The following is a 72089-nucleotide window of genomic DNA, read 5'->3' as shown; positions in this document are numbered from 1 at the left end:
TAAATGGTATTATTAATTTTGGTTTAAGCAATTTTTGTTACCACTAACTTTTGGTTTTACTTATTATTTATATATATCTTATAATTCTATTTTTGTATATCTTTTAATTCTACTAAACTTTTGATTGCACCATTTATTTTTGTTATGCGTCTACATGTGTTATACTTCTACATGTATTATGATTCTATTAAGTTTGGTTAACTGTAATTATTATATTGATTTCAACTCAGTAATTATATTTTCCATAGGACTCAATAATATATTTTAATGAAATAATAAACTTTTGGAAATTGTATAATAATTATAATCTTTTTATTATAATCATAACACCAATACGTACTAAATAGTTTGGGTTGAATTTTCTGAGTAAAAATTAGAAATTTTGACATGACACTTATATTATTATGATTTTTAAAAATTATTTAAATAAATTAACTAGGCCCGTATTTCACACGGGTTATCAACTAGTATATATATAATATAATAATCGGAATGAGTTATACTTTGATTGAACGGTTATTCCCCTATTTTAATTATTAAAAAATAGTATTGTATACATGTTAAACTATTAAATTACTAAATTACTAGATATGGTCTTCTTATCCTGCTAAACTACGACCAAAACTTATCCCGCTAAACTACAATTAAAGCTTCTTCCTAATATTTTTTTTATTTTTATTATATTCTATAGTTATTATATATTTAAATAAATATATTAAAGTTATTAAAGTTATTATATGATTAAATAAACAAAATTTAAAAATTATTTAAAAATTAACGAATCCATAAATCGCATGGGATTTTAGGGAATTAAAGATAAGTTTATATGTTAATCAAGATAATCTCTGCAGTAGATCACTATGGATTGGTATTAGTGTTAAAAAAAAATCCTTCGATTCGGTATTCGTACAAATCATGTAATCGGCCAGAGAGTTGTGGGGTCTAATTAATTATCCCTAATTGATATTCAAAATGGATTTCAAATTTCACGTGTGTGAATAGTACATAAAATATTTTACCGCCTTGATTACAAAGTAGTCTTTTTTAATTTGAAATTAATAGCAATTTACTACAAAATGATACTTTAATTAAGAATTGATTTTAAGCAGAGGTTGAACAAATGTACTCGAATGTATTGATGCCAATAGTAACACAAGAAATGCCTTTAAAATCGTTTGTCAAAAACACAAAATATGGATCACAAAAGATGATCCCACTTGCTACACAAAATTGTTGATCTTTGTTGCTCAGATAGCTAACTACATACCAGCTAATTAAGCAAAATTAGAAGTTATAGAACAAAGACTAGAAGCAGTTCAAGACTTGAAGGATTAAGCACTAGTCCGATGAATAGCATCCGGCTAACTCTCTCCCTAATGAAAAACATAAAAAAGTTGGTCTGCAACAAAGTTAATCGCGTCCTCATGGAGACTATATTCCACGGCATCACCAGTCACAGCAGCTTCAGTGCCTTTTTCGTTAACTTCAATGACAGCTTTAGGGACTAAATGCGTGACAAAGAGAGGCATAGGAGAGGATCATCCACTATCTCGGTGAGACCTACGTGTGGATGGCAGTCCAGCCCTAGTCAGCTCTAAGGCTTTTGGCATTTCAATGATGGTTTCTACAAATCCAGATTCTAACCCAGCTTTCTATAATAATGTGGCAGCCCATCTTTTGCATCTGGGAGGAATATGAACATGAAAAAGGACCGTTAATTTGAATATTGTGTCCTTGTTTATAAAGAAGCCCAACACTTTGAAACCATCAAAAACACTAACAAATCGATTTTTCATATAACTGGTCACGAAAGGAACTGGAATTGATTCACCGTTGAGGAAGTGAAAGTCATAGTCGTCCGTGTAGTGTGGATTGAACACCCTTCTCCTCCATTCTGCATTAAAACAAAGGGCATTGGTAAAAATACAAGGCTAGTTCTGCTATTAACTAATTCAGGAGAAAGAATGTGTTGAATAAGACCACTTGTCTCCTTGTCATCCCATGAGTTCACTATTCCTACTACTTCCCCAGCCTGCAGAATTACCGATAGATTTCTAATTAGTATAAGAATCTATAAAATCATTCTCATTAAGTTATACAGTAACAATAAGATAAAGGTACATTCATGCAATACACTATTTTAATTAGACTGTGAGTGTATAAAGTCGCAGACCCTTACCTTGTTCTGAACATCAACCTGATGACAAACAGTCTTAAAAAACCACTTGTTTAAAAGAAGATTTGATAGAAAGCGGCTTGTCAATTGAAACACCATTGGCAAAGGACAAACGAGGACCGCCAGATGGGAACCAAGGGCAAAAACAAGATCAACGAGATGTGAATAGAGATAGTTAAAGTCGTATGTAGTGTTAGCTCTAAGGAAACAGAGAACCTGGTCAAGGGTTTGGCCACTGGAACCAGCTGCAATCAAGCTGAAAATACTTTTTACCAAAGCACCTTTTAACCACTGGAATCGAGTATATCACCGTGAAATTCCCCAATATACATCCTTTTAACGACAATACCTCGACATGGATGTTGCAAGTGAAGTAGGCAGAGGAAGAAGAACAGAGCACTTGTGACTTTTACATTTTTTATTCAATTGAAGCTATAAAAAAGAGAAGGCAAATAACCTTGTCCGAAAATCAATAACATCAGAGGCAGCCTTGTACAAAACATCCACCGTCTTGCTAAAAAAGGCTTAAACGACATAGACCTAACCAGGATTTAGAAGGAATTTACTGATGAAGAGCAAAAAAATCTATATAGAAATCAGGCCAGCTAGCTTCAGGATTAAGGATTTGTCCAATGAACAGCAGAACTACAGTCTTGTTTTCTCGGATGAGAAACAAAAATACCAATAAGCATAAAGTAAGGACTTAATCATATAAAATTCAATAAATACTACATAATTTAATAATTCTCCCTACAGGGGAAGTTGTCACTGTTTATCTTGTGGCAGAATAACATAGTTCAGAAAAGAGTATAGCGAGTCATTAGCTCAGTTAATTGAGATAACATCTCGTTTTCTAACCCACCAGCATAAAAGGGGAACTCGTCAACCTCAAATGAAGGAGTAATAACTTTTCTTACAAGTCTTCCATCTCGATTGAAGGCCAAGACGGGAAGAAATAAGTAAAAATCGTCAATGGACCTCCCATACCAATAATTAGATGAGCATATATTTTCTTTCAACTCGCTTGCACGGCACGATATCCAATTATTATCACCGAGTTCCCTTTCAGGTGATGCCAAACAACGCTTATTTTGACTGTCAAAGGGTACACTAGTGGAAAATTCCAGATTGTCTGCTAAAATGCGGATTACTTCGAATTCATCATCTGTACCCTTCGTCAGGAGATACCTTCCTTTTAACATGATTAAGAAATGGGCATTTGGTGAACGTTCGCTAAAATCGCTCTCCCAACCACCACCGATCCTCTCAAGAATCAGAATGACTCTTTTCCCAAGAAGTTCAGAAAAAGAAACCTTTTAAAATCAGATTGACTAGTTAGTAGGTGAGAAAAGCTCAAAAGCAATACTGCAATCTGAAAACCATCGAAGCTAGAAGTAAGAGTTGTGTATCAGTAGCTGTAAAGTGCAACATACGTACAGCTTTAACTGTGGACTTTTTAGAGAACTTAGTTTGAGCTAAATAAAGATACGCTTAACAAGTTGAAAACATGCACCAGAAGATCAAAATAACTCACCTGGGATCCATTGTTCCTTCTAAAGACAGTGTTCTTATCCCACAGCATCTCTAGCTTCAGATGCTTGATCTTTTCAGTCTCCAACTCCACAGCTTTTTTAAATGTGAATGGGTATGCTGAAATACCATACTCCAACAAGATACTGGCACCATGTGGTTCAACTAATTCTGCATGGGGGCCAATGATCACAAGCTCATTAGGATCCTCTTCATAATTATACAAGAGCTTGAAAACACGCCTCAACTTCCGACAACACTCGTCTCTAAATGGCAGCGCCAACCAAGGCATAGTCTTCAACACTTTCCAAAATGATTCTTCACTGTTACTTTTACAATCATACAGAGCTGGCTCTGCTACGTAGATGAGCACAACCTCAAATTTGTCTTTATTTTCTGTTTTCGCAAATCTAAGAGTTTCAGTGAGATAATGGTTGGCATATTTAGCATGATAAAAATAAAGGGCCACAACCTTATCTTCGAGAGCGTCAATTGGTACCTGTCAGTACAAGCACGTAGCAAATATTGAATTAGTAGATAATGATGAAAAAACGCTATTCCTCCTTTCATATAACGGAAAGAGGGGAAAATAAGGAAAGAAAATAGGTTGAATTTACTATTAACCTTTGATGTCGTCAGCAAAATAAAAGACTGTAAATTGAGATCTGGCCTTTTAAACAATAACAAGATTACAATTCCAACAGATTTACCCTACATATTTTAACAGACTATATTAGTAAAACAAAATTGTCGGAAAATTGGCTATGGAGATTCCGCGCGGTTCACTTGGAGAAAACAAAGCTGAAAAACATACAAGCTACGAAAGAGCAAGCTCCGGTCAACAATAACGACGGGTCGAAAATCTAGAGAAGGAACCTAGAACTATAGATGAAAAAACCAAAGAGAAAAATAAGGTTGCAAAGAGAACTTAGTGAGGTCTCTGAAGGTTGATTTCTTCCGAGTACCAAAATGGTAGTGAATCTTCGTTCCCTGAGGAATTCTCCGCATCGTTCTCGTCAAGGCGTAGAAGAAGATGTCCAACAGCGGAAAACGAGCATCGCGGGTCTAATAAAACTACAAGACGATGTGGCACTTTGCAAGGACTTCATCAGAGATCCTTTCCGAGAGTCCAATATCTGAAGATATAGAAAACACAACGCCGGAATAAATAGAGAATCAAAGGTTCCTCCCATCTAGCAATTTGAAGGCTCCGCCGATCATTCTAACTTCATTCATCTCTTCGATGTCTGTATGAGTTTCTTTGGACATTCAGAAATAGCAAGATGCTAGTTCTTCTCCACCTGTCTAAAAGCAAAAGGAACAACATTTCGCTGGTTTAATAATCTACCTCCTCGATCTATCGACTCATGGGCTTGTCCAAAGGGAAAATTCCGAACCAGATTTTAAACAACCAGAAAGGAAGTAAAATGAAGGCTTCGTTGACGACTATTAGGCCAAGAGGCGATGAACCTCTCAAAGATTATAGACTCGTTTCAGAGCCGAAATATCTGTAATCCCAAATCTCATAGAAGAACTCACAATAAATTATTTTGCTGCAGGGTGGACATATCTCGCCATGGCCAACTACTCGAAGAGTTCTTTGATAAAAATCAAAGAACCTTACAGGCAGCCATGCAAGTATTCGAGCACAGGCTAATTCTACAAGAGGTTGTAGGAAGTATTCAATCATCATAATCTCTAAAGTCAAGACTGGACACAGTAAGCTAAATTTAAGATGAAAAACATAGAAAATTCATGATATTTCAATCATACCCTAATCTTCGAATGAATACATTTCAGTTTAATATGACCTGATGAACTATCAGCTAAGGGACGCTATATTCAGAAAAAATACCTTTAAATGTTAATTTTTTTGTACATTTGACATTGTCATTGCCTAATCTTCCATTGGCCCTTGTTAATCATTTATAGGTATCAAATTATGACACATATTGTTCACATACGAGTTGCACACTATATCTGACATTAAATAAAAATATAAATATAAATTCTAATATATATATATATATCAAGTCTTCAAAGATAACCAAACCTTATCATCTTTGTTTGAGATGACATAATCACGCACTCGGGTTGCCAAAAGTGTTTTCAAGGAGGGTTGCTTAGCTGCTGCATCATCTTCTGCTCGAATAACTTCTAATCTTTCGTCACTAAAAGGATAACCCGATGCTCCGAAATCGTCAAAAATAACCCAATCATTACATTGCAGAACCATGCCGGTTGAGTCAACGACAAAATTCGTTAATGGAAAGTTTTCTTTATGCACACCACTGCCAAACAATCTTTGCATATTTTTCCTGGTCACCACATCTGAATATGGTATTGCTGTCCATGGCATGCTGGAAAACAAATCTTCAAAAAGCTCCTGAGGATCTCTCACACGAGAAGGTTGACCAATAATAATTCTGTTATACCCTGCATGACGATATTGATTGGCAACCAAAACAACCTCAAAATTATTGTTTGGCAGTAGATCATAGTATACGTCTTTGAGGAATGATGTGAAGTCCTCAGAATGTTGTGGATAATCAACATATAATGGCATAAAATATAAAACAATGACTTTGCCTTCCAGCTGCTCAGCTTTGATCTAAAAAAAGTCATACATGATCAGCAAATATGATAATGCGGATTATAATTCTAATTTTCTATTCCTATAATGTAGTTCAACAAGTCACTTTTAGTCATATTGTTTGTACTTCAAATTGTGATGCAAAGTGACACGAAAACAAACTCTAATATATCATATATGTGTGCGTGTGTGTAACACTAAACATTGGAACCACAAACCATAATAAACAGTACATACATGTTCGTTGTTATTTCTGACCAGGTAATCCCTGTTTTTGGTGAAGAGAAGGTCCTTTAAATTAATAATGTCTCCTTTTTTTATAATCTGTTTCTTCACTTCAGCTTCAGCTTCAGCTTCCGTAGGGTAGTGTATACTTTTGGTGAAGAGATGCATCTTTTTTTGTTCAGATGGTTTAAACTTGTTTGGCTCAACAGGATCAACAGTGTGGTGGCCCAAACGATTGTCATCCAGTGCATCCTGAGCCTTCTCGGCTTCTTCTTTAGTACCATATCTAACTAACGCTGATCCCTTTAAATGTGTGTAGGGTGGAATGGCTCTCAAGATTCTTGCTGTAAATTCAACAGTATGCCATTAATTTGACAGCACAACATAATTTTTTTTCCAAACAGATAATGCCTAGAAAAGTAAGTTATTTTAAAACGTGTTACCCTCCAAAACATTCCCAAAAGGGGCAAATGCTTCTCGAAGCTTATCCTCGGTAGATAAATCTAACACCCCTACATAAAAAGCAAAATAACTAGTCATTCTTGGAAAAGGAAAACTTATGCATTGCTATGATATCTAATATTTAAATAGAATGATATAATGCCTTGAGATTCATCCAAGTCATCGAAGTCCACACGCACAGTGTAGAGGGGTTTAGGAATGGAAACGGGTTCGGGTTCGGGTTCTTGCTTCAAAAATTCCCTCTCCGATTGGACAAAAACAACAGAGTCCCCCAAAGGTCTGAGATTCATTCGCGTACGAGCTTTCTCGGCTTCTTGAATATTATCATAGGTAACAATAGCAAAGCCCTTTGATAATCCAGAGAATCTATCTTTAACAATTTTTGCTGCAAAATCGAAACGTTGACAGCAACTGAGACAAAAATGCCTAAAAACAGGATAAATTATATTTTTGAAAAAGAATTACCCTCAACAAGATTTCCAAAGCGGGCAAACGCTTCTCTAATCATTTCATCGGTAGTCCAAAGAGAGACCCCTGCAATTGTTGAACTAATGTAATTGCGAGAAATGCCGTATTAATTTAAACAAACCATACCAATACTTATGTACAACATTTACCATGGTCACTTGCAATATTGCATTTCAGAATCTACAAGATAGAAATACAGAAATGCTGTACTTGACATTTTAATCCTGCTTGTTTTAAACGTCATTCAGAATCAACAAACGTCATTCAAAATTTACCAGACCTAGAATACCTAGGGCTTACAAATTCATATTTACTTATTTAGAGAAGTTAACGTTTTCGAAACATGACACAAGTCTTGTTCGCATATAACCAGGTCACTCTGAACTCAATTATTCTAATTCAATTCTTAACGAAATCAACTTATTCAAAATCTTGGACTCCTCTACAGAACGATATAAAAACGATTACCCATCAAGTGATATAACTTCTTAAACAGAACTAGGGATGCATCAAATCAAAACAAAGCAACCCGACCCGACCCGACCCGACTCAGGACTTGCTTGGGGAGAAATCTACATATGTACCGCTGACGAATAGCTTGGGGGCAGTTAAACTTGATTTGTGACGCAAAAAGGACTTGTTACATTCGATTGATCTCGATAGTTTGCGAATTCCACGGGAAAACCCCCCGCTCAATGCCATTGTTATTGTGAACCTACGAACTGAGCAACTCTCCCTAACACAAATGATATATCATATATGGCAGGGCTAAATAATTGGGTTAAACGGCAGTTGGGTCACTCAACTCACTACTAACTTTCAGTTGGGTCATCCAACTCAAAAAGCTGTCAGTCAACTCACAAATCTCTTTAAAATTTTCACATAGGTCACTTGTCGTTACAGACGTTAAATCTTGGATGGAAAAATGACTCAGCAGTCTGACATGGCTGATTTGTGACATATGGATCTCATCTAACCCGACCCAAATATTAGAGAACCCAGTATATCATCCCTCTTTTATAAACTCTCCCCCTTTTATACAAAATTAGGGTTCATATCAAGCTCAAAGCATCTGTTATGTCCAGTACGAAAAGCAGTAGTTCGTCAGTTAGAAATCCGTTCGGAAGTAGCAGTAACTCATGGGCGGGTGGTAAACATTACGACCCTGAAGAAGCTTGGAAAGAAGGGACATTGGACCCGGGAAGAAGGTTTTTCGGTTGCAGTCAATGGAAGGCAAGTGTATTTTGCATTGTTATCTTGTTTAATGCTTAAATGTATTTAGCTAACTTGGCTTATAATTTGATTAGGATTCAAGGAAAAAATGTAATTTTTTTCTATGGGCTGATCCTCCATACACCGATAGAGCAAGAGAAGTTGTTCAGGAATTGAAGGCAAAAGTGAGAGTCAAAGATGATCAACTGGAAAGATGATCCAGTACCGATGTGGTTCCCTAGACTTGGAGTTGGCATCTATGAAAAAACATAAAATATAAGTACATTATTACAATATGCAGCAAAAGTTTAAAAACTAAGAATACTTACAAATTTTATCCTTTGGTTAGGCCCAGGTTGTGGTTCTTCCATGTTTTCCATTGTATCATTCATCAGTTCATCCTCGCCAGTTAGGATTTCTTCTTGTTGCAACTGCATCTCTTGAGTTACTTCTTCCATAGCAGACTGCTCCTTTTGTGGTCTCCCCCTCTGCTTTTTTGGTCCCTCTGGATACAAGTGTTTATCTGGGCATTTATCTCTCTTATGGCCTTCCTTCCTACAGTCTCCATTGAATTTGACCTTACTGCTTCTTTAAAGTCCTTTTTACAACCAAATATCTGACCAACTTTAAATTTTATGTCTTTGGCAGGTGTATGCACATTAAAAACCTCATCTACATATTTCATTTTATCATATCCAGGGGGGGATTAGCATAACAAAATTCTTCATCACTCTCCTCACTACTAGGATAAAAACCCCTGTCTGATTCACTGTCTTCATTACTCTCATACATTTCATTCAAATTCGCTTCCCTCTCATGTTCATCCATCTTCTTTTTTTCTTCTCTACTGGATTTCCTAATCTCTACAAATTCATCATCACTATACTCCATTTCCATATCAGACTCATCAGTAGGTACAATAACATGGTAGACATACAAAACAATGTTATTACCACATTCCTTACCCAACTCAATTAGTACTGGCTTCGATTCAGCATTAAGCAAATAAATCTTAAGTTCAGGAGTTCTAAAGTACATGAAATCACAAACTCACCAACAGGACCATTAAATAATTTCTTCAAATCATCAATACTAAGCTTCTCAAAATCAATACGCTTATAAAGTTTTCTCACATTACTTGTGTACGATTGATAAGGAACATGCACAAAATGACCTCCATAGTATAATATAACATTATACAAATTATCCCTGTTAAATGTAAGTAAATAATTAAAGAACCCTAATTTACATAGGTACAGAACATTCTAATAAAATAGAAAAAAACAGGACAGGTTCAACCCTAATTGAAGCATCCTAATAATTAAAAAACACAAGACGGGTAATTACTTACGTTGTTTATTCTCCGGTGGTTGCATTCTCATCCACTTCATCCTCTATGCCAGCGTCATCATCTTCAATCACAATTTCGTCTTCATCATTTGGTTCTTCAATTATACGAACTTCAACTCCTGATCGAGTTCGAAGCATCTCCGAAATTAGGTTTACAATAGAATGGATTTGGGTGTGTGTTACAGTTAGGGATTTTGTTATCAAGTAAGTAATTTTGGGGAATTTTGTTATAAGAGGGTGGGTTATAATAGAAACGGGTTTGTAGATGGGCTGGGTTTGCTAACTGGGCTGGGTCATTTCACTGACGTGGCATGTGATCTGGCACTCACCTGGCACTTATCTGGCAGCAATAGACGGACTTCCGTCTATTGTCAACGCGAGTTAACGGACGTGAAATTTTAAACGAGTACAATGACTTAAATGAATATTTTTAATTCATATATGACCTCAATGAGAACTTTTTGAGTTGGATGACCCAACTGAAAGTTAGTAGTGAGTTGAGTGACCTAACTGCCATTTAACCCCTAAATAATTGTTATTGTTATTGTTTATGTTGGGACAGGAAATCGGAAAGTATTTTAAAAACCCGTAAATCATGGTTCGGATTATACACCGACACAGTTAGATACTGAAAAATATATATTCGGCTCAATTAAATAGGTCATGTATTTCAATTATGATATTTTAATTTACAATTACTTAGATTGTTGATAAGATTCAAATATTTTACTAATTTATATGATTAATATTATATCTAATTATAAATTTGATTTAAAATTTTCAATGATTATAATTTACGCGCTAAAACTACAACTAATTATAATCGGGGATTGAATTGGTTTTTAATTAATAAATTAGCGTGATATAAGCATGTTAGTGCTTATGTTGATATGGTATATATTCTCAGAAACTTCCGCTTTGGTATCAGTTTCAAAACGAATAATGAAAGACAAGACATATGCAATCTATTAACTAGGCGGATATGGAAGTATAAGTCCATGTCTAATTATTTTCTCTGATCTTGTAGTTTATAAGAACGTGTGTGATACATAGACTATTTTTAATATATTTTTAATATTTATTTATATTTGAAATTTTAAAATATGAAATTTGTCATTTAAAATATATTTATTTAATATTTATTTATGATATCACTTTTCTAAATATCTTACTCTAGAATAATCCATCAAAATCTAATAATCTAGAATTTTCTTGAATAAAAATCTCATCAAAATATCTTTCTATTTTTTATAGGATTTTGGAAGGGAATTTAAAGTAAAAATATATTTATATAAGATTAGCATTTTGATAAGAACTAACTTAAAACCCGTGCGATACATGGACTGCACTGTTTTTTTTAATATTATATAATTTAAAAAAAGAACTTGAATTCAGTTCTTAATTTTGTTCATTTAAAATTTTAAATGATATGATTTCATGATAATTATATAAATAGCATATATGTTCATAACTTTTTAGAACATTTAAATTTATTTAAAGTGATAACATTGGTAAGAAGAGAAATATTATTATAATGAAATTATTATTTTGTTGAGGGTAAAAATATAATGTTTTCATTATGTTGGTACATTAAAAAACTATTATTTCAGCATTACTCAATCTATTAACTTTAACTCTATAAAAGATATTTGAAAAAGTCAATATTATTGATTAAACGATATAATTTTATTTACAAAAATATGTTTTAAATAAAATTTGATTTTTTATTTCACATGAATAGGATACGAATTATACTTTGTCTAATATTAATTTGATTTATCTCGGATCAGTGATTTACATTATTTTATTTTAGCCTGGTGCTCAATCCACAAACCAAATTAAACTAATTATTTTTAGTTTAATTTTATTTTTTTTAAATTTCGGATCAATAAGATAATTTTGTTTTAGACTGAATAATTAGTATATATGTTTTTTTTGGTCGGATTGTATTTTTATTTTAGTTTTGTGTTAGTCTGAATCAATTGTATAATGTATTTTTATATCGTGGATAAATAAAAATTATTATTTTATTTATCCAAGTTCATTAGTATAATTTTTTTGGAGGATTGATAGTATTATTATTTTATCTTAACCTGAGTCACATGATATATTAACTAAATCGTAATATTTAGATTTAGTTTGCTTAAATTTAATTTAACCCGAAATAACAAATTAGAATGATATAGAACTCGATATGAATTAAAATTTAAATTGGCAGAAGAAGTTGAATTTAATATAAATCATAGTGATATAGAGTTCGATATAAAATAGAATTGAAATTGGTAAAGCAACAGAGGAAGTTGACCTCAGTATCAATTAGAATTAGAATTGATCGACCCAATAATTAAAAATTTGAACAATTAAGTAAGGGTAATTAGGTAATTTCAGCAAGTACCGACCGACCTACTACCAAATTTTTAATATAGTATAGATATATAAAATTTAAAATTTATTTATATATTTATTTTTAAGTTAAGATTATAAAAGAATAAATACGAATTTATAAAGTTATTAATAGGATTAATTCAGTTTTACCGAATATAAAATAAACACTAAATATAGCCATTAATACACTTTTCAAAAATAACAATATAATCTAATTTCTAAAATTTTAAAGTAGTCAAAAATAACATAATCGGCACTAATAAAATATTTTTATGGATTTTTAAAACAAGATGATTAAGTGATCACCCTTCTAACAAGAATTTTATTTTATTTTTAAATAAAGGCGATAACTACTTAAATCGTGGTCAATACAAGTACTCAATATATTATGCCCCTCTTAACACAATAAATCTCTTAAAAATAGTTTTGATAAAATTTATGCTTATGAGAATTATAATTCAGGTTTTCTTTTGCTTAATTATATATATATATAGGGAGTTGCTCAAATGAGAACCCCACTATTATGAGATAAGAGATCCAATATTATCCACATATTTTATATATATTGATTAAATCTTATCCACACATTTGCAATCTAAGTTCCGTTTTTTTTAAACTCTATCATCTAACCACCTCATTCCCTACCACCTCACCTCCTTCCCTACCAGCCTCCGCCACCGACCACCGGCCGCCATCGTTGCCGGAAAAAAATGCCATCATTGCCGGAAAAATACCAGACCTCTCTCTCTTGCCCCTCTTCTCCCGCACCCTCCCTCCTCCTGCCTCCACCATCTCCTTCAACTCCAACGCCATCCTTCACCACTATGCCACCTGAAACTTCGGCGATACATCTCCTCCATCACCAACATCTCTAATCATCCTTAAAATCAGCATCGAATTGCTTACGCAAGCCAAAATTCAGATTTGGTGCTTCAGTTAAATTGTCGACTACGTTGCGGACGAAGATAATGACGTGCAGGGATCCTGTAGGTGATGGAAACGCCATTAAGCTTTGTTCGAGTTTCAAAACATAGGCGATTTGGTGATTTTCAATTCAGATCTAAGAATTCTTGGTGAACCAGTTTAATATCCGGTGATTTTCTAGTCGAAAGCAATGATTAGTCGAAGACGGAGATATGTGATTGTAATTTGATGGTCATGATAGTTTAATTTACTGGATTATGTGTTTGATTTTAGTAATTTTTCTTCGACGGTGGTGATTTTTTTGATTCTGGTGGTCGGTGCTTGGCCAGACAGAGTTGTAGTATGGTGGTTGTGGTGGTGATTTTGGTCGGAGTTGGTGATCGTGGCCGGATCTGATGGGAAGAAAGTGAATTAATGTGGTAATTTCTAGTTTCCGACAGTGATTTATCATTTTCTGATTCTGGCGGTGATTTTTCATTATCCGGTGGTGATTTTTGATTTGACGGTGGTGATTTTATGTTTGACGGTGGTGATTTTCTGGTGGTCGCCGGAGGTGATGGTGACCGGAAATGGTTGTCACCAGAGGTTGTGATGGTTGATGGGTGGTTAAATTAGATAGAAGAAGGAGAAATATTAAAATTTATAAATAATAAATATTAAATCAACGGTGAGAGATGAACATGTTGTATTTGAATGAGTGGATAGGATTAAATCTCATATCTCACAATAGTAGGGTTCTCACTGGATTAAGACCCTATATATATATAATCAAGTTCTATGGAGACCCAAAATTTTTGGGGACTCGGAGACCATGATCTACACCGTTCATGTTAATCTAATCTAATGGTGTAATTTTTATTCATTGTATCTGTTACACTCACATATAAATTCGGTATTTCTGATTAGAAAAATGAGTAGTTATCAACGGTTACATGCATAACTTTTTAGGGCTTCAGTCACGTGTTTTATCATACGGTATTTCATCAACAATTCAACATCCTGCATTTCAAATTAACAAAAAAAACATCCTGCATTGCTTTCATTTACTTATTTTTTTTTGTGGACAAGGCTGTAAATTAACAACTATAATTATTTTATAAGTTTTTTTGTAAATTGTCTACTTATGCAACAATATTTTTGCATTAAATTATTTGTAGAATACAAAATCTGAACCGCAGTATTTATTCAAACAACATGTGTTGCTTATTGTAATCTGCAACTTTCTATATTTTAATTTTGTACAGGATTTTGCATCAATTTCATGCAGATTTCTGGTTAAATGTAACCAAATTTATGCATATTTTATTATTTTCTTGACTCAGTATTAGTGATTTTCAGGATCTGTGGATTTTTCGGACTTGTATATATTAAATATTGCCTGGACTACAAGGAGTACATCTTGTTATATATGAACACCATGCATGAGTAACCTTGACTCATTATAGTATTATACATGTCTTGTAAAAAGATGACCAGACCTTCCCTGTAAATGAGATTGCAGAACTTGAAGGTTTTTCTCTGTCGGGGTCCTTCACCACAAACGTGTATTTTAATGAATAATATTTGGGTATTGCTCTCTTTTGGGATGGGTGCAGAATATTTAATTTGAAAAATGCAGGCCTCTCAGGTTTATTGGGTTTTTCCTATACGTGAAATTAGGGCAGTTAAAATTCTCAACCGTAGGATATGTTATAAAATAAATGGTGATAGATAGGGTCTCCATAGTCTCCAATAAAATTGGGTCTCCATAGAACCCAACTCACTATATATATATATATGGGAATGATCAAATACAAACTAAAATTAAAATAGAAATTATGAACTAATCTAAGACATTAAATCTACATAACCTAATAGTCCCCTAGATCACCCCACCTAACTACTCAGCACCCTCCTCCACTCAATTTCAGTTTTTCCCTCTGTTTTTAATTTGATTTTTCCCGTCAAACCGTAAGTTTTTTTAAAATCTGATTTCACTGTATTTTTCTACATCTCTCAACGATCGATTTGCATACCATATGTGTTATATTTCGAATTAGTTTTTTTTAAAAAATTATTTAGTTTCTAATTTTTATTTTAAATTAGTTTCTATTGGAGTTGTCATATATATATATATAGGGTTAGATTCAGTGGGTAACTAATTTATTAAGGTAACTAAGTAACTGGTTACTATAGGACCACATGTATAACATTATACGTTCTTCACCGGTTAACGACGTTTACACCTAACTTTTTTGATGATTTACCATTTTTGTTGTTGTTTTTATCTTTTATTTTGTACTTTTCTTATACGTGTTTCTATATATATTTTTTTATGTTCAGTGTTTTAGTTCTTTAATATTCTTTGTATACAATATTTGTATGTGTATGTGTTTTGTAACTGAGTTTATTTATGTTCTTACTAATGTTATTTTAGGTGCTCTCTGATTATTTTAACACATTAAATTATAGTTGAACATATATTTTCTGTATTATGGTCTACTATTTTTTATATTATCAATTTTTTCTACTCCAAAATTTTATATATCTAGCGTCTATTATTGCATGTCCAGTAAAATTTGTACATGTTCTCTAACTATTTTGCATATGTACTGTAATTTTTTTCTTAAGTGTTCGTTATTTTTTTATTGTTGCGCAATTATTTTGCATGTTATCATTGATTTTTTAAGTGTTCTGAATCTCTTTGTATGTTTTGTATTTATTTGTGTACTATAATTTTTCTTTAGTATTCTGTATTTTTATTAATTTTTTGTTCTGTATTATTTTTATGTTCTTTAATTAAATTTATTTACATGTCCAGTATTTTTTTTTTGAATTATTTATTTAATGTTCTTTCTAGTTTTTCTTATTTGGTAATCCTTTATGGCATGGAATAAAAATATGTGAAAAACTCAACATAAAAATTTAAGAAACACATTAGACACATTTTTTTTTATTTTCATTGTAAAAGGTAATTTATTGTGTTGTAATTAAAAACTTATTTTTTGGATCAAATACAAAACAAAACATTAATAAAAATACAGAACACTAAAGAAAAATTATAGTACACAAAGAGATACATGACATGAAAACATGTCCAGTAAAATTTGTACATGTTCTCTAACTATTTTGCATATGTACTATAATTTTTTATTAAGTGTTAGTTAATTTTTTATTGTTGTGTAATTATTTTGCATGTGATCATTAATTTTTTAGCGTTCTATATCTCTTTGTATGTTCTGTATTTATTTGTATACAATAATTTTTATATAGTGTTCTGTATTTTTATTAATGTTGTGTTATGTATTATTATTTTGTTCTTTAATTAAATTTATTCACATTATATTTTTTTGAACTATTTATTTAATGTTCTTTCTAAGTTTTTCTTATCTGGTAATCCTTTATAGTATGGAATAAAAATATGTGAAAAACAAATTGATGACACCATAAAAATTTAAGAAACACATTAGTGTTAAACACATTTTTTTTTCATTGTAAAAGGTAATTTATGGTGTTATAATTAAAAACTTATTTTTTGGATCAAATAAACATATTATGATCAAAAATAAAAAATAAAATGTCTTGTACAATTAAAACTTGTAAAAGTGTTTAAAATGTTGTATTTTATTTTAATATATTAAAATTTCTATGATATACGTATAATATATATCTTTCTTTTTTGAATTAAATATATTAAAATTTAAACTTAAAAAATACATATTGAATTTAAAGAAATTTTTTTACTAAAATTTATATTTGAAAAGAAAGATAATCTAAAAAAGTTTTAAGCATGTCACATTGTATTTTAAAATTTTTAGTTAATGTCATATTTGTAATTTCAGAAATCAGAAATTTAATAATAAAAATATTGATCATGATATGTTTAAAAAAGATAAATTAGATTACAATATATAGCAAGAAGACGAAAAAAAATTAAAATTTAACATGTACATATGAAAAGTAAACAAACAAAATATGTAATGTACATGTTTTGTTTTGTGTTTTCACTATTTTGTGTGTGTGCAACTTTTTTTTTTTTTGGACGAAGAATGAGAAACTTTATTAACTCAAATCGGCTTCAATACATTATTTCACCTCAATAGGGACAGACCCCTCATTAAAACTACGATCAGAATAGATATGAGAAGCCCTAGCAAGCGTATGGGCAGCCATATTAGCAGACCGTTTAATAAAATACAACTCCAAGTTGTTTGACTGAATAAAATACTTACGACATTCCATAATAATCCCTCCAAAACTCGATCTCATGAGAGCTTTACTTCGAATTGCCTGTATAACAACCAAGCAGTCCGATTCTATAACCACCTTCAACTCTCCCCATCTCATGGTCCAACTGAGCGCCTCCTTGATCGCCATCGCCTCTGCAAACTCTGGTCTAACATTGCCTTGAAATAGTTTCGATTTTGCTTCAAGCAAAGCTCCTGTACAGTCCCTTGCAATTAAACCAATCCCATACGCATTCTGCTCGTCAAAATTAGCTGCATCAACTGTAATCTTAACTGTGTTCAGTTGAGGTTTCACCCAAATATCAGCTCCATCTCCATCCGCCATAGGCTGAAGACGAGCCTTTGTAGACCTTCCTTGGGCAGCTGTCCATTGTGTAAGAAATTCCTTTGCTGTTGCAACTACATTATTGACTAGCGATGCTTTATTATTCCACACCTTTTCGTTACGAGCTCGCCAAATCGCCCAGCAAACTGTAACTACCAGAGCTCGATCTTTACCAACCCTCCTCCGTAATTCTCCTTCCAGCCATTCTGAGAAACTCTGTTCATGAGCAACCTGAATTTGAATATTTATAACCCTCCAACATTGTCTAGCAAACTGACACCCAACTAATGCATGAAAGCTGGACTCAACCTCATTTCTACATACTGGACATAAGGTTGATACTGAAACATGTCTTTGCTGCAAGAGTGTTAATACAGGTAAACAATTAGCTAGAGCACGCCACACTAGATTTAATACCTTTGGGGGCGCTTGAATTCGCCACAACAGTTTCCAAATGCTATCTGAAAATTGATCCCCCCAAGCCCCTTTTTGTACTTGCAACATCTTATAGGCGCTCCTAATCGAATACTCTCCTGAGTCTTCAAACTGCCAATACAAACAATCTGATTCACTGTCTTCTTCAATGTGGGTATCTAGTATACATTGTTGATCTCGTTCATTAAAGATGTCTCGAACCACCTCCAAGTCCCATTCCTTTCTGTCAATACACATGAGAGCAGACACACTGTTGTTATCAATGGCTGGTGACACCGTAGTTATAAATGGGTTCTCATCGCACTGAAGCCAAGGCTGGCCTACTATGCTGATTCCCTTCCCTGCCCCTACTCGCCACCTAACCCCTTTCAAAACCACATCCCTTGCCGCCATAATACTTCTCCATATAAAACTTGGGCTTCCCCCTAATTTTGAGTTCAGAAAATCAGCATGCCCATAATACCGTGCTTTGTACAACCTCGACACCAAGTTGTCTGGATTTGTCAACAGTCTCCAACATTGTTTTCCAAGCATGGCCAGATTAAAATCCCTAAAGTTTCTGAACCCCAAGCCACCTGCATCCTTATGAACTGTTAAACGATCCCAACACATCCAAGTAATTTTCGAATCTTGGCTTGTACTCCACCAGAACTTTGACAAACTTCTTTCTATGTCTTTTGAGATCTCCAAAGGCAGCAAAAACACATTCATTGCAAACGTTGGTAAAGCCTGAACCACTGACTTTATCAAAGTTACTTTCCCTGACTTCGACACCCCTTTACCATCCCAACTACTAATCTTCGATCTTACTCTCTCTTTAAGATAGCCAAGAAGTACAGACTTATTTCTCCCCAATAAATTAGGCAACCCAAGATACTTGCTATAGGCATCAGCTTCCCCCATTTGCAATACTCGACAAACCTCCTCTTTATTGTACTGGATCACGTTCGAACTAAAGAAAGCTGAAGATTTCTGAGTGTTGATTTTCTGACCTAAAGCACGTTCATACACAGCTAATAATTCCATCACTTTCCTTGCTTCATTCGTATCCGCCTTGCAATAAAAATAGTTGTCATCCGCGAACAGCATATGATATACTACAGGGGCTTTACGACAAATTTTTATGCCATGAATCCACTTATTACTTTCATATTTACGAATCAGAGCAGACAAGCCTTCTGCACAGATAATGAATAAGTATGGAGATAAAGGATCTCCTTGGCGAATTCCCCTGCTAGGCACAATCGGACCTATGTCAAATTCCCCATGCACTATATTATAAGAGACTGAAGTCACACATTTAAGAACTCTCTGCACCCATGTTTCACTGAAACCCATCTTCTTCAGAATAGCCTCCAAAAACACCCATTCAATACGGTCGTATGCTTTACTCATGTCAATCTTGAGCGCCATAAACCCTTCCTTTCCATAATTTTTGCGCTTCAAATAATGCATAACTTCAAAAGAAATCATGATATTATCAGAGATAAGACGACCTGGAATAAACGCGCTTTGAGTATGTTAGATATATTTGATAATGTCATGGCTAATATGTCTTATGTTTAGCTTTCAGATCTTGTGTGAACAGGATAGATCAGTACTTAACTGTTGATCAGTGCTTATACTGGAAGTCAGGACTTAAGGATATCAGTACTTATATTATCAGGAGATAATCATCAGAAGATAGATATCAGAACTTAAGTGCTGAAGGACGATCAGATAAGGACAATAGCTGATTAAAGGAAAGAAGATAGAGATAAAACATAAGAAGAGATATGCATGAAGAAGGAATTCCGTGAAGAATGGAATACTTGGAATAGAAGATATCTGATTGATATATTTTAGGAAGCAGAATTATATTCCATATCAATTAGCGATTATCTTGTAACTGTGTAATATATAAACACAGGCATAGGGTTTACACTATAAGTGTTATCATTATCGAAGTTATTAATATATATAACCCTAGCAGCTCTCGTGATATTTGTTCATCACTGAGAGGTAACAGTTCCATATTGTAACAGAGTTTATTATTTCAATAAAGTTTGTTTTCTGTTACTCAAGTTCTTTAAGTTCGATTTGAGTGTACTATACACTGTATTCACCCCCTCTATAGTGTGTGTGTGACCTAACAATTGGTATCAGAGCCTATCTGTTAACTTACATACAGTTAAAGATCCAAACACAATCATGTCGGACACAGAAACTCCAACTAAGCCTACCACAACTGAGGAACCACCAAAGACACAAATTCAGAGTCGGTATGAGACCATCAGAGTTCCCATACTGAGACCATCTGAATATCCCATATGGAAGGTAAGGATGACCATGTTCCTGGAAGCAACAGATCCAGAATACCTGGATAGAATCAAGGAAGGTCCTCACAAACCAACCAAACTCGCTGTTGTAGTTGCAGGTGAAGCAGCAATGACCGTACCAAAGGAGAAGAGTGATTATACAGCTGAGGACATAGCATCAATTGCTAAGGATGCTAAGGTACGACACTTACTGCATAGTGCCATTGATAATGTAATGTCAAACAGGGTAATCAACTGCAAGACTGCTAAGGAGATATGGGATGCTCTGGAAACAAGTTGTCAGGGAACTGACACAATTAAGAAGAACAGGAAGACAATACTCACTCAAGAGTATGAACACTTTGACTCAAAGACTAATGAGTCATTGAATGATTTATATGATAGATTTGTCAAACTTTTGAATAATTTGTCATTGGTTGATAAAGAGTATGATCTTGAAGATTCAAACCTTAAGTTCCTGTTAGCTCTTCCTGAATGCTGGGATTTGAAGGCAACGACAATTAGAGACAACTACAATCTTGATGAAACAACTCTTGACGAAATCTATGGAATGCTCAAGACACACGAGCTGGAGATGGAACAAAGAAGCAAGAGGAAAGGAGGAAAGTCAAGGACAGTTGCTCTTAAGGCTGAAGAAGAATTCCCCAAAGCAGCTTCCTCAAAGAAAGACAAGGGTAAAGCTCTTTTCATAAAGTCTGATACTGAGTCATCAAGTTCTGAGAGTGATGATGACTCAAATTCTGAAAGCTTGCCTGAGACTGATGCTGATGAGGAGATGATGAAGCTGTGTGCTCTTATGGTGAAAGGAATCACAAAGATTGCATACAGGAAGTTCAGGAAGGGAAAGAAGGTTTCCAGGAAAAGCATAAGTTCTGATAAGAAGAATTTCAGAAGATCTGAAGGCAGAGGAGGAAAGTCTGACAGAGGAGATTACACCAATGTTAAATGCTATAACTGTGGTGAGAAAGGCCACATATCTCCTGACTGCAAGAAGGTAAAGGGTGACAGAGGCAAGGCTCTTGTCACAAAGCAGAAAAGCTGGACAGACACTTCAGACTCTGAAAATGAGGAGAACTATACATTGATGGCAAATGCTGATAAAGAAAGTGCTGAGAGCAGTTCTGAAGCTGCTGAAACAAAGGTACCTCAGACTACTTATGCTTTTCATACTGATGATATTAATGAGTTGAGAAGATATCTTAAAACCATGTTTGTTAGCTATAGAGATCAAACTTTAACATGTGAAAGATTAACTTCTGAAAATCTTGCATATAAGAAAAGAAATGATTTCTTAGAAAAAGAATTAGTCATATTCCATCAAACTCAGAAGGATAAAGATGATGCTTTTTATGTTAGGGATGAAGTGCTAAAAATGAATGAATCTCTAAAAACTGAGTTAGAAAAGGAAAGAGAAATAATCATGATTTGGACTAACTCTGGCAGAACAACTCAAAATTTGCTAAGTAGTGAAAATTGGAAAGAGGGCTTAGGTTATGGAGAAAATAAAAATGATAAAGGAACTGAAGAAATTAAGCCTGTTGTTAAGCAAAAGCCAAAGTTAAAACCTGTTAAGTTTGTAACTGTAAAGTCTGATAATGAGAAATTAGAAGTTAAAGAGGAATTAACTTCTGACAAACTAAAACAGGAAAAGATAGCTGAAGTAAACATAGGCTTAATGACAAAGAAGCAGCTTAAGCATAAGCTGAAAGATGTCAAGAATGCAAACAAGGTAAAATCACCTAGGAAAAATAGGAATGGAAAGGAAGGTGTGAATAAAAGCAATGATTATAAACCTGTTCCTGATGCACCTAGGAAAACATGTCATAACTGTGGAAGTTCTAACCATCTGGCTTCTTTTTGCAGGAAAAATAAGAATATTAACTCCTTACCTTCGAAATGAGGAGTTAAGAGTCAGTCAGTTAGATACAAACCACAAAATCCTTGTTTTCATTGTGGTAGTTTATGGCATTCCATTTATACTTGTAAGGAATATCATAGTCTGTACTATGATTATTATCAAATAAAACCTTCTTTGAAGAAAGTTTCCATTGTTCCTTCTAGTATAAATTCTGATTCAAAGTCTGATAATGTAAATTCTGATAAGAAAAATGTTAACATAAACTCTGATGCTAAATCCGCTGCAAATGTTAACAAACTTAATAAGACCAAAGGATCCAAGCAAGTCTGGGTCCTTAAAACTAATAATTAGTGGTCCTTATGATTGCAGGGCAACAGGAAGAATATTCTAGTTCTGGACAGTGGATGTTCAGGTCATATGACTGGAAATAAGGCCCTGCTATCAGACTTTATGGAGAAAGCTGGCCCAAGTGTTTCTTATGGAGATGGCAACATTGGAAAAACATTGGGATATGGCAATATCAATCTTGGGAATGTCATCATTAAAGAAGTAGCTCTGGTCTCAGGACTTAAACACAACCTTCTGAGTATAAGTCAAATCTGTGACAGAGGTTATCATGTTGATTTCTTTGAAGAACACTGTGAAATTGTGAGTAGATCTAAAGGCAAAGTTGTTCTGAAAGGATATAGACGTGGTAACATTTATGAAGCTAAGCTTTCAACAAGTGCTGATGGCTCTGCAATCTGTCTGTTAAGTAGAGCATCAATTGAAGAAAGCTGGAATTGGCATAAGAAACTCTCTCATTTAAAATTTTAACAATATAAATGAACTGGTCAAGAAAGATCTTGTGAGAGGATTGCCAAACACAGTATTTGCTCCTGATGGTCTTTGTGATTCATGTCAGAAAGCCAAACAAAGAAAATCCTCATTCAAGAGCAAGACTGAATCATCAAATCTTGAGCCTTATCATCTTATACATGTTGATCTATTTGGTCCAGTAAATGTCATGTCTATTGCAAAGAAGAAGTATGCGTTGGTCATAATGGATGAGTTCACCAGATACACATGGGTGTATTTCTTGCACACAAAAAGTGAAACTGCATCTATCTTGATTGATCATGTCAAACAGCTGGCTAAAATGGTCAAAAATTCTGTGAAAATTCTAAGGAGTGATAATGGCACTGAGTTCAAGAATCTGATAATGGAAGAGTTCTGTAAAAGCCATGGAATAAAGCAGGAATTTTCTGCTCCTGGAACTCCACAGCAAAATGGAGTTGTTGAAAGGAAGAATAGAACTCTCATTGAAGCTACACGTACAATGCTTGAAGAAGCAAAGCTTCCAACCTATTTCTGGGCTGAAGCTGTGCAGACTGCTTGTTTTACTCAAAATGCAACACTCATTAACAAGCATGGAAAAACACCATATGAGATGGTGAAGAAAAAGAAGCCAAATATGAAATATTTTCATGTATTTGGATGCAAGTGTTTTGTTCTCAAGACTCATCCTGAACAGCTATCAAAGTTTGATCTAAAAGCTGATGAAGGAATCTTTGTTGGATATCCACTTTCCACAAAAGCCTTCAGAGTCTGTAATTTGAGAACAAAAGTGGTCATGGAATCTATCAATGTCTCTTTTGATGACAAGAAGATCACTGGTCTTAAAGATTTCGTTGATCATGATCAGCTGAGATTTGAAAATGAAGACTCATATTCTGATACTGAAAAACCTGACAGTCTAAGTCCTGATACTACAAACTCTGACGGAGTAAACTCTGATGTTATTGAAACTATGGTGACTTCGTTAAAGGAAGATGCACCTATGCAGGGGGAGCATACTCAAGATTCTACCACATCTCAAGAAACATTAGAACATGCATCTGGCTCTTCAAGTTCTGATTCGTCAAGTTCTGATAAGCCAAGTTCTGATAGTACTGAAAATCTAAATACTGAAGAATCCAACACAGAGAGCATAGTTTCAGGGGGAGCATCAGAAAATGAAAATGAAGATAGCATGGATCATGGGGGAGCATCCAGTTCTAGAGAAAACATTCCATCTGCAAGGAAGTGGACAAAATCACATACACCTGATTTGATAATTGGAAATCCTGATGCAGGTGTCAGAACTAGAACAGGTACTTCAAATGAGTGTCTATACAATTCTTTTCTCTCTCAGACTGAGCCAAAGAAAGTATAAGAAGCTCTTCAAGATGCTGATTGGGTGCAAGCAATGCAAGAAGAGTTGAATGAATTTGAAAGAAATAAAGTCCGGACCCTAGTGCCAAGACCAAAGAATAGATCTGTTGTTGGTACAAAGTGGGTATTCAGAAACAAAACTGATAGTGATGGCATAATTACAAGAAATAAGGCAAGGCTGGTTGCAAAAGGATATTCTCAACAGGAGGGAATTGATTATGATGAAACATTTGCACCAGTTGCTAGGTTAGAAGCCATAAGGATATTTTTGGCTTATGCTGCTCACAAAAAGTTTACTGTCTTTCAAATGGATGTGAAAAGTGCTTTTCTCAATGGAGAATTGGAGGAAGAGGTATATGTTGAACAACCTCCAGGTTTTGTAGATACCAAACATTCAGATTATGTCTACAGGCTTGATAAAGCACTTTATGGACTTAAGCAAGCTCCTAGAGCATGGTATGAGACTTTAGCTCAGTTTCTTCTGGAAAGTGGATTCAACAGAGGGACAATAGTCAAAACACTGTTCTACCTCAACCATGGAAAGGACTTACTTTTGGTCCAGATTTATGTTGATGATATCATTTTTGGATCTACAAATGACAAACTTTGCAAGAAGTTTGCCAAACTAATGCAGTCAAGATATCAGATGAGTATGATGGGGGAACTTAGCTATTTTCTGGGCCTTCAAGTCAAGCAGAATGAGGAAGGCACTTTTATTTGTCAAACCAAGTACACCAGAAACTTGCTAAAGAAATTTGGAATGCAAGATTGTTCAAGTGCATCCACCCCAATGGCCACTGCAACAAAACTGGATAAGGATACCGGTAAATCAGTAGATATTACTGACTACAGAGGTATGATTGGCTCTCTACTCTATCTAACTGCTAGTAGACCTGATATCATGTATGCTACCTGTCTTTGTGCAAGATTTCAAGCAGATCCAAGAGAACCTCACTTAACAGCTGTAAAAAGAATCTTTAAGTATCTTAAAGGAACAGCTGCTCTGGGATTATGGTATCCTAGAGAATCAGATTTTAAACTAATAGGTTACTCAGATGCAGATTTTGCAGGTTGCAAAATTGACAGGAAAAGCACAAGTGGAAGCTGCCAATTTCTTGGAGGCAGATTGGTTTCTTGGTACAGCAAGAAACAAAAGTCAATTTCCACATCAACTGCAGAAGCAGAGTATATTGCTGCAGGAAGCTGTTGTGCACAGATTCTTTGGATGAAGAATCAATTACTGGATTATGGGTTAACATATTTCAAAATTCCTATTTACTGTGATAATCAAAGTGCTATTGCTATGACAGGTAATCCAGTTCAACACTCAATGACAAAGCACATCAGCATCAGGTACCACTTCATCAGGGAACATGTGGATGAAGGTACAGTGGAATTGTATTTTGTTCCCACAGATCAACAGTTGGCAGATATCTTCACAAAACCATTATGTGAAGCTACTTTTACAAGATTGGTAAATGAACTTGGAATGGTTTCGGGTTCTTTCTTTAAATCTGCTTAGACTTGTTCTGTGTTATCAGACTTTATGCTCAGTATTTACAGAATTAATATCATTGTGTATTCTGTGCTAAATTGATAAATGTCTTTAAGTACTGACTGTTGTCTGATATATGTTTCTAAACTCTGATAAGTGATATGTTTGTTTTAGTACCTATTCAATCCTATGAGGATAACTGTGCTAGATACTGACCTAGTAGTCTTCAATAAACAAATGACTCCATGAAAGAAATAATTATTTCAATGGAAATCTTATGACACTAGCAAATTCTGATAATTGAGCTTAGTTTAGTTTACTTTGTATATCTTATTACTAAGTCACAAATTAGAATAATGCTACTCATCTGTTAAGTTCTGATACTAGTAAAACTGCTGAGTGCACTAAGTGCTGATAGACCTCTCTTATCAAAAGGAAACGCAAAAAGATTAAAGAATAAAATCAGGTACTCCTTTGAGATCTAGAGTAAAATTGTGGAAAGGACGACCCAAGTGCATTGCTGGTATTAAGTAAATATGCATTAGAAAAGCAAAATATTTTCTTGGTGACTTTTCACACTCTATGATTACTGGAGAAATACTCTGATAATAGCATAAATTCTAATAAACAGTCGTGACTCACTTACACTGAGAAGCCACTGTAAAATAGAATTTCAAAAGATGCATAAAATGAGCACAAAACAGTTGAGGTGGACTCAAGCATGAACTAATTCATCAGTAGGTTTCAGGACAATGACAGATCTTTAGCAAAATTTTAGTTATGCCTTATTTCTAAGATATACTGAAGTGAATCGGACTTTACTCTTTGTCTGTTTTTAGCTTAATGCACACACTAATCACTCCATCTGAATGATGAAAATTTCTGTGGTGGTCTATGTTATTTTAGATAAACAGTCATTGTGTCATTTTTGCACAAATTCTGAGGACAAGTTCTAAGTTACACATTCTGATGATTAAGTTCTGACGTCCATAACTCAGAACTTGTATGAGTATTTACTAAGATGGGCATTCCTTTTTCGAGTTAAGAAATTCTGTTCTGATGACTGTTAAGTTCCGGTATAGGTCTAAGTTCTGATTTCTCAGTCTAATCCTTTACTTGGCTTATCTGTGAATAAAATTTGATAACAGTCTCAGTTTGAACTCGAATATGTTGAAGTGGAAGATTAATAGTCACTATGATTAGGATTAATGGTATTTGTACTTGTACAGTTCATTGTTTCTTGTGTCTTGTGCAGTCTAGACCATGTTTCCTCTTTCCAATGACTGTTACTCTTTTTCAAAGTCTAGGGAGACGAGGTAGAATTAATTCTACCTGTCAGCATTAAATATCTTTGCGTCTCTTGGCATTCTCTTGCCTATTTAAACAACCACTTCACATCAGTCTTTCCATCACATTCTTCTCACACACTTATCCTCCTTCTTCTGTCAAAAACACAATGGTTCGATACAACATGTTTTTGAACACACAAACCTTCACAATGGAGCTCAGTTGTGCTGACTGGCAGCAGGAGTGGCATGTAACAGCCATTCCTGAGGAGATCTGGGACTCTGTCCCACAGGAGGTGCTAGCTCACCTTCTATTCTTCGAGATGGATTACCATCGCCATCTGGAGCGCCTGGAGGAGGAAAGGCGGGAAGCTATCCGTCAGCAAGAGCGAATCATACGACTCGCCATCTTATTCGTCGAAGATAGGAAGAGGAAGATGACTTAATCTCATCTTCTTCCTGTTCTTCTTCATCCTCAGCTTTGTCAGGCTTCTTAGCTAGGACTAAAGCTGTTGACGTTAGGATTAGGAGCTTAGGGAAAATCTTGTATAAGTACTGATGTAATTTTCATTTCATCAATGTATTGTCTTGATATATTAATGAAAGTTGTTTTTACTTCAAGATTTTGTCTCTGAGTTATTTTATCTTGTGTTGTTAAATCTTGCTTGATATTCTGATGACCATTTAAATTTTGTCTTTATTTAAGTTCTGATTCTTTGTCAGCACTTATTCATCGAAATTATCTCGGTCATTTTTAACATGATTCATTTTCAGAATATTAATGTTGCAGTGAAAAATACTTCAATCAGTGCTAACGGTTTAAATTTTGAATTAAAACTGTGTCTCTTGATAAATGGAACGGTTTTTCCTTGAAACAAGGCAACTGGGTAAGTAATCATTCCTGTTTTCTCGAGCCCAGTAACTATCCGTTATTACTGCATGTCTGACAGGTGTCCAACGGTAATATTTTTTTTGTATAAGTACAGCAGAGAGAAGATTTCTGTAATCTTTTTAATTTCTTCATCTTTTATCTCTCTTCTTACTTTTACTCTCCTTCACTTTACTTTTTCCATTGTTTTCATACAGATCTTATCTCAAACACCTAACAGGCATACTTGAATCTCAATATTTTTTCACATGGCACAAAGGATTTAATCATTGATGGAGCAAAGTTTGTTCCAAACAACTATGCTGCAATTCTTGATCATGCTGAAGCTCCATCTGAATTGCATCTTGTGCAAGATCTTCTTGCACATAGTGAGGTTGGGTACGCCTTAACTCAGCCTGAATTATTTTCAAGTCAACAAGTTCTGCGGTTCTGGAGGACTGGAGTTTTTGATGATGGTGGTAAACGAGGAACTCCCAGTATTATCTTCCAAGTGGGTGATTCATCCTATGTAGTCACTCCTGGTACAGTACGAAGAGCGTTACATCTTCCAGAAGATTGTACCTTCTCTATACCAGAGGAATCAGAACTTCGGGGGTTAATGACTGAATTGGGATATGAAAAGAGTCTGACGAAACTTGGACAGTTAAAACGGGCTAATATCAGAAGAGAATGGAGTTTCTTCTTCGATTGCATCACCAAGGCTTTTGGCAACAAGTGTTCAAATTTTGATGCCATCCCAATTCTGAGTCAGCACATCGGGTATGCTATTATTCATCAAACTCATTTTGATTTTGCAACTGGGATAATTGGTTTTATTGGGGATAGGATGACAGAGGATCGGAATGTTGTTTATTTTGCTAGATTTTGTCAACTTATTTACACGTATTGTACTGCTGAACCCCAGTTAGTCAGCACTCAAACCCCACCTTTTAAGGTTGCAAAAAGGTACTTTAACGACCTGATAAATGCTGACACAAAGAAATCAATGGTGAGATAATTACAGATTCCTCAGTCTGTGAAACAGATTCTGGTAAATGCTGATCCTGCTACTTACAAATCTGTTTACTCAAATGTTCAACCAACTCACCATAACCAAAATCCATCAACCTCAGTACCTACCTCTCATTTTACTCAACCTACCCTCAGAACTTATCTCCAATCATATCTGTCCACTTCACAGACTGCTCAACCTTCTTCTTCAGCACCTACTGTGAAGCCTACATCCTCTACGCCAAAGAGAACAAAGCCTGTTCCTCACCCATCTCAAAAGAGGAGGAGAATTACTTTGAGAGATGAATCAGATTCTGAGGATCAGATTCCTTCTTCAGAACATGTAGTCAATGAAGCTGAGAAGGCAACTTCTCAGAAGGATTCTGCATTTGGGGGTTCTAGGCTTCTCAAGAGGCTTAGACGTATGACGGTTCCTGACACTCCCAAGGAATCCAAATCAACAAGGAAGTACAAGAAACAGAGGGCACAAAGGCCAGTTTCAGATGATGAGGAGGAAGCAGCTAAGGAAGGGGATCAGGAATCTCTGATCTCACAAGACAAGGAATTTGCTCCAGTCACTTCTTCTCCATCAACTCCATCTCAGGAACCTGTATCTGACAAGGCTAATTCACCTTCTGTGTCTCTTGTTGATCCAGGCACAAGTGCTGAAATTGATATTCAGAACCTGGTTGTGCCTGAAATACTTTTCTTAGAAGCTCCAACAGCAAATAATCCTTCCACAACACCTGTTACTGATGTTGTTCAAACTCCTGAGTTATCACTCACACCTTCTCTGCATCAAGATGCTGATGATCAGATTTTAGGTGAGCATCAGGATATGGCTGTTGATCAGAACTTAATATCAGATCAGCAATTAGAGGATGCTGAAGCCTCTATTGCTACTCACACTGTTATCTTATCAGAAGATACTGATTCTCTAAGTTCTGATGCTGCAAATGTTGGAGATACTGGTGAGGCTGCTACAACTGTAGATGCTGATGAAGCATGTCCTTCAGGACATACTCCTCCACTGACTCTTCCAAAGTCTGAACTGGTAAAGGAGTTTATTATCGGGGATGCACCAGTACCTTGGAGTGAAACTCCTGCAGGTCAGGAGTGGACTAAGGAATGGAACTTAGTTTCCTGTGTTCCAAATGCTTTACATCTTGCTGAGCACTTGACTAAAGCTGATGAAATGTTACATTTTGATGATTTTAAAACCCAGCTTAGAGTCACTGCATTGAGTACTAAACATTTACAAGGTCTTCATTCTAACACTCATGCAGAGCTACACAAGATTCAGGAGAACTTTATCAAACAGGAACAAGTTTGGAAAATTGATAAGAAAAAGTTCTTCCAACCTACCATTGACAGGGTTGCTTATATTGAGAAAACTCAAGAGAAGCAACAAGCTCAGATTGATCAAATTCTGACAAACCAAGCTTCTCAGCAATCGCAACTTACTGAAATCCAGACCTCAGTGGAACTACTTATCTCTCTTTTATTACCTGCTGATGCCAAAAAGGGGGAGAAGGTAATTAAGTCCAAATGCAAAACCAACAAGACACTGCAAGGAAAGGATGATGGAAAAGATGACCAATGAAACTCTGGAATGGGTACTGGTCATAGTCAAGGTAGAAGGTTTACATCAAGACAAGATAGTCACAGAACAAGTTCTGATACTGGGAAAAGAATAAGTTCTGCTGCTGGTAAAAGGATAAGTTCTGATGAACTTCTAGATCTTGATGAGGAAATATCAAGACAGTTATTTCTTCAAGAAAATCCAGGGATGGACTTGGAAAGTTTAAAGAAAGAAGAAGCCAGACTTAAATCAGAGAAAGTCACATCTAAATCTGAAGCTTCTGGTAAAAAGTTACTTCCAAAACCTAAAGGCATTGTGATCAAAGAAAGGATACATACTGAAGAAACTTTGACTAGATCACAACCACAGATAGATCCAAGATCCAAGGGTAAAGAAAAGGTTGGTGAACCTATCAAGCCTTATGTACCTCCTGAGAAAGAAGAAATTACTGATGGAAAAGATGATCTTGCTCTGACTTCAAGAAAAGTTCTTAAAACAACCTCTGACATGGCTCAAGTTGTTCAGAGTCAAGAAATTGTAAGTTCTGATATTCAGAAGAAGCAAGTAACCTCTGACAGTGCTCAAGTTAGCTTGATATCAGAAAATAGATCTAAAACACTCCTACCAGGATTCACTAAAGCAAAACAGACTCAATCTTTGAAGACTACTCCAAGTGTTTTTGAAGCAAGAGTAGTTACTGGAAAGGAAGCTAGAGATAAAACTGGATTGGGAAGTGCTGATGAAAGAAGAGTACACAACACTACCGATGATCCAACTTCCTTGAGTGAACCAGGTATTGGAGCAACTCCTGAGAGATTGAATCAACTAGAATCTGTACAGATGGTTTACCATACCTACTTGAAAGAATACATCATGTTGTATTTCATGACAGATGGTAGGGTTTATCATATAAGACAAAATGCCATTCCTTTGAAGTATTTTGAAGAATTGGAGCATGTACTTTTCTTACTTCAAGTGGATGACAGAATAACAGAGACTGCTGCAAACTATTTAAAAGAACAGATTCAGAGACAGAAAAGGCTTTATTCTGTTAAGTCTGACAGCAGATATGTTCCAAAGTACAGAGATCACAATGGGGATATTGTTGATATGAAGTCTAATACTGCACAGATCAGAACGTATCTTGGTATTAAGGGACTTGAATTCAATCTTGAATCTGACAAAGCTTATGTCATAAGACTAGACCAGGAGTTAAGGAAAGCAAAGATTAATGATCTCAGAACTGCAATCTTTCAAACTGGTGAAGATACTGCAGAGCTTAAAGGTGTTAAAAGGAGAATGATTGATGAACTAAGATATGCTGAGAAATGTTTGTTGAAGAACTATCTCAGAACAACTCCTGACATCAGAGAGATCAGAAGTTGATGAAGCCAAGTCGAAGATCTACAACTGCTTAAATTCTGATATTTATGCAGATTGAAGTTGTTATCAGAAGTTGAAATTGGTAAAACTTTAAGGACTGTAAGTTGTAGTTATCTAGTCTATTTCTCATGCATTTGTACTTAATGTTTTTGACATCATCAAATATCTGTTTAACTTGTATATTTTGTTAATTTACAAGTTGGGGGAGATTGTTAGATATATTTGATAATGTCATGGCTAATATGTCTTATGTTTAGCTTTCAGATCTTGTGTGAACATGATAGATCAGTACTTAACTGTTGATCAGTGCTTATACTGGAAGTCAGGACTTAAGGATATCAGTACTTATATTATCAGGAGATAATCATCAGAAGATAGATATCAGAACTTAAGTGCTGAAGGACGATCAGATAAGGACAGTAGCTGATTAAAGGAAAGAAGATAGAGATAAAACATAAGAAGAGATATGCATGAAGAAGGAATTCCATGAAGAATGGAATACTTGGAATAGAAGATATCTGATTGATATATTTTAGGAAGCAGAATTATATTCCATATCAATTAGCGATTATCTTGTAACTGTGTAATATATAAACACAGGCATAGGGTTTACACTATAAGTGTTATCATTATCGAAGTTATTAATATATATAACCCTAGCAGCTCTCGTGATATTTGTTCATCACTGAGAGGTAACAGTTCCATATTGTAACAGAGTTTATTGTTTCAATAAAGTTTGTTTTCTGTTACTCAAGTTCTTTAAGTTCGATTTGAGTGTACTATACACTGTATTCACCCCCTCTACAGTGTGTGTGTGACCTAACAGAGTATCCGAGACAACTGTATTTAACACTTCTTTCAACCTATTTGCAATGACTTTTGTAACAATCTTCATCAAAACATTACACAACGCGATTGGTCTCAGTTCTGTAACTGTGGTTGGGTTTTTATTCTTCGGAATTAAAACTATGTTTGTGTCGTTCAACCCATGTAATAGATCACCTGTTTCAAGAAACGACTTTACTACCTCCACAACATTTTTACCCACAATTGACCAATGCTTTTGAAAAAAAGCAGGGGACATCCCGTCCGGGCCCGGAGCTTTATCCGGGTGCATCTCAAACAACGCACATCTGACTTCTTTCTCCGTTACAGGCATTAACAACATAGTATTCTGATTCTCCGAAATTGATGTTGGGACACAATCAATCACCTCTGATATCTCTGTCTGCGTAGATGTAAACAGCTTCTGATAATAATCCGAAATATGATCCGCTTAGTTTCTCAAACGTCCGTTCATTGAAGTTACAGTTATATTCTATGTTTTTTAGATAATCTGAACCATCAATATACAATCAATCATCAATATACAATCAATCTAACGACTGTAATTGAGTTACTTAGTTAGCTGATAAAAAGAGTTACCAGATATATATATATATATATATATATATATAACCACATAATGTTACTAATATAATAACTTGTACAGAATTTCATAGAATCCGATAATATTTGAGACAATAGTACAATTCCCAGAACTAAGAATTTACATACTCACCATTTAAAAATAAAATTAAATATTAATACAAATTCCCAGAAAACATTTTTGACAATTAATTAAATAATTTAATATTGCACTCACTAGAATAATTATATATAAACAAATATAAACAAAATTAAATTAATACTATGATTTGATTGACATATATTTCTCGACAACTTCTGCTATTTCAACTACTCAGAGATAATTTACAAATATATAACGGTTCATTTATGCAATTAGGAAAAATCGCACATTCAACATTCAACAATTCAAAAATCTTAAATCTAGTTAAACGAGTCTACAAGATTTAAACTCTAAAGTTAAATAAAATGGAAAAATTATATTGAATTAATTACTTAAAAATTCATGGGTGTTACACGCATTGTTCCACAAAGTGACAAAATTTTAATAGTGCAAATATAGCAAAATAGTATGAAAATTATAGAAATAGAATAAATCTATAGTTACATAAACCCATTATATCAACCAAATCCACGTATATATATTTAGTTTGTTTGGAATTTTATTTTAGTGTAAGTTTAATATTAATTTATTTTAGTCGTGAAGAGTAGTATATCATCTTACTCCAGTTTGAATATTAGTTTGTTTTAACCCGATGTAACAAATCAAATTAATATTGTTTACTTTAGCTTGGATGAATGGTATAATTTTTTAAGACTGAATGAATAGTGTGTATTATTTTCTTTTATCTCATTCCATTGTACCTGCCAACGAATTATCTTTTGATTTGAATAATGTTGCAGTCGGTTCAATAGTATTATTTTTTTGGGCTCGAGTGAATATATGTATTATTTTGTTTTGTCCTGAATTTATTATACATATTTATTTCTAATTATTTCTATGTTATTATTTTATTTTTAATTAAATTAAATTATTAGATTTTTATATTTTCTTAAAATAATTAAACTTGAAACATATGTCTATATTTTATGATATTTGTAATTAAGTAATTATTTTAACATATATCGCGTATCTTTTGATGGATTCGAAAGAGAATGAAATTTTTTATTTTAGCTAAAAAAATCTTTAGTTGGGATAAGAGTTTGTTAGAAGGAATGGTTGAAGGGTGCTAATTAGATTCGACTGCGTATAAGCAGTAAGGATATGGACTGTTTTGTCTGAAGGTTTATTGTTAAGGATCATGGGTCCCGCGTTGATTTTTTGAATTAATATTAAATAGTTAAATAGAAATAATTAATTAGTTTAATAAAAATAATAAAGTAAGGGTAATCAAGTAATTTCAACAAATACTGACTGACCGATTACTAAACTTTTAATATTTCGTATTTATATAATAGTATAGATAATATATTAAAAAGAATTGTCCATAATATTTTTAGAGAAACATTTATTTTATTTTGAGAAGATAAAAAAGACAACATGTTTTACTTAAAAAATGTATAGATTAAAAGAATTGTATAAAATATTTGTAGAGGAAAAAATTGTTTCAGTTGGTGAAAATAAAAAAGGCAACATATTTTACTTATAAAATTAATTGGTTAGATATTAATTAAGGGCAATTGAGTAAAATATTAAAATTTTAAAGAAAGGGTAATTATATAATTGAAGTAAGGACCATAAGTTTCGTATTTAATATAAAAATATAGATTGATAAATAATTTGACTTTAAAAATCAATTTTTTTATATTGTTTATGTAATTAAATTGTAAGATAATGATTACTTTAAGTATATTTATCTTTACATTAATAGTAAAAAATATATAAAATAAATATTTTTATCGTGAACCCGTACAAAGTATATCTGCGATAGCTAATGGTTAGAGTTGCAGATGTTTTTGACTTTTGCATTTATTTAATAACTGACGATTTTTGCATTGTCTTATTAAATGATGAGATGAGATTGTTGTTGTCGAGAAATAAGGATGATGATGTTAAGTTGTTCTTGTAATGCAGTTAAGAATTTATGGATTGCTAAAGTCAATAAACTTAACAAAGTCTTTAAGTAAAGAATAATTAAATAAATAAACAATTAAGTAGCTTAAAAAAGTAATTTATTAGTTATTAATGGTTATAATATTATTATTCTATTTTTTAAAATAAAATTGTCTGTGATATTTAGAGAAGTTATTTTAATTTAGAGAAATAAAAAAAGGTAACGTGCTATATTTGAAAACGATTTTTATTTCTTTTTCTATTATGATTCGATTACTAATGCTAATAAAACTTTTAAGTAAAATAAGGGTAATTCAGTAAATTCAGCGTGTACCAAAAAACATGTACCGTGTCAAAACTTTCAATGTTTCGTCTTGTATATAATAGTAATAGACTAGTTTATAATCAGTGCGATACACAGTTTTTTTAATATTATATAATTTTAAATATAAATTAAATTGGAATTTTTAAGATGTAGAATTTGTTTATTCAAAAATTTTGTATAATGCGATTTGATAATAATTATATATATACACACATAAATATATTTAATTTTTTATTTAGAAGTATTTTAATTTGAAAACAATAATATTACTAAGTGAAATATATAGTATTATTGATGTTTTTATGTGTGTATACGAAATATAATTAGTTTTTAATTTAAGCATAGCATGTGTCAATAATATACGAATCACATTTAATTCAAAAAAAATAAACACGTAATTCAACTGATTAAACCTTTAATCTATTATATATATAATACAGCAACTAGGGAGTTCATTGAGATAATTTATTTATTTAAAAATTACTTAATTACCCCTCATAAATATGTACTAATAAATATCAAATTTAATAACATATATTAATTACATCTAGCTCATTAATTACTAATAATAGTATATTTATTACTAATCCATTATTGTATAACAAGAACTTATACTTATAGTTATAATTACATTCTAATATTATTATATATTTATTATTATCACATTTAATGTTGTATGTCATATTTTAATTATTCCATTTACGGTAGAAGAAATTTAAATTCGAACGAAAAACATATATCGTATTCTTATTTAGATACGTATAACACTTATATTATAAGTTCACAATACACATGTACTTGTGTCAAATTAATTATCGTATAACTTATTTTCACAAATTTAAAATTCTAATACGTACATACATACGTACGTACATACATACATGCATATGCATGCATATACACATACAAACATATATACAAGATATAAGAAATTTAGATAACTAACACAAATGAACTCAATTTTTCATAATCGATAAACATGATCTTATCAAATAATCAATTTTAATGTACTGTAACAATTATGAAGTTTAACAAAAGTTTGAATACTTTGAAGTACACCTTTTACCAAAATCATTTATGAGTTATCTGATACAAAATTGAAAAAAGTGCACCATACCATTTTTTTCAATTATATAACATGTATACATTTCATTAACATATTAGTTTTGAAATTGTGTGTGTCTCATTTGGGCTATAAAATACACATGCTGAAAAAACTCATTCTTACAATAAAGGTTGTGCACAGATAAAATAACTTTTCGTAACAAAAAATATACTTCATTTCACGAGCATGTATACAAATTTTATAATAGTTGATGTTAAATCATGCTCGTACCTCGCACGGGCTATAGAGCTAGTTTAAATCCAGTAACTGAACATTAAAAAACTTTCATGTTCATTACGTTTGACTTTAACTTACTTTAAAGGAAGTCCGTTAAATATTCTTTTGTCGGTTCTATGTCACTTGACATGTGAGAAAATTATTTATGAATTGAAAGATCAAATATTTAAAAGATCATTTAACCCATGCCTAACTTGCAAGTAAGTCATTGAATTCGGTAAACTTATAATACAGTCATTCAACATAAAAAATATTTGATAACCATTTATCCAACTTGCAAGGATTTTACCTCGTTATACGATGACTAGGAGAGACACAACCGGAGGCTAATACAAAGGTATTTGAGTAGTTGAGGCAGTTTATGACAAGATTGAAAAAGATGTTTCTACAATATAAGGAGGTCAGAAATACCAGAGCCTACAAAAATAAAGTTAAAGGATTTTACCTCAACAAGTATTGTGATTCTGGTCATAACAATAATCAACATCGTAATGACTACGAGATTTAATTTGATATTTCATCGTTCCAAGGAAGATTAGAGGTTGAAGATTTCTTGGACTGGATTGCGGAGGTTAAATGTTTCTTTGAGTTAATAGAGATTTCTGAATTTAGACAGGTGAAACTCGTGGCTTGTAAACTAAAAAGTTGGGTTGTTGTATGGTGAAAGAAGTTGCAAACGGATAGAAGACGTAAAGGCAAAGCACCGATTCAGATTTGGAATCGGATGAAGCGATTGGTGTTTGACTCGGTTTGAGAGGTTTTTACCAGGGGGTATGAGTAGAGCGGACAATTTGGTACACGACACGTGAACACGACACGAAACGACACGAAAAATACGGATATGAGTTTTAATTTTTGGTACACGAAACACGAATGTACACGAACACGAAATTACACGATAGATTTAGTGTCGGATATGAGTTTCAATTTAGGTACACGAAAGTACACGAAATTATACGAGATAAATATATTTATAAATTAATATATATAACATATACATATATTTATGTATATAATATAAATATAATATAAATATTTACAAGTTTTTATAAAATACTATGTAAATATATATATGTATATATTTATATACACTCTCCATATTTCATTAAATTATATATTAAAATAGATTTTTTTATATATTATATGTGTATATATATTATATTAATTTTTATTTAATATACACGAAAAGTACACGAAAAGTACACGACACGATTTGAATTGGATATGGGTTTCACATATAGGTACACGAAATCATTTCGGTTCGGATTTGGGTTTCATGTTTACGTACACGAAACACGAAATTACACGACACGAAAGTACACGACACGACCCGATTGCCCGCTCTAGGTATGAGTATAAAATGCATATGGAACTTAACCAATATGATTATGATATAATTCAATATTATGAAACCGATAATGCTTATAATATGTTTGATGTTTGTCCCCAACCAAAAGAGGGTAACTTATTGGGTTGCGGAATGGAGGATGATATGGTAGAGTATTATGGACCTGAAAATAATGTGTTCGATGAATATTTTTAGTTAAAAGAGGATAATCTATTGAATACCGAGGAGGTTGAAGAAGGAGGTAAGACAACGAGTGGTGAAAATTTTGTGTGTTCTCATGTGGGCGAAAATGATAGAATGATAAAAGAAGCTAAAAATGGGGATGTTGAAGAACACGTCAAAGAAATACTCAATGATTCCTACAAAGATGACAATAATGGTGGTGACAAACCTCATGTTGAAGGCGTGCAAAAAAATTTCTTGGATGATTATAACTTGGCGGATTAGTTGCAACATCAGAGCTTAACTCAATCATTGTGTAAGGTGAGTCCCCAAACTTTTCGAGATTGTGGTAGATTATAAAAATGATGAGAACTTGAACATGATATGCGTGGTTCATGAAATTAAATTACCTCCGTAAATGTATGTAACATCGTTTAACGTTGGTTGGGATAATCTATTGGTTGACATTATCAAAAATTGCTTCCACAAAGTTATGTAGCATCGTTTATGTTGGTTGGGATAATCTATGGGTTGACATTATCATATGTACAAAAATGTGGTTGACATTACTAGTATGAAGTACAAGGATGCTACTACATCCGATAATTTTGATGTGGGAGCATATCAGTTAATATTAAGTAGGTCATATCAGTTTGATTTAAATTTATGTCACAAATAGGGCTGTAATTCGGGCCGAGCGAGCCGAGAATGAAGTCGGGCGTAATTCGAGCTGAGATTAATCGAGTTGAGCCGAGCTGGCTCGTTTAACTAATCGAGTATAAACCTCTGCCCGAACTCGACTCTTTTAATTTCACGAGTCGAGTCAAGCCGGCTCGTTTAGCTAAACGAACCGATTTTAACGAGTCGGGTGAGCCGACTCGATTAATTTTATACTTAATCGAGTCTAAAATTCTACCCGAACTCGGCTCGTTTAATTTTACGAGTTGAGTCGAGCCGGCTCGGGTAATTAAACAAGCCGAAATTTCTGGCCGAACTCGGCTCGTTTAACTAAACGAGCCGAGTCGAGCCCACTTAAACGAGTTCGAGCCGGGCGAGCTCGCGTGCGGCCTGACTCGAATTACAGCCCTAGTCACAAAAGTAGAAAGAATACTTGATTTTATAGATAATTATGAGAAATATGTTTTGTATGCATCGGAAGATAATGTCATCTTGAAGCGATCAAATGAACATTCGGTGTCTCCTGAAATAATACATGAGTTTTTTGATGTCAAACTCTAAATTTGTTCTTGCGATGGTTAATCATGGTTGATTTTGGTGGATTATTTTGACGATTTCATGTCGAAAAGTTTTTTCGGAGGAAAAGACTAATCATAAGATTCCAATTGGAAATTTTCCTGAAAAGACACCAACATGGAGAGATAAAAAAGAGACACAAGATGTTCTGATTTTAGATGAGAACTCAAGGTCGAGTTTTTTTAGAAGTGGAGGAGACTGATGTAGGACAAGAGTCCCGATATTTTGAAGATAAATTTTACATGAATATACTTGTAAGGAAGTAAGGGAGGATAACAATATGATCATGTTGACATGCCGAGTCATGCCAAAATAAGAAAATATTCAAAAAGTTAGGAAGAATAACAACATGATCTTGCTGACGGACTGCATGATCATGCCTAAACAACAAAATATTCCCGTGGTTTGGGTTTTGTGTTGCACGAGCATACTCAAAAAATGCATGATCATGCTATTTCTATTTGATATTTTATATTAATTAGGATTCTTTTTTTATAGTTTTAACAGATGATAATCTTTGATTCAATAAAAATCCTTCTCTTAGTTTTCTTGTGAATTTAATAATTTTTCATCATGAATTCGAAGTTTGTATTATGGATGAAGTATTTTAGGACTTCTGGTTTTAGAGTTCTTCTGAGGGCTAGCGCTTGTTTTTTCTACGCTTTCGTACTGTGTCGGTAACATATTCAAATTTTGGTTTATACGCATTTTGGTTAATTGCTTGAAACTTTGTGTTGGCAGAGAAGTAGTACAGTAGTACTTTGTGACAAATGGAATATCACTCAGTATATCTGACCTATAAACCTTGAAATTCGGAACGGTTTGGGCTTAATAGAAATTAGGTGTTTCTTGAGATCCAACTCTCTTGTTGTTTGTCTAATCGAATCAAAGAACATAGTCCAAGTAGTCTCAGCTCCTAATCAAAGTAACTAATAAGAACTAAAGCAAACACTCAATCTATAGATGGAACAGGGTAATCATATGAAATCTCATGGGAGCCACTTGGTTCATGCGATTTCAACCGGGTTAATGGGAATAAGAATGATGTTCGAATGTATTTTTGTATTAAAATCTCATTCTCATTTTTATTAATTGGGTTGAAATTTCATGATTCAAACAGCACCGTAGTGTTTTTATAGGTGATCAATGTAGTGGTCCTAATGTGGATTATAGTCTGGGGCCTCGCGTCTGTTTAGCTAGTTGGTAGTAATGTCATCTAAACCTTTCATATAATTAGCCAACAACAAACCTTAGTTGGCTTTCATATAATTAGCCAACAACAAACCTTAGTTGGCTTTTACATTAATGAATGATTTATCTTACCATCATCTCTTCTATATATAATAGCCCAACAAGAGACCCCTATTTTTAATATTTATATAAAAGATGTGGTTCGTGGGAATCGAACTCAGGTTATTTCATTCAACAATACAACCTCTTACCACTACACCATATTCTCATGTGTGCTTTTTATCATACACATAATATGTAAGTGTGCTAAATGAATATTTTATTTAACTTTAAAGATACTTACTTGAATTACGCAAAAAAACAAGATAGTTAGTTAAATATTTGTACAGTTAATTTTAAAGAATTGAATCCAGATATAAAATTAGGCATAGTACATAAATGGATTATTATCATATTTATTAATCATTTTTTAGTTTGAAAATATATCTCATATATTTTTAACATATTTTTTATTATAAAAAGTAATTAAAATGTACATATATAATTTTTTTTAAACAGATATAAAATTAGGCATAGTACATAAATGGATTATTATCTTATTTATTAATCATTTTTTAGTTTGAAAATATATCTCATATAATTTTAACATATTTTTTATTATAAAAAGTAATTAAAATGTACATATATAATTTTTTTAAAAAATATTGAAAATAGGATCGCTTATATATAAATAATTTATATTGGTATTACATATTTAGATAAGTTCGAATTATAATGAGTCAATGCATTTTAGAACTTGACCCATTGTTCAAAAAATACTCGAAATTTGACTACATGACCCGGCCGAAAAACAGCGTCACATTCTACGTTTAATAAATTAAAATTATAAGCTCGGCGAGAATATCTTACCAATAATGTGAAATTTTTTAATATCTTATGTTAATATAAATTAATGTGTTTGAGGTATTTATAGGATCAAGTCAATTGATTATTTATATTAAAATTACTAACTTCACTGGTAACGTATTATTATTTTTGGGATTTGTCCCGATTTTAAGAATATTTGAAATTTGAAATGAGATCTCACGAGATTTGTTAAAACTACAATGATATACTAAATCGATTTATTTTTCATTTTTCACTTTAAAAAACTAGCTTTTAAAAATGAATTCTTTTAGGTCAACAATATTCATTGATCAAGATAATATTGTACAGATATTTTGAATTATTTTAATATTTTGAATTATTCAAATTAAAGTTATATCTATACGATATTGTAGCATTTGAATCAATGTATTTTATATTATTTAAGGAAAAAAACATATATTGTTCAGTAATTTGAAAGAATTAACCAGTTCAACTGATATTTATAAAACTTTATCGAACTGAAATTTTTTAATTTTAGGAGAATAATATAAAATGATATCAAATTATTATATAAAAAAATATTAGAGTCGTAATGAAAGAAACTTAAAAACAGTTTAAATAACGATATAATTACAATTTTTCTTTCGAATTCTTGAAAAAAATCATGAATATCAATAATAAGTTCTAAAAATATATAATTCATTTTTATGTTACAACCATGATTGATACGTGGTTGGGTTAAAAATTGATATGGATTGTTTGTCGGTGATAATGTGAATATCATATATAAATAATAGCAATTTATTTATTACATAATTTTAATTTTTGAATAATTATAAATGCATGTTAGTTAATACTCCCTATGTCCCAACCATTTCCTTACACTTTCCTTTTTTGGATGTCCCATCCAATTCTTTACATTTCAAAACTTACCAAAAATAGTAAATGAGTCCCACCACTTTCCCACTTTTTTTCCCTTTTCACACTACTTTTTCCCCACTATCTCCTTTTTATACATTAAAAATCAACGGACCACATTACTTCACTAACTTTTGTTTCTCTTTTTCACTACTTTATACATATTTTTTAACCTCCGTGCCCAAACCAAATGTAAATAATTGGTCGGGACGGAGGGAGTAATCAATTATCTCACTAGATGTTAATAATGATTATACATGTACATAAATCAGATATTTAGCATATAAATAATTGAAACCATCATAATTTACTAAGAGATATAACATACAATAATTTACATGCTAACACACACATATACATATAACTTAATCTTACTTTCTTAACAGTAGTGTAAATAAAAAACTAACATTTTCCCATACATACATGATACGTACATACGTTAAATTTCAAAAACTAATATTTTTCATTAAAATCAACTTTAATATTAATAATAATGTAAATTTTACATTATTGTATATTATGATTGCAAGACATTCTGACTTCAGTTATGCATTTTTTATCTTTTTAAATTGAGTATGTCAATTGTAAGTTAGTAGTGAACTCAGTAATAATATAGAGCAGTACATAGAGTTTATTTAAATAAAATTCAAGATTTTGGTCAACTCTGTATTCAACATGTATGTTAATTTTTAGCTTTTTATTTGTAAACATACTAACGGCATTCTACAGATTAAGTTTAATCGTTTCGTTTTAAACGTACACTTACTACCCTGTTTATATTCATTCATTAAATATAAAATAACGGGTAAGAAAAATATAATATAATAATAGTTGATGGGATATTCACTCCTTAAAATGAGGAAACATTCGAAACTTTTAATATTATAGAGGAGGACATGAAACTTGTTGGAGAGAAAGTTTATCTACATTTCTTCAAAATTTGACTCAAGATGATATTGTTGGAATTGCTCTAAAAAACATTATAATTGTGTGATGTTTAAAAAAACTCTAGAAAATGACCCGTGTCTCGCACGGGTTATTATGCTAGTTATATAGTTAACTACAAAATAAGGACTTAACCATAGAGAATTTTATAAGTATTACATTAATTTAATAGTCCCCCCTGCAAGGGAAGTTGTCACTGTTTCTGTGGCACAATAACACAGTTCGTAGAAGAGTCAATAGTTAAATCATTAGCTGAGTTAACTGAGATAAAATCTCATTTTCTAAACCATCAGCATAAAAGGGGAACTTCATATCCTCAACTGAAGGAATGATTGCTTTTCTTACAAGTCTTCCATCCGATTGAATGCCAAGATGGGAAGAAATACGTATAATTCATCAATGGACCTGCCATACCAATAATCAGATGAGCATATATTTTCTTTCAACTCACTTGCAAGGCACGATATCCAATCATTATGTCCAAGGTCCCTTTCAGGTGATGCCAAACAACGCTTATCTTCAAGGCCAAAGGGTAGACTAGTGGAATATTCCAGATTGTCTTCTAAAATGCGGATCACTTCGAACTCATCATCTGTACCCTTCGTCAGGAGATACCTTCCTCTTAACATATTTATGAAATAGGCATTTGGCGAACTTTCACAAAAATCGCGCTTCATGCAGATCCTTTCAAGAACCAGAATGACTCTTTTCCCAGAAAGTTCAGAAAAGGAAACCTTTCAGAATCAGATTGACAAGTTAGTGTGGAGGGAAAAAAAGCTAAAAAGAAATGCTGCAATCTGAAAACTATTGAAGCTATAAGTTGTGTATCTGTAAATTGCAACTTAACTACAGCCTCAACTATGGACTTTTCTGAGAACTTAGTTTGAGCTAAATAAAGATAGCTTAACAAGTTTAAAACATGCACCAGAAGATCAAAATAACTCACCTGGGACCCATTGTTCCTTCTAAACACAGTGTTCTTATCCCACAGCATCTCCAGCTTCAGATGCTTTATCTTTTCAGTCTCCAACTCCAGAGCTTTTTTAAATGTGAATGGGTATGCTGAAATACCATACTCTGACAAGATATTAGCACCATGTGGTTCAATGTATTCTGCATGGGGGCCAATGATCACAAGCTCATTAGGATCCCCTTCATAATCATATGAGAGCTTGAAAACACGCCTCAACTTCCAACAACACTCGTCTCTAAATGGCAGCGCCAACCAAGGCATAGTCTTGAACACTTCCCAAAATAATTCTTTACTGTTACTTTTCCAATCACAGAGGCCTGGATCTACTACGTAGATGAGCACAACCTCAAATTTGTCATTATTTTTTGTTTTCGCAAACTTAAGAGTTTCGGTAAGATTATGGTTGGCATATTTAGCATGATAAAAATAAAGGGCCACAATCTTTTCCTCGAGAGCGTCCATTGGTACCTGTCAGTACAAGCACATCGCGAAAATTGAATTAGTAAATAATAATGAAAATTCGCTATTCCTCCTTTCGTATAACGGAAGGAGGGGGGAAGGAAAATACAAAGGTTGAATTTACTATTGAACTTTGCTGTTCTCAGCAAAATAAAGGACTGTAAAGTGAGATCTGGCCTTTTAACAATAACAAGATTACAATTCCAACAGAAAATTGTAATAGGCATAGAAAAGAAGAGAATAGAATTCCAATTTTTTTTTTACCACAAATCCATGAAATATAGTAAGAATTCTTCTCAGAACTTAGAATACAGCACACCTTTAATCAGATCATTAGCTAGGGATTAATGGAGCTAAAAATATTTAAACATTGAAACATAGAGATTTCATGAGATTACAGTGACTGTTATCCTAAACCAATGTCACGCAAATTTCGTGTTGTTTATATGCCAAGTCTACTTAATCAAGATGTATCTAAGAGAATTCTATTGTAATTTTACTGTTACAGGTATGGTCACTGTTGGTCCTGGCCCCTAGGCCCAGTAAAGAAAAGAAGTTATATTATGGGGAGTTATATATTATGGGCCTGAAAGGAAAGCAAGAGCCCCAGACCAAAAGCCCAGTGAAGAAACTCCATATTTAGAACAGATACCCTCCAGAGTCCAGTATGAGGGTTTGCAAATAAGGAATAGAATATATATTGTCGAACGAATACATTTCAGTTTAATATGACCTGATGAACTATCATCAGAGGGACACTCTTAAATGATTTAACTTCTTGAACAGAACTAGAGATGCATCAAATCAAAGCAAAGCAACCCGACCCCCAAGACTTGCTTAGGGCTAAAATAACAATGGGAAAATTCTACATACATACAACTAACAAATAGCTTGGGGGCAGTTAGACTCCATTTGAGACGCAAAAAAAACTTGTTACATTCAATTGATCTCGATAGACTCGATTTGAAACGCAAAAAGAACTTGTTACATTCAATTGATCTCGATATTATGCGAATCCCACGCACAAAACCCCCGCTCAATGTCATTGTTATTCTAAACCTACGAAACGAGCAACATTATAGCCGTAAAATATTACTTCCATTCCACTCATTTTTTTATTACTTTTTAGGGGTGTTTTTTCACATGTTTGATACAATTTCCAGTAAGAGGCCGACTCAATTGGAGCCGCCTCATGGAAGAAAAAGGCCTCGAAAGGATGAAATAATGTTGGTAGAAACGGCTCAAGGCAAAAAAGTTTTGTTGAGTGAAGTACAACTTCACTTGGAGAAAATAAAGCTAAAAAACAAATGAGCTACGAAAGAGCAAGCTCCGGTCAACACTAACGACGTCGATATGGAGCTCGAAAATGTAGAGAAGGAACAAAGAACTCTAGCTGAAAAAATCAAAGAAAAAGGTAATATTAAGGTTGCAAAGAGAACTCAATGAGGTCTCAGAAGGTTGATTTTCTTCCGAGTACCAGGATGAAATTCGTTCCCTGAGAAATCCTCTGGATCATTCTCATCAAGGCGTAGAAGAAGACGTCCAACAGTGGATGAGGATATTTCAGACAAGGAAGAGTCACAGCGATGGAGTACAAAGAAAACGAGCTTCGCGAGTCGAATAAAACAACAGAGGGACACTCTGTTAAGAAAATATACCTTTAATTGTAATATGTTTAGTACATTTGACATTGTCATTGCCTAATTTCCACAGGCCCTTGTTAATATACATAATATACAAGTTCAATTAAATGTACCAAAGGGGTCTTGCAAATAGGCATATAGCATAATAACAAAAGAGAAGTTCAATTAACTCATAATCAAGACATCAAGTCATCAAAGATAACCAAACCTTATCTCCTTTGTTAGAAATGACATAATCACGCTCAGGGGTTGCCAACAATGTTTTCAATTAAGGATGCTTAGCTGCTGCTTCATCTTCTGCTCTAATAACATACAATGGCAGAAAGTATATAACAATGACTTTGCCTTCCAACTTCTCAGCTTTGATCTAAAAAGAGTGTCATGAATATGATCAGAAAATATGATAATGCGGATTACACCTTGCCTGCTAGCATTATTATTCCTAAAATGTAACTCAAATGGTTACTTTTAGCCATATTGTTTCTACTATAACTTTGTGATGCAAAGTGACACCAAAACAAACTCTAAGATACACACACACACACATTTATATGCGTACATATATACAAGTAAACGTAGGAACCACGAGTCATAATAAACAGCACATACATATTCTTTGTTATTCTTGACCAGGTAATCCCTGTTACTGGTGAAGAGAAGGTCCTTCAAACTAATGACGTCTCCTTTTCTAATAATCTGTTTCTTCACTTCAGCCTTAGCAGTTTCCAGCTTCAGCTTCTGTATGGTAGTGTACACTTTTGGTATATCCTGTCCACAAAAGTTTAATGTTTCAGTTTTACAAGACTTAATAACTATAGGGTAAAATACCCCATTGCATGGTTGGCCATTACATTAATCGAGGTTTATTTGTAAATGTTAAAAAACATACAAGTTTTACCAGAATACATTTTTCATGTTACCAATAAAATAAAGAAGGAAAAACAAAATTGATGAAATAAAGCAAAGGTTATGCAAAAACTACGCAGAGCCTACAATGTATATCTTTCTGTGTTCTTTGCAATTAAAGTTATACTCATATGGACACATCACACATGCGATACATTCTACAAATTTTATGAAAAACAAAGAAGAAACCAAAATATTATAGGATCAACAGTGTGGTGGCCCAAACAATTGTCATCCAGTGCATCCTGAGCCTTCTCGGCTTCTTCTCTAGTACCATACCTAACGAAAGCTGATCCCTTTAAATGTGTGTAGGGTGGTCTGGCTCTCAAGATTCTTGCTGTAAATTCAACAGTATGCCATTAATTTGACAGAACAACATAAATTTTTTTTCAGGGCTGGGAAAGCCTGGAAAAGTAAGTTATTTTAAAAGGTTTTACCCTCCAAAACATTCCCAAAAGGGGCAAATGCTTCTCGAAGCTTATCCTCGGTAGATAAATCTAACACCCCTACATAAAAAGCAAAATAACCAGTCATTCTTCAAAAAGGAAAACTTATGCATTGCTATAATATCTCATATTTAAATAGAATGATATAATGCCTTGAGATTCATCCAAGTCATCTAAGTTCAAATACACAGAGCAGCCGGATTTAGGAATGGGGACGGGTTCGGGTTCTTGCTTCAAAAATTCACTCTCCGATTGGACAAAAAGAACAGAGCCCCCCAGAGGTTTATGATTCATTCGTGTACGAGCTTTCTCGGCTTCTTGAATATTATCATAGGTAACAATAGCAAAACCCTTTGATAATCCAGAGAATCTATCTTTAACAATTTTTGCTGCAAAATCGAAACGTTGACAGCAACTGAGACAAAAATGCCTAAAAACAGGATAAATTATTTTTGAAAAAGAATTACCCTCAACAAGATTTCCAAAGCGGGCAAACGCTTCTCTAATCATTTCATCGGTAGTCCAAAGAGAGACCCCTGCAATTGTTGAACTAGTTAGATTCTCATTCTTAATGTAATTGCCAGACATGTGGTATAAATTTAAACCAACCATACCAGTAGTTGTGTACAATATATACCTAATAACTCATAAATAGAGTGTAGAGTACATGCATGGTCACTTGCAATATTGCATTTCAGAAACTACAAGATAGAAATACAGAAATGCTGTACTTGACATTTTGATCCTGCTTGTGTTAAAACGTCATTCAGAATCAACAAACTCAGTTGGCCCGAGATTTGAGTGGCCCAAGTCGAAATCATTTTATGAGGCCTATAATACCTAGGGCTTTGAAATTCATATTTACTTATTTAGAGAAGTTAATGTTTTCGGTACCCGGCACAAGTCTTGTTCGCATATAATAGCCAGGTCACCGTGAACTCAATTATTCTAATTCAATTCTTAACGAAATCAACTTATTCAAAATCTTGGACTCCTCTACAAAACGATATAAAAACGATTACCCATCAAGTGATATAACTTCTTAAACAGAACTAGAGATGCATCAAATCAAAACAAAGCAACCCGACCCGACCCGACCCGACTCAAGACTTGCTTGGGGAGAAATATACATATGTACCGCTGACGAATAGCTTGGGGGCAGTTAGACTTGATTTGAGACGCGAAAAGGACTTGTTACATTCAATTGATCTCGATAGTATGCGAATCCCACGCACAAAACCCCCACTCAATGCCATTGTTGTTGTCAATCTAAAATGAGCAACTCTCAGCACTCCAGCACCGTAACTTTTGGTTGAAATAATAATGGGTTTATAGGCTATTATATGATTTAAGTTCCGGTGATACCCTAAATATCACTTTGGATTAAAAATAATCCAAAATGTCACTTTTGAAAACAATAGCCCTAAATGTCACTTGAAAATGGTACATCGTGTAACGTTTATGTATAAGACCCAAAACGCTATATCTTGTAACGTTTTGGTACTTTGGTTTTTTTATATGTACAAAACGTTATATAAAGTAGCGTTTTGGTTCCAAACGGTACATCATGTAGCGTTTTGGCCCCAAAAAACTACTTCATCTAGCATTTTTCACATTATAAAAGAAATAAAAAAAAAAAAAAGTAAAGTGCCAAAACGCTACACGATGTAGCGTTTTCAAATTTGAAAAAAAAATACAAAACTCTAGACGAAGTTTCGTTATGAATTGACATTTTGGACCATTATTTTCAAAAATAATATTTTTGGTCATTTAACACCCAGAAATGACATTTTGGTCCATTTCTCTATAATATAACGGTTTATCTAATGGACACATACTAAGAAAGTGTGATTGATGAGTTGTAAAATTTTTATTGATGAGATTTTTGTGTATGCAGGGGTCCATCATTATCTCCACCAATATTTTGTGGACCTCATCAATTAACTCTTAGCATGTGCCCATGGGCACACACTAGAAAAATTCATAATATAATACTTTGCTCGTTTTTTTTAAGAAAATGACGAGATATAATACTTTCATCTAATTTTTGGACTCAAATGTTTGAAATAAAATTGTGTCAAATTTGTAATAATTATTATTTGTTTTTGGTCTTTTTAGAGCTTGAGAGCACCGTTATGAAGAAAGTGAAATTAATTTACATACATTTCACCCGGTAGACCTAGATGAAACAAGCTTTAAAACAAATAACTAACTAATTAAAAAATTTCAAACAACCTTAATTATTTAACAAAAAATTCAAAAAATATATGAAAATTTTGAAAAAAAAATAAAATTATTATTTTTTAAATAAAAAAAATTATTAGAAATCCATCCAAACAATTTGATTAAAACACGAAAAGAAACCTGAAAGCCCAAAAAATTCCAAAAAAAAATGGGAAAAGGCGTAAAGTTATTATTTTATGCATTTAAAAGTTTGAAATATCCAAAAATAATTAAAAACTCTAAATCCTAATTAAATAATCATTAAATAATCTGTAATATGATTTCGGAGGCTTTAGTCATTTTGAACATTTGCTTCCCAGCGACAACATAAATAAGTTATTATGTTAACACATGTAATATGTAAGAGAAAAAAATTCCAAGCACGTACTTAGGGAGTTATATAACAATTTTGAAGCATTAAACAAATCTTTTTATGAAGTAAATAGAGCGCTGAAAAGAAGCAGTTAATACCTCTTACTCAAAAAGCTAAACAGAAAGCAAGTGCTCTGTCTCTCATAGGACAATCTAGAAGAATCGTATTAAGATAGTGATAATGTGATATACACATGAATTTCAAGTAATGAACCATCCATATGAGCTAAATTAAGAGCTGCATTTGCAAACATTTGTGCATTTTTCTCTCCAGTAACACATGTGAGAGTCTTGGCTTTTCTCTCCAAAATTCAGTTTAGAGTATTGTGAGAGTTTCTTTTTAGTTAAACTAATGGCGGATTTTGAAGACATAGATGTTCAGATGGCAGGACTTGGGATTGAGGAAGAGGAGAATGAAGGGTTTGTTCTGGAGGGAGACATTGAAGAGGGAGCAAATCGTTATCAGCTTTGCCTGGTAGGGAGACTATTGACGGAAAAGAATGTAAATGTTAGAGCTTTCAAGTCAAAAATTGCAGATGTATGGAAGCCAACAATGGGCATCAACATTAAGGAATTGGATAATGGTATTTTCTTGTTCCAATTTTTTCATAAGGAAGATATGCAGTGGGTGATGAAAGGAGGTCCTTGGTCTTTCGATAATATTATGATGATTCTGGAACCTATAGGCATGGGAGAAAATCCTACAAAGGTTAAACTCTGGTCCTTAAAAATATGGATTCAAATTCATGATCTTCCAATGGGACTGATGATGGAGTCGATTGGTAAACAGCTTGGGAATTTCTTTGGAGTTTATTGAATATGATGCAAAGAACAACTAGTCTATATGGAGGGAATATATGAGGGTGCAGATAAAGCTCGATGTGAGAAAACCACTCAAGCGTAAAAAAAGAATAGTAAGGAAGGATGGTACGGAGATTGTGGTGACATGTAAGTATGAACGCTTAGGGGAATTTTGTTTCTCATGTGGGTTGGTTACTCACACAGATAGGTTTTGAGAAATTTCATTGATAGTAGAGGAAATGAGGGAGTCAAAGAGTGGGGCAGTTGGTTGAGAGCTTCAGTAAGAAGATCAGTGAATCAGTTGCAGAGCAAATGGCTCATGGAGGAAGACGATGACACGTGGGAAGCGAGGATTGGTCGAGCGAATAATCAGGAAAATCAGTACGAGGGAAAGATTTCAAAAAAAGGAAAAGAGATAAGTAAAAGGAGTGAATATAGGAGTCTGATAGAGTACGGAGGAAATACAGTCAGCAACGTAACAAACTCAACATCAAAAGCTAATTTACAGGGTTTTTCAAATAATTCAAATGCACTGTATGAATTAAATGATGAGGATAATGAGATCTTACAATTGGAGGAACGAAAAAGAAGGCGAAGTGTATTAAATGAGGCTGATATTATGGACGCATATACGGGCTTGCAAAATATTGGACCGCAAAAAGGGGTTAACCAAAGAGAGGTTGTTATTTCTGTCGGGGATTTTTCAGCATCTACAGACAACACATCGGATGAGCTTGCGAGGCAAGCCAGCCGTTCGCCATGATTCTAGTAGGATGGAACTATCGAGGAGTGGGCCAGCCTCGGACAGTTCGGGTACTCAAGGACGTCATACGTTCCCAAAAGCCTGATTTATTATTCTTATCAGAAACTTTAGCTGTTAGAAATAAAATAGAAGCTCTTGCTTCGAAGTTGGGTTTTACAAACTTTTTCTCAGTTGATAGAGTAGGGAGGAGTGGTGGTCTGGTAATTTTTTGGAAACATAATATGTCTTGTGCAGTGATGAGTTCGTCTCAAAATCATATCGACCTCGAGGTTAAGGAGGGTCGTAATTTATGTTGGAAGTTAACTTGCTTCTACGGTTTTCCAGAAAGGGAAAGAAGACAAGAGTCGTGGGATTTTATAAGGTCTTTAGCTTCTAGCTCGCAGCTTCCCTGGTGCATTTTTGGAGATTTCAACGATATGTTATACCTGGAGGACAAAAAAGGTAAACATCTGCACCCTCAACGACTACTAAACGGGTTTAAGAGTGCGATAGAAGACTGTAACCTATCAGAGTTAGAGTTGAAAGGAGGGAATTTCACTTGGGAAAAGAGTAAGGGGACAAGCGACTGGGTTCGGGAAAAGTTAGACAAAGCATTTGCTACAGATTCATGGTGGCATATGTTTCCATTATGCACTCTCTCAGTATCTCATACTATAGTGTCAGATCATGATCCTATAAACATAGAGTTGGTTAACACAGTGATTTCAAAAAAGCAATTTCGCTTTAAGTTTGAGAACACGTGGTTGAAGGAAGCTAAATTTCAAACAAAGGTAGCTGAATTTTGGAAGAGTCTCCCAGCAGTTCATCTTCTCCCTAAATTGATATCGATCTCGTCTTTTATGGCAGAATGGGGGAGGACTTTCTTTCACAAATTCAGAGAGAAAGTATCGAAGCAGAAAGAAATAATTGAAGGCCTGAAAGATAGAGAGGATGATGATGGTATACATTTGTATTTTGAGGAGAAAGAAAAACTTGGTGAGTTGCTCATGCATGAAGAACTATATTGGAAACAGCGGGCAAAGGTTTTCTGGCTTGAGGGGGGGATACAAATTCTAAATTTTTTCATGCCACGGCTTTAAAAAGGAAGAAAATAAACTATATTCCTGCTCTCAAGAATGAGGAAGGTAATCTAGTGACAAAGCATGAGGACCTATGTAGTTTGCCGAGGAAATACTATACACAAGTATTTGTTGGTACAAAACATAACTCGGTGATACCAGATTTCGAGGAAGAGATAAAGGTCATGGATGCCCAAAATGATATGTTAACTGCTAATCTCACCTTCAAAGAATTCACAGAAGCAGTTAGGAGTATGCATCCAGATAAGGCAAGCGGTTCAGACGGGCTAAATCGAGCCTTTTTCCAATATTTCTGGAAACTGGTAGGAAGGGAGGTTTATCAATGCTGTCAGCAGTGGCTTGAAGAGTGTAATTTCTCAGCTGACGTAAATGACACAACGCTAGTTTTGATTCCATAAAAAAGATAACGTTGAGGAATGCAAAGATCTGAGACCAATAGCATTGTGCAATATCCTCTACAAAATAGTGGTTAAAGTATTGGCTAACAGATTTCAACAGATTCTTCATGTACTCATCTTAGATGAACAATCTGTATTTGTTCCTGGTCGTAATATCACTGATAATGTTCTGGTAGCTTTCGAGGTATTGCGCCATATGAAACGGAAGAATAGTGGTCAAGAAGGGGAAGTGGCACTCAAGCTTGATATCAGCAAAGCATATGATTGAGTTCGTTGAGAATATTTAAGGCACATAATGGAAAGGATGGGGTTCTCGGAGAAGTGGATCAAGTGGATGATGTTATGTGTAACGTCAGTGTCCTATTCTATTTCTTTTCAAGGTTCGATGATAGGCCCTATCATTCCGAATAGAGGACTCCGTCAAGGAGATCCACTATCTCCTTATTTGTTTTTATTATGCGTGGAAGGACTGTCACTGTCTTTGAGGAATGCTACTACGAATGGGCAAATTCACGGTTGTCGTGTCTGCAGATCAGCCCCATCGAGTACTCATTTATTATTTGCAGACGACAACTTCTTGTTCTTTAAGGCTACAGCTGTTGAAGCTAACTCAATCAAGGATCTGTTGAACTCATACGAATCATTTTCTGGTCAGGCAGTAAATTTTCAGAAGTCAGCAGTGTTCTTCAGTTCAAATGTACGAAGGGATAAGCAGCTAGAAATTAAGCAAGTTCTGGGAGTTGCAAATGATATAGGTGACAGTCGATATTTAGGGTTGCCATCAATCATTGGTAGATCAAAAAAAGTAGTGTTTAGATACCTGAAGGATAAGGTGTTTCCGCGAATACAAAGTTGGGACTCTAAGTTGTTATCTCGGGCAGGAAAAGCAGTGATGTTAAAAAACGTTGCCCAAGAAATTCCAGCCTATACTATGTCCTGCTTTCTGATTCCAAAGACGTTGTGCCAGGAAATTGAAAGACTGATGAATGCATATTGGTGAAGATCGAATCAATCCAATAAAAAAGGAATAAACTGGCTAGCTTGGACCAGAATGAGTATGTCAAAAAGCAGGGGAGGTCTGGGTTTTAGAGACCTCCACGATTTCAATTTAGCACTTTTGGGAAAACAGTGTTGAAATTTGATTAGAAATCCAGAGGCCCTCGTTTCACGAGTGTTAAAGGCAAAATATTATCCTAATGGTCATCTACTTCAAGCGAAAAGAACGGGAGGAGCTAGTTATACCTGGTCGGGTATCTGGGAAGCGAAGGAGGAATTGAAAAAAGGATTAAGATGGGTGATAGGTGATGGTCGATCGATATGTATAGGTAAAGACAGATGGTTGAGAGGAAAAGAAAGTTTGTGTGTTGATCAAGAAATGTGTAGTAGTGAAGCCTTAAACATGAAGGTATGTGAATTTTTCCAAGTTAATAGACTTAGTTGGGATGAGGCTAAAGTTAGAACACATTTTGACTGAGAGGATGCTGAACTCATTCTGAATACTCGAATTCCATGGATGGGTGCTAAAGACAGGTTGGCCTGGGTCCATACTAAAGATGGACAGTACTCTGTCAAATCGGGTTATCAGCAATGGCATAAAAACCATGTTGGTGAAGGAGAGGTTCAACAGTCAAAAGGTTGGAACAAAATCTGGCGAGTAGAAGTCCCTCATCGAATACAATCTTTCTCTGGAGGTTCTGTCGTGGTAATATTGATGTTAGGATTTTACTGCAAGGAAGAGGGGTCCCTGTTCCAATAGGTTGTGCCATGTGTGTAGGGAATATAGAACATATGTGTCATTTATTTTTCGACTGTGGTTTTGCTAAAACCTGTTGGCAAATAGTGGGAATTTCAAATGACATGAATGAAGTTGAGTATGTATCTGATCGGTTGTTCAGGAAGCTGAGTACAGAGTCTGGGGACAGCTTAGTGAAGATTGCTACAATTCTATGGGCTGTGTGGTTTGCGAGAAATCAGAAAATATTTGAAGGAAAACTGTTGACACCTGAGTTTGCAATGCAGTGGAGTTCGAGACAAATCTCAGAATGGCAGTTAGCTCAGAGGAAACATTGCCCCAACATACGACCTACAAGATCGAGCTCAAACCAGGAAGTTAACAAATGGTGCCCACCTGCAACTGGAGAACTCAAAGTGAACGTGGATGTTTCAGTGTATGAAGGAGAGGATTTTTTTTCTATTGGTATGGTGATGAGGAATCACCAAGGTCAATATGTAAAGGGGAAAACAGTAAGGTTTGGAGAGTGTGTTTCGGTGATGGAGGCAGAACTAGTTGGGAAGTTGAGGCACTAAAGTGGGTAAAGGAGGTTTCCACAACAACTCGAATAACATTAGAGAGTGATTCTTTGATCAATATTAATGTAATCAATTCGGGCAACATCAATCTTCTAGAGATGGGTGACTTGATTAGTTATTTCAGAGAGTTTCTTAAAGTAAGAAATGAGGTTAAGATTAGTTATATTAGAAAGCAGGCAAACATGGTTGCTCATTGTTTAGCAAGAATCCCTTGTGAGTCTAATAGCTTTGTTGAAAGTTTGTCTCCTCCAATGTTTTTGTTGGAGACACTTAGGTCTAATTATTTTGATTAATAAAATTGTTTCTTTGATTAAAAAAAAAAAGCAAGTGCTCCTCTCTTCCCAGGTGTTGGAGTTTGTGTCTTTCACTTACAAGCCAACTTTAGACTTGTGTAATAGATTCTGAAGTTTGTCAGATTATTATTAAGAGATATTATCTGGGAATGATGGAATGTGCTAACTATTTAATTTATTTTTGCCTAAATAATTTATCTTTCAAATGAAGATTGCTACTTTTATATATACTAGTTTCACAACCCGTGCATCGCACGGGTCTTCTTTATTATTTTTATATTATTTAAAATTATAATAAATTTCTTTTTGAATCATTACCTTATTAGTATATTTATAAATAATAATATAACTATTTGTTGCCGAAAAGATTCGAACATAAATCCGGGGTAGTGTATAAATAATAATATAAATATTTGCTTTTGGTGGGGTTTGAACCTGGTAGTTTCAGTAGTGTGCAAATAATATATATATATATATATATATATATATTGTTGGCGGGGTTCGAATCAGGGAGTTTGAGTAGTGTATATTCTTTTAGTATTTGAATCTAACGTTTCTGATCATTTGATTAAAAAGATCTAACAGTCATAAATGGGGATAACCAAACCAACAAAAAAAGTCATACCAAATTATACCTCATTCCGATTATTATATTATAGTATAGATGCCACTCAGACTGTACTTCTCCTACTTTCATTTTAAATGCAATTTTATTTAATATTATTTCTTAATATTTACAAACATTCTCTAAATAAGAATTAGGATTACACAAATAACAGTATCTTTTCAAAAAAATAAAATATTATTAGCGATGGAATGCAAATTTTTTAAGCAAAACAAAAGGCGCCTTAAACTATCGTTATAAATTATCTGAAAAACAAATTTTTGTAACACTAACAAAATAATTACGTCAAATAAAAAAAATTAACTGGACACCTTACAAAACAGGCAAAAAATTCTAGTCTTATATACATAGGTGTGTTATGTTGTAATACGTTAAAATTATGAGCAATATATATATACATCGTTAAAATTATGAGCAATATATATATACATCCAGAACGGTGCATAAGGGTGTTACAAGTGTTCGACAAAACATGACACAAAAATTTGAGGGACACATTTTCTAGATACAAGTGTATATACATATATTTTCTTTCTTTGAAAAAATAAGTACAATATATAACTTTCTTTTCTAGTAAAAAATATACAAATAGAAAAAAGGTTAGAAAATAGTAATTATTAAATTATTATAAATTATTATCTTGAGCAAAATCATAAAAACAATATTTTAATCCTAAATATTAAATAAGTTACAAAAAATTTAGGAAAAATTACTAGGGAATAAGAATGTTATTTTTTCATAAGTACTATAGACTACTAGTCTCGATAATAAAATACAAGTGGAATATTAGTTTTTCTTAAATAACTTGTATATTATATTATATTTTAAATAAAACAGTTTTTACGTAATTAGTTTAGTTTAAATTATGATAATATTTACATATATTCAATAAAATTTTAATTCAAAATTTTGAGTTAATGAATTAATATTTGTATATAGATTTAAATAAGTTCACATATGAATTAGGTTTTATGTGATCATTTTCTTGTTTATAAATATTTATCTTTATGTACTTGTAATATTTTTTAAATTTTTAAATAATTTTAATTATATTAAAAATATATTATTTAATATTTTTTTATTATTGTATGTATTTGCTATTATTTTTTATTGTTAGGACCTGAGCACATTTTTTAATTTGCACAAGGCATGTGAAATTGATTGAATGGGCTGATTATATGATAGCCCAAATGAAGAATGAGAGCCCAGAATTTCAGACAACACAACCTAAGAAAGAAAATAAAGCCCAAACATTGAGTGGGCTATCTACTGTGGCGGGGCCGAAGAAAACAAAGTCCAAAATTTTGAAAGTGCTTAACGGATTATTGAACCCAAAATCTAATAATTTTGGTATGTTTCGAGGCTGGAATGAATATGATATACAAGGTGTTTGTGTAAATGTCTCAAAGATGTGTTTGACGGATTATTGCCAAATAAACTGTCAGTGTTCTAGTTAGTTACTTATAAATATTATAAAATATTAACTCTTTGTAATTTAAGATATAATTTTGAATTTTAACTACAACAATGATTTTTATCTTCATTCCTTATTATTATTATATTAATAAATTTGAAAAGATATGGACAAAAAGTGGAATAAAAAGAAATAAATGAATTTTTTATTGCTAAAAATGTTATAAGGGAGTACTAAAAGTTCCTTAAAGATAAATAATGATGCTCATGTTAGTGATTTAAGGAAGTACTAAGAGCATCTCCAACAGCTTCTTAGTTCATTCCTTAAATTTAATATAAAATATTGGATTTTAATAACTTAAGACATCAATAACTATTACCAACTCCAACAACATTCCTTATATTCATTCTTTATATAATATTTAATCATTAAAAAATAACATTATTACATAAAGTGAAAAAAGAGAAAATGTTTGTTTCAAATATATAATATAAAATAAAAGTTAGAAGAGCAGAGCAGTTAGCTAAAGATAAAGAAGGAGAAGAAGATCTTAGTGAATCTTAGTGATTTAATGAATTACTAGGATACTGTTGGAGTAATTTTTTTTTCATATTCCTTATATTAGACTTTAATACTCCAAATAACTAAGCTGTTGTAGTTGCTCTAAGACACTATTAGAATGCCATTTTTTGTCAAAATCCTTAAAATTAAACTTAAAAACTCATAAAAGTGAGCTGTTGGACTTGCTCTAACCTTATGTATGTCGTGTAAAAATACTTTTAGCTACAGCGGAAACATCGAGGATTACGAGCCTAAGCTCTAACACCACGTTGGAATTAGAACCTTATGCTGGTGCTTGTAATGTGTAAATAACATTGAAGAGTTAATTTTTACTGCATAAACACTTACTTAAGTAAAGCATGAACAACAATACAAGAGAATAACGAACAAAGCTAAATTGCTATGGCTTATTCAGCCTGGTTCTATTACAAAACTAGATTATTTGGTGGGCACATGCCCTGTTATATTATAAACTTTTTATAAAAATATATTTTAATATAATTTAATTTCAATATGTATTCTATTTATATCATATTATGATGTTGAGAAATAGAATAAAATTATAAATATAAACATTTAAAAAGAGTATGACAAAAATTATATTTTTTATTATAAAATTTTTATTAATCATAAAAATATATAATAAATTGACGAATATTTAAATTAGTAGAAGAGAGAATTAGTGTATATTTTAAAAATGAGAAGGGAGAAATGAGAAATGAGAAATAGAGAGAAAGTATAATTAATTAGAGGAACAATATGTTAGTGAAAGATGACATCATCAAATTAATGTAAGTTTGACATGTAAAATTTGATTATGTCATTTATTTAACGAGAGCTTGACATATCAGCGAGATGACATCGGCTGTATTCTCTTTTAATATAACTAGCTTAAAACCCGTGCGATGCACGGGTTCCGTTAATATTTATATTATTTATTTATATTTTATATGATTTTATTGAAATTCTAACATAAATAAATAAATACGTTAATTAATAACAATATAATTATAATTTGATTGTGTATAACTTTAAGTTAAATCAAATAGTATAGTATAAAATAGTATATGGTTGATGAGATTTGAACCATTAACTTTATTTATAAATAATAATTAAATGTTTAATGTTGGCGGGGTTCGAATGTGAACTTGGTTAGTGTATTTATTTATAAATGTCAATATAAATGTTTGTTGTTGGCAGTATTCGAACCTAGAAATTTATTTGTAATTTTATAAATAATAATAAAAATGTTTGTTGTTGGCGGGATTTGAACCTGTAAGCTTGGCTGGTGTATTTTTTTAGTATTTAGATCTAACGGTTATGATCATTTGGTTAAGAGATCTGACGGTCGTGATCGAAAGGGATAACTAAAAACAGGGTTAACCAAACTAAAAATCATACCCCTGTTCGGTTATTATAGTTTAAGGGTTTTATATCAAAGTGTCCACCGATCTCGTTAAAAAATATCAAGTGCCTACCCAATCTGCACGACGACTCATTTAAAACACTATAATAACAATATATATCATTCTGTTAACTTGTTTTCGAAATCTTAACGGAAACCGTTAACTCACGTTTGTTTCTGCTAACTTGACAGACATGTGGATATGACATGGACAAATAAAAAGAAAAACAAGTGCATGTATCATTATCATGTAATTATAATTGTGATCCATGACTGCCTCATTACCTGTAAACCTGATTTTGCCATATGTTCTGCTAGAATCGTGCACCATCAAGTATAGAATTTCCTATATCAAGATGATTGAATGTTTGTGACTGTGTTTGTACTGATGCAACATTCCTGCTGTGAGTTGAACGTTTGAAAATTTTCCACTTCTGGAGTTTCTTTACACTAGTTGCTATTACAATTTATCGCTCATGTCCCTCGTATTATCTAAATTTTTTTCATTTCATTTCTTGATGTAGCTAATGAGAGCACAAAGAGCAGAGTTATATTTTACACAATAACAGAGTACTTGTTGCTGGCTTGTGCAAGTGCACTTTAAGTTGTGTATATTCGTCGTCTGTTCAGCACATCAGTAGCATACAACCGCGTTTGATCTGGGTCAATTTTAAGCTCTGACCGCAGGAATGGACTGATATATCGAAGGCCTAGATGAAGTAAACGAAAGGCTTTCGTATTTTATGGTTTCATACCACTAATCTTTTCTTATTTTTTCATCTGTAGCAAACTTTGTAGAGCTACTCTATTACAGACAGAGAGCAAAAGGAATGCTACCAAAATTTTGAGTATAACTGAGCTCAAATTAAGAATCCTGACATAAGGTTCACCAAAATATAAGTTTTACCAAGACATAGGTTTCAGCAAATATTAAGTCTGCTACTGACCACAAAAAAAAATAAGTTTAACAAAAACAACCAAATGGAACTGAACTTAATTTAGTCTTCAATGTTGACATGATTTTCTACATTGGCTTGTAAAGTGCTTCATACCCCACTTTTCCCAGAACCTGATACATGAAATGACTGCTTTTGCTTGAAGCTGGTGTTTCATTGTTCTTGACCATCATATCTTCATTTAGGCTTGAGTTTGTTTGAGATACTTGCGTTGTGATGACTGGCCCTTCGTCAATAGGCAACCCTTTTATTTTTGACCTCCTAACAACCAACTTAGGCCTTCTAATCCCAACTTTTGAATTTCCAGCAGCTTGACCTTGTACATTTTCATCCATCTGACCTTGAGTTGCATGATTCTGACCATGAGTATTTTCACCTCCAATTCCAGCATTTGCACCTGCACTAATAGTTGGACATTTGTTTTTCCTATGACCCCTCTGTCTACAAATGCTACAGTGTTGAATCCTACCACTACTATATCTCTGCACCTGAGGAACATCACTTACAATATTTTTATTTTTCACCCTAGCACTACCACTCTCCCACTCCTCTCTTCTTCTTAACCTTTTAGGTCTACCCCTAAGCTTTTTAGGAAGCTCTGGTGGTAGTAAAGGTTCTTCTGAATAGTAATTCCAATATTCCTCTCCCTTAACTGTCTCAATACTAAAATTATATGATGCTAGATACTTATCTCTTTTATAGTAATCTGATACAAAATCTGTAGGTTGTTGCCTACTATCATGAATAGCGGCCACGACATGAGGACAAGGAATACCTTTTATGTCAAATACTCTACAATCACAACTTTTTCTAGACAGATCAACTGTTACAGCTTTTGTGCCACTTTTAACCAAATATTTGTTATCCCCATCCCAAGATGCTCTCCACTCCCTTGAATTTTTTACAGCCACATCTAGCAACTTTTTTATTCTAGGACAGAGCACCATATTGCTGGACTTCATTTTATCTCTTTTTTCCCTGACCCTTGCCATAAGTTTAAAGTGCATCTCTTGCAACATTGTTAAAAGTGGCAATTACCTAATATTTAATAAGTTAGTTAATATAATATTGTTAGAAGCGATGTACTGAAATTTAAAGTACAAACCTCTCATTAATAATCCATGAGTTATAACATTCTGACATGTTATTTTCTATGTTGTCAGCCTTGGGAGTAGTGGAAATAAAAGCTTTTGACCAGACTGCAGGGTTTATTTTTTTAAAATTTTCATGTGCAGGCTTGCAAATATTTAAGATCTGCTTCATTGCATTTGTATGAGCAACCGGGTGTGTGCTACATGCAGCTATCCAAAACTGTTTCTTAAGGAGTGTAGATTGAAATCTACAAGATAAAATATAAAAAGCTAAGTACAACATAAAATTAGTTAAAGAGTAACATTGCATTAAATTAATGAAATATCTTACTTTTTTCTTAAATTGCTGTAGATATGTCTAGTGCAAAACCTATGTTCAGCTTTAGGCAGGAGTTCTTTAATAGCATTCTCAAGTCCCTAAAAAGTCACCATCAAAATTAAGAATTTACCAACATGAAAATGAAAAAATATAGCACTTAAAGGTACAATAGCTCATGTCCAAAGTCCCACACTCTTGAGTATGTTAGGGTTTATATTGAAATATTCGTTTGAAGTGTATACTTTAATAATAAATTATTTGAGAATCTTGAATGCATGTTTTCACATAGTCTGTATATTATATATTGTAGACATTCTAGTATCAAATGGGATAGCAGAAGATTAGATTGTCAAACTCCTTATATAATATAATAAAGGTTCACAGTCTAGGTGGTATTAGACAAACCACTGGAACGGCTGAAGTATTATTTAGAAATAGTTTATCTTGACTATTGAATGATACTTGTATACTTTGTGTATATTGAACTGGATCAAAATAGTAGAATAATTGTTTCTTTTATTCTGACAATAAAGAAGAACTAAGATTCTACGATATTATTATTGCTTAGGTTCTTAATCCGGATGTAGTAATTGACACTTGTATTTAATGCACATGCCTTGATTCATACATTAAGTAATTTATTTTAAATTACGAATTTATGTATTGGGCAATGCCATTATATATAGAGTGGGATATTAACTATAAAAGGAAACCGTGTCCGAAAAATATATTCGGGTGATGATGTCCTCTTGAAAGCTCATAAAGATAATTATGCTTTAGTCCTGCAGGCAGATTTGTTCTTGCATAATTATAAGGTTGAGTGGATGATCAAGGATAAAAGATATTGATTAAATTAATTGTCAGAAATTAATTTAATTAATGGACATGCGATATCTTAAACATGGGGAATTTATAAGCAATTAATATGGGAGCCGAATTAAATAATTAATTTACGAAATTAGGAAAGGTAGTGCAAATATTAATTCTTTAGTGGATTGAATTAATATTTAATGACATTGGGCTTGGCCCAGAATGTCATTAGAAGGCCTGACCTAATGGTCCATGATCCCTACTGTAGCCTATAAATATTCTCATTCTCCTAAAGCTAGGGTTAACACACAAAAACAAAATCACATCCTAGGGTTTGAGAGAGGCAGCCGTTTTTCTCAAGGAGCCAGCTAGGGTTTTGGAATTTCGGAGCTTTGGGAGAGGTACACCTTGGGAGATCGAAGCCCACACTTTGTCCAAGGAGAATCAGGGAATACAGTAGAAGACGTGGATTTGAATCGCTTGCGCCGTAGCGATTAAGGTTAATGTTCTATTTGTACTCTTTTAATTAATATCATAAAACGCAGGGCCAAGATTCGATAGATCCAACAATTGGTATCAAGAGCCTGTTTCTAGTTTATGCGTTTTATGATATGTTGTCCATGTCATGATTATATATGCATGTATATAGTGGTATGCTTGCATTGATTCTGTGATGCAGGTTATTATTCACTATTATGGCCATGTATTAATTATGTGTTTGGATCCCACGTGGTTTAATCGTGGTTATTTTTTTATGATTGGATTCCACGTGGTTTATCGTGGTTTTGTTGTAAATCACGAGGGTTGATCGTGATAGTTTTATTTTTTCTTATTCTGATCTTGTAATCTTGTAAATCAATTTGTAATTGTTTTAGATTATAATATGATGTAAGAGAATAGGTTGGTTCATCTATATTATTTTGTATGTAATTGTTTTATCAACGGAGCTGCGATAAACAGAGATTTTCTACTGCTGCATTCTGTTTTCGGGGTGCTTCGCTGTTTTGGCTGCAGATTTTGTATACGATGTCCGATTTGGGCGTACAATACCAATTCGGAAACGGAAGAACGAGACGATCAGGGATCAAATGGTCAGAAGACCATTGACCCATTATTTCAAGGCGTTTTGAGGATGTTTAGGCCTCCAACTGGGCTCTCGAAGATTTCCAGAATTTTTCGAAGGATGAATTCGAAGCTATTTTTCTGGGGCCATAATAGTGGATGTGTTTTATTATGTTTTACATAATTTCTACTTCTCTTTATTATTGCTACTATGTGTTTCTTGTTTGTGTTGTTATGCCATGTGATACTAACCCTTAGCATGCTAGAATGACATGGACATAGGGATGTTTTTTATTAATGCTTTAATCATGATAGTATGCTGCTATATTATGTGTTCTTTATGTTGTTATAATACATGTGGACTTCGAAGAAAAAACATAGGACGATGCATCTAGTCTAGATTAAAATTCTCAAAGTAAATACTAAGTGGGAGAGGGAATTAATATGAAATTAAATCCCATGGTCTCTATTATTGTTTGTATGTAATTTAACATAAAGACGAATATAAATTATATATACGTCACCCATCGTGACATGTAATTTATGGTGTCTAGAATGTTATAGAAATTACTAGAACAAACTTCTTAAATTAATAAGTTTTAAAAACAAGGAATAAATCCGAATTTTCTTTATTTCTGATATGGGGCGATTTTGTCAAAAACGGGTTCATCGAACTTGTAAGGCTGTGGGTATTAAGTGAGACCGATGTGACTCCTCCACTACCTGGAAATCAAACCATTGATGAATATTGAATTGAAGTATTCTATTCAAGGAAAAATTATGAATATTGGAAGGTATACACGCCACCCATCGTGGCGTACCAAGTTCCATAGATTTCGAATAATTTAAGATTTGATGATGGTATACACTTAGTTATGAAAAATAATATAGACCACCCCAACGTGGCATATTGTTTAGTAATAGGACCGAAGTAACATTTAAACAAATTTAGGTGATATACATGTCACACATCGTGGCGTACCAGAAACTTATGGTGTTTAGATGTTAGTGCATTTAATTTTAATAATTGTTAGAGGAATCAATAGGTCTTAATATTTAATGCACCCTTATTTATGTGTAATGTGATATTTTTTTTAAGCATGATTCTCAGGATAAAATGGGCTTTAATCCACTATTCGCCATACTTAAGGATAACAAACTTACCGGACCTAACTATATTGAATGGAAACGAAATTTGGACATTGTGTTGACTGCTGAGGAGTACAAGTTTTGCACTTATGAACCCAAGTCTGATCAGCCTGCTGTTGATGCTCCTGAAGATGAGAAAGAGTATTATAAGCGGTGGATTAAGGCTGATGAGATGTCGCGATGTTACATTCTGGCAGCAATGTCGGGTGTTTTGCAGTATCAACATCAGTCTATGGCCACTACTTCGGATATGCTCTTTAATCTCAAGGAACTTTTTGGAGATCTGAATAGGGTTGCTAGGCAAGTAGCCATGAAGGCTTTAATGAACACTCAGATGGCTGAAGGAACACCTGTAAGGGATCATGTTCTCAAGATGATGTCACATCTGAATGAGATAGAGATCCTTGGTGCTGAACTTGACGGGGAAACCCAGATTGACATTATCCTTATGAGCTTGTCCAAGAGTTTTAAGCAGTTCCGCTTGAATTACAACATGAACAAGAGACAGTATAGTCTCGCGGAACTGCTGACAGAACTTCAGGCAGCTGAAGGATTATTTCGGCAGAGTGTTCAAGTGAATGTGGCTGAGAAAGGTTCTTCCTCTAAGCCGAAAGGTATTAAGAAGAAGAAAAAGGCTCAGACACAGAAAGCTGTGAAGGCAGTGGGAGTTCAAGGTGGTGTGAAAAAGCCTAAGGGAAAGTGCTTCAAATGCAAATAGTCAGGTCACTGGAAACAGGATTGTCCTCTTCCTAAGAAGACAAACAATACTGATATGTCTCTTTCTCTAGTTATAGAAATATTTATAGCGGCTATATCTACGAGCACTTGGTGTGTAGATATAGGAGCCACTGATCATGTTTGTAATTCTATGCAGGGGTTCCAGCTATCCAGAATGCTTAGAGATGGTGAGATATACGTGTTCATGGGAGATGCTACGAAAGTAGCAGTAGTTGCAGTAGAAGTTATTCATTTATCTTTTGGTTCTGATAGGATTTTGGTTTTGAACAATTGTCTTTATGTACCTTCTTTAAAGGAATTTAATTTCGGTTTCTAAACTTGCTTTGAATGGTTATAATGTTTGTTTGGATCGTAAAGTTTCTATTATGATGAATAAACGAATTATATGTTCTGGTACATTGCAAGACAATTTGTATATAATTAATCCTAGTCAACCTGCACTGCAACTACAATTTAGGGAATTGAACAACACATCTTCTAACTCTACTAAAAGAAAGGAACCTTCTAGTTTGAACTAAACATATCTTTGGCACTTGAGATTAGGTCATATTAACTTGAGGAGGATTCAAAGACTGGTAGTAGACGGGCCTTTAAGCTCATTGGCAGTGGAGCCATTTCCAGTTTGTGAATCCTGCTTGGAAGGTAAAATGACTAATAGGCCTTTCAAGGAGAAGGGGAATAGAGCCAAACAAGTGTTAGAATTGGTTCACTCTGATTTATGTGGACCCATGAATATCCAAGCAAGAGGTGGTTATGAATATTTCATCACTTTCATTGATGATTATTCTAGATATGGGTACGTTTATTTGTTGCGCCGTAAGTCTGAGTGCTTTGATAAGTTCAAAGAGTACAAAGCTAAAACGGAGAAGCGACTTAATAAAAGTATCAAGTCACTACGATTAGATCGTGGTGGAAAATACTTGCTTGGAGAATTTAGGGTATATTTATCAGAAAATGGGATAAAATCCCAGTTAACTGCACCAGGCACACCCCAGCAGAACGGTATAGCAGAGAGAAGGAACCGGACTCTTTTAGAGAGTGTTAGATCAATGATGAGTTATTCGGATTTACTCAAGTCGTTTTGGGGACATGCCTTAGAGACAACAGCTTATCTTCTGAACTTAGTACCTTCTAAGTCGGTTCCTAAAACCCCCTTAGAATTGTGGACCGGGGATAAACCGAGTCTAAGACATATTCGAATATGGGGTTGTCCAGCACATGTGCTGAACAAGAACGCGACTAAGTTAGAATCTCGTACAGAAGTAAAGTTGTTTGTAGGCTACCCCATGGGAACGAAATGATATTTATTTTATAGTCTGAAGAATCGGGATGTCATTGTTAGCACCAATGTAAGATTCTTAGAGGAGGACTATATAATGAATCACAAACCCATGAGTAGTGTCATTTTAGAGGAACTAGTGGGAGGGACAGGATAATACCCATGAAGCTGTAGTACAAGTAGAATAACCACAACAAAATGTATAACCTGTCATTAATACCGCACCAGTGCCTCGTCGTAGTGGGAGGGTTGTTCAACAACCTGATATATTCATGTTTTTGGGAGAGTCTTCAGACTTGGTCTCTGGTGAACATGATGATGATCCCCGTACATATGAAGAGGCAGTACAAGACAAAGATGCAGATCTTTGGCAAAAGGCAATGGAATCTAAGATGGAATCAATGTATTCTAATCAGGTCTGGGAGCTCGTGGAACCACCCAAAGGTATAAAACCTATTGGATGTAAGTGGATCTACAAGAAAAAAAGGGGATTAGATAAAAAGGTGAAAGCCTGGAAAGCAAGACTTGTTGTGAAAGGGTATACTCAGAAAGAAGGTATCGATTATGAGGAAACCTTTTCACCGATAGTCATGCTTAAGTCAATCCGTATTATTTTATCTATTGCAGCTCATCTCGATTATGAGATTTAGCAAATGGATGTCAAGACAGCTTTCCTTAATGGAAGTCTTGAAGAAACCATCTATATGCAGCAACCAGAGGGATTCATTAAAGAAGGCCAAGAGCATCTTGTATGTAAGCTTAAGAGGTCCATTTATGGACTTAAACAAGCTTCTAGGTATTGGAACATTCGTTTTGATCAGGCAGTCCAGTCGTATGGATTTGATCAAAGTCCAAGCGAAGCATGCGTGTATAAGAGATGTGAGGGAAATGCAGTGGTTTTTCTAGTACTATATGTTGATGACATTTTACTCATTGGAAATAATGTTAAGATGTTGTCTTCAATAAAGGCATGGTTGTTCAAACAATTTGAAATGAAGGACTTAGGTGAAGCAGCATACATCCTTGGGATAAAAGTTATAAGGAATCGCAAGAAAAAGATGTTGGCTTTATCTCAGGAGCCCTACATAGATGACGTATTAGCTCGTTTTAACATGCAGGACTCCAAGAAAGGTAATTTACCTTTCAGACATGGAATTTCTCTATCAAAGAGTCAGTGCCCTTCGACACCTAAGGAGATAGAGAACATGAAGGCAGTTCCTTATGCTTCGGCATGTGGAAGCCTAATGTATGTTATGTTATGTACGAGGCCTGATATCTGCTTTGCCGTGGGCATGGTTAGCCGATACCAGTCAAACCCAGGACAGGAATATTGGAGTGCGGTAAAAACAATACTCAAGTACCTGCGAAGGACTAAGGAATATATGTTAGTTTACAAGTCCTCTGATTTATTGCCTCTGGGATATACTGATTCAGATTTCCGGACAGATAAGGATAAGAGAAAATCCACCTCGGGATGTGTTTTTACTTTGGGAGGTGGAGCCGTAATATGGAGGAGTGTGAGGCTATATGGTTCCGAAACTTCCTGCTGGATTTGGATGTGGTTCCTAATTTGCCACGACAAATCACGATTTATTGTGATAATACTGGTGCTGTTGCAAATACCAAGGAACCACAGGCCCATAAGGCAGCAAAATGCATAGAGCGTAAGTATCACCTCATATGGAAGTTCGTTAAGTGAGGAGATATCATTGTGGCTGATATAGCATCAAAGGATAACCGGGCAGATCCTTTCACGAAGAGCTTACTAGCTAAGGCTTTTCAGGAGCACGTGGAAGCGATAGGAGTCAGATACTTGGTCACATAGTTATATAGTTGGTAGTGGATTGCTTGTAATAAACACTGATATACTCAAAGAATATCTTGAGTATAAGTGGGAGATTGTTATGGTTTATACTGAAATATTCGTTTGAAGTGTATACTTTAATAATAAATTATTTGAGAATCTTGAATGCATGTTTTCACATAGTCTGTATATTATATATTGTAGACAATCTAGTATCAAATGGGATAGCAGAAGATTAGATTGTCAAACTCCTTATATAATATAATAAAGATTCACAGTCTAGGTGGTATTAGACAAACCACTGGAACGACTGAAGTATTATTTAGAAATATTTTATCTTGACTATTGAATGATACTTGTATACTTTGTGTATATTGAACGGGATCAAAATAGTAGAATAATTATTTCTTTTATTCTGACAATAAAGAAGAACTAAGATTCTACGATATTATTATTGCTTAGGTTCTTAATCCGGATGTAGTAATTGACACTTGTATTTAATGCACATGCCTTGATTCATACATTAAGTAATTTATTTTAAATTACGAATTTATGTATTGGGCAATGCCATTATATATAGAGTGGGATATTAACTATAAAAGGAAACCGTGTCTGAAAAATATATTCGGGTGATGATGTCCTCTTGAAAGCTCATAAAGATAATTATGCTTTAGTCCTGCAGACAGATTTGTTCTTGCATAATTATAAGGTTGAGTGGATGATCAAGGATAAAAGATATTGATTAAATTAATTGTCAGAAATTAATTTAATTAATGGACATGCGATATCTTAAACATGGGGAATTTATAAGCAATTAATATGGGAGCCGAATTAAATAATTAATTTACAGAATTAGGAAAGGTAGTGCAAATATTAATTCTTTAGTGGATTGAATTAATATTTAATGACATTGGGCTTGGCCCAGAATGTCATTAGAAGGCCTGACCTAATGGTCCATGATCCCTACTGTAGCCTATAAATATTCTCATTCTCCTAAAGCTAGGGTTAACACACAAAAACGAAATTACATCCTAGGGTTTGAGAGAGGCAGCCGTTTTTCTCAAGGAGCCAACTAGGGTTTTGGAATTTCGGAGCTTTGGGAGAGGTACACCTTGGGAGATCGAAGCCCATACTTCGTCCAAGGAGAATCAGGGAATACAGTAGAAGACGTGGATTTGAATCGCTTGCGCCGTAGCGATTAAGGTTAATGTTCTATTTGTACTCTTTTAATTAATATCATAAAACGCAGGGCCAAGATTCGATAGATCCAATAGAGTAATGCTGCTTCAATAAATCATGCACTCCTCTCATTGCTTTGATCCAAGGAATCTCAATTTCCATTTCTTTTCTTATTGTCTCAATCATTTCCTTAACTTTCCAGGTGGGGATCTTTCTAATCCTGTCACCATACTGCTCAGCAAGATATTTAACAGATGCCAATTTGTTCTTATATGACTTAGTACAGAGATGGTCATTGAGTAAGGTTTTTATCTCCACTACTTCACTATCCATCTTTTTTCTCACCCAATTGTAGAAAGGGCACCCATCTTCACATTTAACTTGACATCTCTTCGGATCATTATCACGAAATTTTACTGCTCTTCTTTCTCTTATGTCATACTCCCTCACCATTGACCTGAACTCATCCCTATTTGCAAATGTCATTCCTGCCTCCCACTTTATCTTTCCCTTTTTTTGTGGTTGGATAGTCCAATGACATGTCTTCTCCTTTTTTGGTTTATAACAGGAGGCCCGACATACCCTATCTTGCTGTTTTCATCTTCACTTGAAGACCCAATTGACCTTAATTCATCAGAGTCAAAGTCTGATTCATCATAGCCTTTCATGTCCTCCTTAACAGCCTTATAATTCTTCTTTTTTTGAACAAACTCCTCGTCACTTGCATCATCAACATCTGAAGCTCCACTGTCCAATTCCTCAGTTTTATCAGTGTCATGCTCATACTTGTATGCAGGGTCCTCGGTATCACTATCATCACTTCTTTCAAAATCAAACCCCAGCTCATCATCCCCGTGATGTCCATCATTCCCACCATCCTCACCCCCAGGTTACTATCTCCATTCAAATAAGTC

General features: G+C 33.8%; 6 protein-coding genes across 12 annotated transcripts; 3 read left to right on the top strand and 3 right to left on the bottom strand.

Moving 5' to 3' along the window:
- Positions 1-1117: 1117 nt before the first annotated feature.
- On the bottom strand, positions 1118-8183 carry LOC141706817 (putative nucleoredoxin 1). 7 transcript variants are annotated; one of them, XM_074509667.1, is made up of 10 exons: positions 8039-8183; positions 7452-7520; positions 7129-7371; positions 6968-7036; positions 6537-6868; positions 5760-6317; positions 3711-4205; positions 1981-2032; positions 1782-1894; positions 1118-1683 (listed from the first exon to the last, which is right to left on the bottom strand). In XM_074509667.1, the coding sequence occupies exons 1-10, from the start codon at positions 8154-8156 to the stop codon at positions 1612-1614; spliced, it is 2121 nt and encodes a 706-aa protein (XP_074365768.1). In that variant the 5' UTR covers positions 8157-8183; the 3' UTR covers positions 1118-1611. The 7 variants fall into 7 exon arrangements, 4 of the variants coding, with proteins under 4 accessions (XP_074365768.1, XP_074365767.1, XP_074365769.1 ...); XR_012568900.1 differs by lacking the exon at positions 1118-1683 and adding an exon at positions 2180-3489 and having other exon boundaries at positions 1812-1894; XM_074509666.1 differs by having other exon boundaries at positions 1118-1894.
- A 36071-nt stretch (positions 8184-44254) lies between these two features.
- On the bottom strand, positions 44255-49857 carry LOC141706819 (polyadenylate-binding protein, cytoplasmic and nuclear-like). Its single transcript, XM_074509669.1, has 9 exons — positions 49683-49857; positions 49012-49080; positions 48697-48933; positions 48536-48604; positions 48308-48435; positions 47802-47960; positions 47401-47559; positions 45064-45558; positions 44255-44851 (listed from the first exon to the last, which is right to left on the bottom strand). Exons 1-7 carry the CDS (start codon positions 49798-49800, stop codon positions 47461-47463), a joined length of 879 nt encoding a protein of 292 aa, XP_074365770.1. The 5' UTR covers positions 49801-49857; the 3' UTR covers positions 44255-44851; positions 45064-45558; positions 47401-47460.
- On the bottom strand, positions 44459-45552 carry LOC141684901 (putative nucleoredoxin 1). The gene is made up of 2 exons (XM_074490039.1): positions 45064-45552; positions 44459-44851 (listed from the first exon to the last, which is right to left on the bottom strand). The coding sequence occupies exons 1-2, from the start codon at positions 45550-45552 to the stop codon at positions 44459-44461; spliced, it is 882 nt and encodes a 293-aa protein (XP_074346140.1).
- Positions 49858-51491: 1634 nt separating the features above from the next.
- LOC141684894 (uncharacterized) lies at positions 51492-51956 on the top strand. Its single transcript, XM_074490034.1, has one exon. The coding sequence runs from the start codon at positions 51492-51494 to the stop codon at positions 51954-51956; it is 465 nt and encodes a 154-aa protein (XP_074346135.1).
- Positions 51957-52699: 743 nt separating this feature from the next.
- LOC141684888 (uncharacterized) lies at positions 52700-54448 on the top strand. The gene is made up of 3 exons (XM_074490028.1): positions 52700-53678; positions 53924-54130; positions 54186-54448. The coding sequence occupies exons 1-3, from the start codon at positions 52700-52702 to the stop codon at positions 54446-54448; spliced, it is 1449 nt and encodes a 482-aa protein (XP_074346129.1).
- A 1589-nt stretch (positions 54449-56037) lies between these two features.
- LOC141684873 (uncharacterized) lies at positions 56038-56487 on the top strand. Its single transcript, XM_074490014.1, has one exon. It carries the CDS (start codon positions 56038-56040, stop codon positions 56485-56487), a length of 450 nt encoding a protein of 149 aa, XP_074346115.1.
- The last annotated feature ends 15602 nt before the right edge of the window (positions 56488-72089 follow it).

Source organism: Apium graveolens, chromosome 2, assembly GCF_009905375.1.
Source record: "Apium graveolens cultivar Ventura chromosome 2, ASM990537v1, whole genome shotgun sequence".
NCBI lineage: Eukaryota > Viridiplantae > Streptophyta > Magnoliopsida > Apiales > Apiaceae > Apium > Apium graveolens.
Note: the sequence above shows the minus strand (reverse complement) of the source record. Positions and strands in the feature narration are given on the sequence as shown.

Coding starts and splice junctions, on each gene's coding strand:
- LOC141684888 (XM_074490028.1), top strand. CDS start 52,700: ATGATTCTAGTAGGATGGAACTATCGAGGAGTGGGCCAGCCTCGGACA. Junction 53,679..53,923: donor TGAGGAGAAAGAAAAACTTG/GTGAGTTGCTCA, acceptor CGGTGATACCAG/ATTTCGAGGAAGAGATAAAG. Junction 54,131..54,185: donor TCAGCAGTGGCTTGAAGAGT/GTAATTTCTCAG, acceptor TCCATAAAAAAG/ATAACGTTGAGGAATGCAAA.
- LOC141684894 (XM_074490034.1), top strand. CDS start 51,492: ATGGCGGATTTTGAAGACATAGATGTTCAGATGGCAGGACTTGGGATT.
- LOC141706819 (XM_074509669.1), bottom strand. CDS start 49,800: ATGGCATTGAGTGGGGGTTTTGTGCGTGGGATTCGCATACTATCGAGA. Junction 48,934..49,011: donor CTTTGGAAATCTTGTTGAGG/GTAATTCTTTTT, acceptor TCGATTTTGCAG/CAAAAATTGTTAAAGATAGA. Junction 47,560..47,801: donor TCAAGAATAACAAAGAATAT/GTATGTGCTGTT, acceptor CACTCTTTTTAG/ATCAAAGCTGAGAAGTTGGA.
- LOC141706817 (XM_074509665.1), bottom strand. CDS start 8,156: ATGGCATTGAGCGGGGGGTTTTCCCGTGGAATTCGCAAACTATCGAGA. Junction 7,372..7,451: donor CTTTGGAAATCTTGTTGAGG/GTAATTCTTTTT, acceptor TCGATTTTGCAG/CAAAAATTGTTAAAGATAGA. Junction 4,206..5,759: donor TCTCAAACAAAGATGATAAG/GTTTGGTTATCT, acceptor TTGTACTGACAG/GTACCAATTGACGCTCTCGA.
- LOC141684901 (XM_074490039.1), bottom strand. CDS start 45,552: ATGGACGCTCTCGAGGAAAAGATTGTGGCCCTTTATTTTTATCATGCT. Junction 44,852..45,063: donor GAAGGAACAATGGGTCCCAG/GTGAGTTATTTT, acceptor TGATTCTGAAAG/GTTTCCTTTTCTGAACTTTC.
- LOC141684873 (XM_074490014.1), top strand. CDS start 56,038: ATGAATGAAGTTGAGTATGTATCTGATCGGTTGTTCAGGAAGCTGAGT.